This window comes from Carassius auratus, chromosome 2 (genome assembly GCF_003368295.1).
Source record: "Carassius auratus strain Wakin chromosome 2, ASM336829v1, whole genome shotgun sequence".
Lineage (NCBI taxonomy): Eukaryota > Metazoa > Chordata > Actinopteri > Cypriniformes > Cyprinidae > Carassius > Carassius auratus.
The window spans coordinates 26,342,652-26,414,740 of NC_039244.1; the positions used below are offsets into that span (position 1 = coordinate 26,342,652).

Here is a 72,089-nt window from a genome sequence, read left to right on the forward strand (position 1 = left end):
GTTTGGTTTCTTAAACTAGGTCTTTTTGCCTATTTTAATTAATTCAAACATGGCAGAATTGATAAAATTGTGCAAAATTTTGTTTCATCTGAACTACCATTTGAACCAAAGACATCAAACATTGAAGAGTAATGACTTCATATCAAACAGCACAAAACAGTGCCCCTCCCCCTCCCCCTCCCCCCATAAAGGAATTTTCAGCGAAAAAAGCAAGACATCAATGGCAAAAATAAATTGGTTTGCTTTCTAACTACAAAGTTTTGCAGCTTCGTACTCTTTGTAGAACGGCTGTTTGGCACTAAAAATCTGCAGTGTGGTGAGTATTCTCTGTACCTCGGAGCTGGACAGTTTGAGCCTATGTCGAAGTAGGCAGGAGAACAGATCTAATGGCAGTGGTCCAGGAGGCGACAGTCTATTGACCCGATATCGGATCTCCATTAGCTGCAGCAGAGCAGAGTCTTGAGATCCCTGAGTGTACGGATAGTCCAACTGCAGGATCAGATCCTGGATAGCCTCGGGATCGAAGTGCATGCTGTAACCATACAGCTGCATGCTGTTGATCTTCATATATCCAAAGTTCTGAGAGGCATCCGTAGCCTCCAGAGGCTCGAAGTAGACCGTATCGTTCCCCTGTGAGGACTCGGTCTGAATGCGGCTCCTCAGGTAGAAGTGAACAGTCTCAAAAAAGCTCTTCCACCGGTTTCCCAAAGTCAAGGTCCAGTTGAAGCAATCCAAAGGAATGTCCAGCTTGGTTTTTTCCCAGTCCGGGTAGCTATTTTGATTAATAGGCATGGTCCAGCTTTCTGAATGGCTACCGCCAAAAGGATTGACATAGACGGACAGCACAGGCTCCAGGGTGGAGTTCTTGGTCATGCAGATCTGCAGCGAGATGCCCAGGAGCATATGGATGCGATTGGATTTGAACTTGTTGCTCTTTAGAGTAAGCAGCATCCTCTTTCTCCAAGATGGGTCAAACCAAATGTTGAGGCGAACGTCGTTGCTGACGAAGATTGCGTTTGCAGTGATGCGGCTGTCTCGGTGTTGCAGTAGGTAGCGTAGCTCCAGGTCTTGTAGGTCGGTCTCAAAGCCCAGGTAGTGGTCTGTAGGGTTGGGTACAGCGTATTTACAAATTCCATGACTGAGAACGTAACCTGGGTTGCAGCTGGAGCAGCGGGTGAGGTTGTCCACCGAGCAGGAAGAGCAACGGTGGCCGTCACCCACCTCGCACGGGATGACACCCTGGCACGAGGGGCTTCCGTACGGACATGCACAAGTCTGTAATTCCTCTGTGTAAAACCCAAGTTGGTTATTCTCACTGCAGTACAGGATGGACAAAGTGAACTGTAGCCAGTAGATCAATGGCCTGTGAAAACAATAAAAAGAGTGAGGAAACAAGACTAAGCAAGATTTTATAGCATTGTTTATATTTGTAATGTATGCAAATAATTGCTGCTTTTATAAGGCAGTCATTTGTAACAACCAGTGTCTGTCAATAAACAGCTTTGTTTAAGCAACAGAACTAATTGGTTTTTAACCTTGAGCTCTGCTAATATCTGCCTTTGAAAGCACTGTTAGGGCAAAAGTAATCCATTAGTGCAACAGTAGCCTCAGAGGCTGTAGTGGGTGGTTAAACAATAGATTACTCATTAGTCTTTTTCACCCGCTTGGAGATCGGGCTTGACTAAACAATAGCGCTTTTCAGTAGTGTAATAATCATTCAAAGTGATTTCACAATCCCAGAGGAAAACTGTATTGCTCAGAGGTTACCCTTTCAAAGCTCAAAAGACTTTAGAGATTTTAATTTTGTGTAATTTACATGTCATGAATTAATATGAAGGACTATCTTTTCTAAAATGTAAAGACAGATATATTTATAATAAAAAGACAGATGTTGTTTGCAAAATGAAATAACTGGCTATTTTTGTGTCATTTTCATGAAGCTGAAATCGATTATTAAAATATCTGGAAAATACTATCTTTGTTTTATGAAATTGAAGAGATATTTTCAATTAAAATGTATTTACATAATGTGTTTCACAGTACATATCATTCCAAAGCAGTTTAAGGCCTGGGACACACTAGATTTGAAAGCCATTGGAGACCACAGACAAGACAGTTTCAACTTATTTTTAGCATTTTAGTCCTCTGAATGCGCAAACTGGATGATTCCACCAGATAGTGAGACCACACAATTGTTGACTGTAGGAACAATTTTTCAGTGACTAGAGAAGAAAAACACATGAAGGGCAGTCAACCTTGTCAGCTAGCTTTCCTGATGAGCGTTCTGGTGTACAGTGAAAAACAAAATAGAAAAATAAATAATGATAATATAGTTCTTTCTCAGTACTCTACTTCCATGGCATGTTTGTGCCTGCTAAGTTTCAAGAAGCAACTGGTAGGTGACGTTTGCTCACTCTCATTGGCTATCAATGTATCACGTCAGAGGCAGCCCCATTAACAGTCGTAAATATCTAATGTTTGATATTTACGAATTGAGTTTGGGGATGCTCCATCGTGATTGGGAGCAGTTAAATGATCCTATTGACACCACACAATAGAGGGTTTTTGACAAAAAAATAGTTTGCGATAAGCCTCAAATCAGGCCATGTTCACCTAAAGATAAGACAGAAATAAAAATAAGCTAATTTGGTAAACTACATTTTTCAAAATATCAACTGTGTTCCACAGAAGGAATAAAATCATTGGAATGAATTCTGTTATCATTCGTCATTTACTGTCCTTTCAATTCCATCGCTATCTACAAGAGTCAACTAATATGTGTCAACTAATGTGGCTCTCTCTGCTAAGGCACTGGTCCCAAACCCGAGAGGTCGTGGGATTGAATCTAGGGTGGGTAAGGTTGATCCGATGTAAGTTCTGTTTTTGGGGAAGTCGTGGCCTAATGGTTAGAGGGTTGGACTCCCAATCGAAGGGTTGTGGGTTCTAGTCTCGGGCTGGATGGAATTGTGGGTGGGGGAGTGCATGTACAGTTCTTTCTCCACCTTCAGTACCACGACTTAGGTGCCCTTGAGCAAGGCATCAAACCCCCAACTGCTCCCCGGGCGCCGGAGCATAAATGGCTGCCCACTGCTCCTGGTGTGTGCTCACTGTGTGTGTGTGTGTGTGTGTGTGTTCACTGCTCTGTGTGTGTGCATTTCGGATGGGTTAAATGCAGAGCACAAATTCTGAGTATGGGTCACCATACTTGGCTGAATGTCACTTCACTTCACTTCACTTTTTCACTTTTTAAGAGACAACTGAGATATTAACTGAATCTTGTGACATTTCTTTACTGTTAGACTGCATGGAAAATCACACAATTTCAACTCAAATCCTGTAAACCTCAAACTTTTGCTGTTTAATGATGCACAAACATTCAGAATTCCTTATAGACTTAAACTTTGCAGCCTTTCATGTATCTTAATTTGCATAGCTTGCATAATTAAATAAAAATATTCAGATTCACAGGTTTAATGTGTGCCTATAAATATGATTTACCTCTCCCTTAGAGACACTATTTTGGGCTGTGTGCGGCATCTCTTGCTGAGGCTGAAGAGCTTGTTAGCAGTTTGTCGGGTCTTGGAGAGCAGGAGGCTAACGCGACTCTCTAGCTGCCTGTAGCGTTGCTGTAGAGTGCTGTCTGTCCTCCACAACTGCTGGATTCTTGAAGAATTTAGAGCGCTCTGTGTTGGTAATTTACCCAAGAAGTTCTGGAACTCATCTGATGAAAAAGTAGATCTGAATGAACACAATGTTTTTCTGATTTTCAAAAAGTAGGAGCTAACCTCTTAGCATTAACATACATCCACCATATTTGGTTTCAAATTAGTTGAATGCTAACTGTTCATGTTAAATAAATATATAAAAAAAGTAATACTTGTTTGTATGTCCTATATAACAGGGTCTGGACAGGGTGTGAGACTTGCACACAATTGTCAACGTTATTATTGTCAAAATATGACACACATCTTAACCATACCATATTGGTGAAATGACATAAAATATAATATAATATAATATAATATAATAATCTTTTTAGCCATTTTTTTATTGTATAGTGGTAATCTGCAAACCTGAAAAAAAAAAAAAAAAAAAGAATGTGAGTGATGGGGTGCTGCGCCAGATGACCTGGCCTCCACAGTCACCGGACCTGAACCCAATCGAGATGGTTTAGGGGTGAGCTCATGGGCGTAGGTTTAGGGGGGGACGCTAGGTACTAGTCCCTATCAATATTTTGAGATGACAAATTTGTCCCCACCAATATTTGGCAAGCTCCTTTGAACTGCTATTTGGATCTATGCACTCCTATTTGGATCGATTCTAACGGCCAGGACGACGACAGTACAAGAAACGCCGTAATTTGATTGGCGGCAGGGTTTCTGACAGGCTACATGCGCGGGCCGGGACTACATTTGTGCTTGCACTAGGAGCGAGCGGGTGGTTTGTGTGTGCGCGCGCATGTTCACGACGCCGACGGTAAGTTACAAGAGCTTTCTCCCTGCCACATACAAAGGCCAGCCGCCAGAGTAAAAACATTTTAATATTCCGTTTTTTTTTTTTTTGCCCCTTTTTGTACTTTTTAGATGCCACCCAAGAATAAGAAAGGGGACATAAGAGGCTTTTTCATAAAGCAGAGTCAGAGTGTAAGTAGGCAGAATAACTAGCTAGCCACAAAAAAAAAAACTAGCAGTAGTGACTGACCAGGCTTTCAAATGCATATTCTGTGGAAAATAGTATTAACTGGTGATAGTATTACCCAGGATGATAGAATGCTACGTTAGCAAGTAACTGAATGTCAATTAGCCTGTAAGTTACCTTGACTTAGAATCTTGCAGTCAACAAACGTGAGTGTACTGGAGGGTAAATAGTGTTTATAATAGAAAAAGATTATTATATTTATTTATTTAGATTTGTTTCCTTGTGGCAGAATGTTTTTTGTTAGTGTAAATACTAATGTACATATTAATTTATCTTAATAAAACGTTTGGTTTGGTTGTTCAGCATTTCACAGTCTCAGATTTTTATTTTTTTGAGAGTGCATTATTGAGATTATACAGTTATAGATATCTTACAACAAAATAATTCTTGGGGGGGGGGGGTTGTTATGGGGGTGTCCCCACCAAAGCTGAGACCAAACCTACAACCATGGGTGAGCTGGACCGCACACAGAAGGCAAAAGGGCCAACAAGTACCAAGCATCTCTCGGGGAACTCCTTCAAGACTGTTGGAAGACCATTTCAGGTGACTACCTCTTGAAGCTCATCAAGGGAATGCCAAGAGTGTGCAAGCATTAATCAAAGCAAAAGGTGGCTACTTTGAAGCTTGCGTCCAAAACATGGCAGGGAGTTAGAAGACGCAGTGTCTTGTTCCCTCCTTAGGGAAACATGGCTACATTCACAACCTGAGACGTTCCCTTTCAAAGGAACTTTGAACTGCATCCTCTAGGGGGCGCTATGGGAAACAGTGTACCCACACTGCCATGCTGAGGGGAGTGCAGGCCAGAATCATGGCAAACACTAAGTACCAACTCTACCATTTCCATGGGAGTTGCCCCTGGGATGTTTAGATGGCTGTCCATGACATTATCCCTTACAGCCAAAGGCCTAAGCTACATACCCAGTTATTTGTTAGGCCCTCGGCCCAGGGTAGAGCTAAAGGCTTGGAATCAAGAAGGATTCCAGGAAGGGATATGGCTAAGAAACCAGTATTTATATAAGGTCTTGCCTGTCACACAGGGGCTACCGCTTGCTTCCACATAGGCTTGCTGAAGGAGTCGTCTCAACAGATCCCTAGTAGCAACAACCTGTTTAGATAGGTATCTGTGGCGAGTGGGGCGGGGCCGAGAGGCGTGGGAACGAGGAGTGAGGCCAGGTGTAGTGATTGGAGATGAGCCACACCTGCGCCCCACCGCCAGTATCGAGTCCCACGTAGGAGATGGAAGGATATAAAACTGGAGCGACTATAGTGAAGGACGAGAGAGGACCATGCCCGGGACATTATTTTATGTTTTGGCTTTTATTTGTGCGCGTCAGTCGCCGTGAGGGGCTGATGCGCTGTTTTGTTTATTTTTGAATATTAAAATGTTTTGATTGTGCGCCGGTTCCCGCCTCCTTCTGCCCGATGAATAGGAAGTTTTTATCGTTACAGTGGTGCCGAAGCCCGGGAGAAGGAGGGACGCGCTACTGAAGATCCCTTGCTGCTGTGGTGAATCCGCGGTGCCCTCGAGCAGGCGAAGTATGTGCCGCCATGGACGCTCGAGGCGGTGGGCTGGAGCGAGTTGCCGGGGACGGGCGAGCTCGCTGCCGGCCGCCCACGATATGGAGGGGTGGCTGCCGTCCGTGAGGGAGCGGAGGAGTCGGTGCCGTTCGCCAGGGGGCCGGAGCCTGCCGCCTCCGTGATGGAATCCGGAGGGGCAGGGAATGGGGGACTCCTGCCGCTGCCCAAAATCGGAGGAGCCGCCGCCGTCCACCGGGCGGCGGAGGAGTGTCGTGCTGTCCGCCGAGGGCCGTCCAGTGCCACTGCCGGGCACCGCGGAGGAGATCACCCAGCCGGTGGAGGGCCGAGCAGCAGTGCGTCTGGGAACCGGAATTTTGTTTTTTTGTTTTTTCTCTCTCCCCTCTCTCGTCCCTGTCACTCCTCCTTCCATCTCCTTTTCTCTCGCCTCGTCTGTCCTACCCCCAGGTTCCCGCAGGTCCCCGTGAGCGGTCCCCCCCCGGAGGGAAGGGGGGGGGGGGGGGGAGTAGAGCGCAGTCTCGAGGGTATGTGGCGAGTGGGGCGGGGCCGAGAGGCGTGGGAACGAGGAGTGAGGCCAGGTGTAGTGATTTGAGATGAGCTACACCTGCGCCCCACCGCCAGTATCGAGTCCCACGTAGGAGATGGAAGGATATAAAACTGGAGCGACTATAGTGAAGGACGAGAGAGGACCAGGCCTTTTTTTTGTTTATTTTTGAATATTAAAAAGTTTTGATTGTGCGCCAGTTCCCGCCTCCTTCTTCCCGATGAATAGGAAGTTTTTATCGTTACAGTATCCAAATACATAAATGGAGTGGTGCCCAAGATGAACGGGTTTTTTATCAACTCAAGAAAGGCATGAAGCAACCGCGCGAAGCCCTCACTATATAGGATTTTAGAAAGAATGCAGAGCACTGGTGTGCAAACTTACCACAGTGTGGATTTCAGAAAGTGTGCAAAGACTTCACGTGCACACTTACCATAACATGGATTTACAAATAATGTTTTAAGGAGGGGCTCTCATGTCACTCTGATCGAGCAGCTCATAGATGGAACAATATGTTTGAGAGTCATCAACTCAATCTGTGGAAATAATGCTGTAGCACTCTGGGGAAAAAAAATGAGAACTCAGTCTCATATGAGAGGATAACTCCGGATCCAGAGTAGCACACTCATAGGCAACCCTTCCTGGAAAAAGGGAGTGCTGCTAAACTACCACGAGAATCGCCCAGATAGCCCCTCACGATGAGGGAAGCGATGCTTGAAGTGTTTAACAAATACATGCTGGCTGAATGGAGCCCAAGGAACCAAGGTCTAACCATCTCGAAAAGGGAACGAAGCTGAGTGCGTAACCCTTACCGTACAGAATTTCAGAAAAGTGTGCAGAGTCTGCAAGTGTGCACTTACCACTTACGTAGATTTTAGAAAGTGCACAGAGCTAAGCGTGTGTACTTACAGGTTCCTAAGCTTCGCAGAGGCGCTGAACCGCAAGGGAGAGGCAAGCTAAAATTTTGCAAACCTCTGGTGAGGGGAGCATCACCTGAGGCAGTACAAACAGGAAAACTTCCGTAACTACTACCTTCACTTCCCACTGGATTCAACACAACTAAGCAGCCATGAGGCCCCTCAGGGTGACCAGGCTGGACATCCATGAAATTCTCTGCAGTGCTGTGCCAGGTCTGATGATCAGCGAGGCTCCCACGAAATTCTGTGGTCTCGGCCATCAGTAAGGTGGTTGCTATGAACATAGACCAGCCAAAAACTTCATAGGTCCAGCATAGGGGACTGTTATGTGAGAATTTTCCTACCTAACCCAGGTGGAGAGCTGGTGGTTACAGGGGAATTAGGGGGAAGGATAAAAGCAGAAATTAAAAACACCCAAAGGGAATGAGTAGCTACCTAGGTATCAATCTGATTTGGACGAGAATGCTGCCCCATCTGAATCACATCCCTCAGGTCCTTCGTATCTCCTCGTGACACACAATTCCTCTTTCCCCTGCCCGTAGGTGGGGGAGGAGAGCGAGCCATGACCCTAGCCTTCTGCACCTGTCTTTGATCCTCAGATCGAGACAGTCCAGGACACCTATGCTGTTCGTGCTCGGACATGGACCTTCGTGGAATGAAGGATTAGAAGGCAGTTGATCATGCCCTTGTCTCCATGAACTTCTCGACCACCATCTCGACGGAGGTACTGAAACGTTTGGAAGGCAAGACCAGAGCTTCGAGAAGAAAGCCCCTTTCTTTCCTCACGATGTCTTCCAGGTTCACCCACAGATGTCTCTCCTTTACAACCTTGGCCACCATAGACCTATCCATGGCGGAGGTTGTCTGCTTGGTAAGCACGGAGAGAGAGGTCTGTGGTGAGGGCGCAGCTCGGCTACCTGGTCAGCTGAAAGGCCTTCGCCCTTTATCCATGTCCTTCAGCAGATCAGCTTGATAAGCCTGAAGCACTGCCATCGTGTGCAACGAAGCCACAGCCTGACCTGCTGCTGCGTATGCTCTGCCATGTAAGTGGGATGTATCCTGTAGAGGGACGTTTAAGAGAGGATGTTTTCTCCACAGAGAGATAGCTAGCCAGCATCTCTTCTACAGTGGGCATCCTCTCATAGCCATTTTCATGCATCGTCTCGATATTAACATAACTCGTATGCTGAAACCGATGGATGTGAGAAGAATTCTTTTTTGACTTCTGCATTCTTTTTCGACTTCTGCATGTAAATCAGGCAAGAATGGAAGGTTCACCTGGGCTGGAGGACTATGGTCAGACAAATAAAGCTCGTCAAGCTTACCTTGCGGCGTCACTTTGCTGGCACGGTTCCATGGCAAGTCTAACTTTGCCGTGGAGCGATCCATAACCTCTAACAGCTCCGCATACACAGGGCAGGAGGATTGAGAAGGCTCAGCCTCAGCTTCTTCACCACCCTCAGACTTATCCTGCTCTTCCTGGGCAGAACCCAGCAGAGATCTTCATCTTCATCTTCAGTATCAGAAAGTGTTAATGACAACACATCTTCCTCCTGAAGTTCACTCTTGTCTGCCGCTGAAGAGCGCGAAAGGGAAAGTCCCTCTCTTAACTCCTCAGCGAGATCCACCTGCGATTCCCATGAGCTCACTCTCCTCCGTGCCTCAGCAGTGTCGGGTCCTGAACCGCGGGAAACAGATGGCTGTCCCTCTTTCCTCGAAAAGAAAGACAGACGAGAGCTGAGCTTTTTCATCAAAAACGCTCGCAATGCAGGCAGATCGCCCCCTCAAGGACATCACATGCGTGCTCTTCGCCCAAACAAGAGACGCAAAGACTGTGTGTGTCATCAGGTGTTAAATAACGCTGACATGGATGTACACACTATCTTAACGCCTTGCTAGTGGATAACATGATAAACAGAGACAGATCGCTCTTACCGTGGTCGTTTTCAGATGCACGCTTCAATCAAAACAGTCAATGAAAAGAAGAAGAGAATGACGTATTCTCTGGTAGGGATGGGTAATGTGAAGGTTTTAATGGTATTACTACTCTTACCGATACTGCTTAACGATCCGGTACTTTAACGGTATTCTTATCAGTACTTTGTGTTGTGTTACTTTGTGTTGTGTTAGGCAGTCGAAAATTTTGCATTTCTCTGTCTGCACATAATGCACTTTTGAAAGATGCTTTGACAGATTGCTTGTGTTTCCGCCCTTACATGCAAAAAATTGTTGCACTTATGACAACCAGCTTTGTCTGCATCAACTCTAGTGAAGTATAACCACACTTTGGAACATTTGGCTCTCTCCGCCATAGTCACTCTTTGTATTAAGCAAGAGTTTTTGTACTGTAAGGGGCCGCTTTCTGATTTTTTTTTCCCCAAAGCCTACGGGCACATGCACTCCTGAGGAGACTGCCGTTGCTAAGCAACCTTGACCTGCTCTCTCCATGAAGACTCGAAAATTTCAGCAATGGATAAATGGATTTGCAGCAATAAAAATTGCTTGCAGTAGCTCTGCTACTAAATTAATTAAAAAATCCACATACAGCTATCAGCTGTTCCTTCATCTTGGCTAAGCTTTCAACGTTGTTACGGAATTGGTGAGGAAGTTACATGACCCGCGGTGCGCTTGCGGCATTCTGAAAACTTGAGATGTTTTTAACTCAATGCAGTGTGGACGCACCTGGAAAAACGTGTTTAACTGTACCCGTTGCGACCGCGTCGCTTCCATTATGAGCGCGCATACCACGCGCCTACATTTGAAGTAACAAACTTGAGTGCGCAAAAGACGCGATATGTGAACGGCCCCTTATGCGTGTGTGCGCGGCGCGCAAGAGAGCTCTCGCAGATTTCACAGACATCTTAATATGATCGCACATTAGAAATGTTTGGTAGGATAAAATGTGCACGATAACATTAAGCAAATCTCTTCGCCATCGTCACTCTTTATTATTAAGCGGGAGTTTTAATACTGTTATGTCTGTGTGTGCGCTGCGCTCGTTGTTGTGTGTGTGTGTGAAGCAGGCTTTCTGTCAGTCACACACACCACAACGAGCGCAGCTCTCACAGACAAACGTCTTAATATGATCACACATTAGAAAGGTTTGGTGAGATAAAATGTGCACGATAACATTGTTAAGCAAAAATACATAGTACATTAATTTTTTCCCCTCCAGTACCAAAAGCAGAACCGATACCGTCAGATCTTACTGATACTACGGTCTTTCGTAATTTAGCCTCGGGGCCATTTTAATACCGGGTTTCGGTACCCATCCCTATTCTCCGGGCACTTATTTATAGTCATGCTAGTAGTGACATCAGAGGCTGTCGCCGGCCAACCCATTGGTGTTTTTTTCAATGTATGTTTCAGACAAGGGTTACGACGAGGTGTTCCCCATAGCGCCCCCTAGAAGACACAATTTGAAGTTCCCTTGAATGGGAACTTAATAAAAAATACACCACATCCAGCTATGCTGCCCACATCTCATTAACAGCAGTCCTGTACATATTTTTGGTCTATTTCCCATTCTAAATAAATGTATGAAACATGTATGAAAATGGAATTATTATTTATTTATTTATTTTCAAAAATACATATATATTTTGAACTTGTAAATAAAACAGATTACTTGAGTATGTTTTTACAAGAAAAATCGATTTCAGTTTTTTTCTTCAGAATTTTATATTTTATTAACTGTTTTGCTTGCTTTTTATTTGTAATTGTTTGTGAAGTTACTAACAATATCTATTTTTGTAATGTAGGTCGATTGTACATCGATTGTACATTGTAATAAATTATGTATTTCCTAGTGAACTAAAAAGTTTACATAACACATTTATAATTGGCAAATAATTTATATAAATATTTAGATTTATAAATGGTTCAACTTGCATCAAATCAATATTTATTTATTTTCACGAGAAGCCATCAGTGCTATTTTGATTAATATTTTAAATGAGCTTTAGTTTTTATATTTAGTTTTTATTTACATTTCAGTAAAAAAAAGTTTTTGTGCTCTTGTAATTTTTTTTTTTACAAATATTTCTGTTAAGCTTTTAAATTGTTTTTTTGTAATATAAATAATTAAATTAAATTAAATTTTTTTAATTAATTTTTAATGTTTGTAACATTTGCAATCTCCATTATATATACATTACACATATATATACATTTGTAATTAATTTTATTATTGCAATATTAGGATTTTAAAAATGAAAATTGTTAGCTTTACTTAACAATAACAAGAAAAAGATGTACAGTCAGCTAGTTAGTATTGCAAAATAAACCCCTTACATAATAGAATAATTGGCCAGTCAGAATGTGTTTAGTAAAGTTGGTTGCTGGTTAAACTATTTAAGCAAGCTGACAGCCTAATGGGGACGGAAATCTCCAACAAGAAAGATAGAAACACAAGACGTTTTGGCACCTGACTCTTGAAATTCCTGGTTCTCCTGCTTCCAGGCCTCCTTCATGCGCTCCAGGTAGTTTTCCTGGGAATGGATATCAGACTCAGGGCAGTTACACTGGGGAAATTCCTTACTGCATTGGCACCAGCAGTCATTGTCTTTGCACACAAATCGGCCTTCAGCATTGCAGCCTATGTAGCCTAAGGCAGCCTGAACAAAGTTGCTCCTTAAATAACTAGGCAGAATAGCCTGAAGTCCTGTAGAAATACAGAAGTGTGAGATAGTTCTCCAGTATAGCAAGCACAGTCAACTATCAACATTCAAGATTTGTATATAATTAGCAGGCTAATTATAGACAACGGCAGCATCGAGGCTTTGATCCTGTAGCTACCATGGCTCATCACACAAACACATCCTCTAGAAAACACTTTAGAATTACTGTAGTGTCGGAAGTAGTAAGTGTGGGATTGTCTATCTCTCCACCTTGCAACTGAACTTTGTTCTCCTGGCTGTGAACCAGAACAGAGCTGACAGAGTCGAGGTTGTCATAGTTACTGCAGCCCAAAGGACCAGTCCTGGTCTCTGTTACCTGGAGAGAGAGACAACAGCAATTACGTCTTTGTCTAATAAATTAATTAAAGTCACTGGAAAATCTCAAACACACCTGACCACTGGGTAAATCATTGTCAATGTAGCCATAAACCAGGGATGTCAAACTCAATTCCGGGAGGGTCGAAGCCCTCCGATCCTCCGGGAATTGAGTTTAACACTGGGATCCTATACACTCAGATTCAGGGATTTTCACTCAGAAATTGCTGGTAAATTTCACAAACAAACCAACAAATACTAAATAACAAACTGACTTAAAGATTAAATTCTGAATAAGAAAATTGAAAAACTTGTTATATTATGCATTTTGTAATTTAATTTAATGTCATATCACATATGACATAATTGCAACATTTCTTTTTTAAATGCTTTCTATTCATTAAAGAATCCTGGAAGAAGTGTATGGTTTATATATATATATATATATATATATATATATATATATATATATATATATATATATATATATATATATATATATATATATATATATATAATGCTGTTTCTTTTTAACTTTATAACTATAAAAAAATAAAAGTTTATTATTAAAAATAGAAGTCTTTACTATTACTTTTTATCAATTCAACATATCCTTGCTAAATAAAAAGTTAAGTAAAAGTTACAAAAAAAGAAAGAAAAGAAAATACGACCTCAAACTTTTCAATGGTAGTGTACATTGTTAAAAAAGATGCATATTCTGTTTAGCTTTTAATTAATCAAATCCTGAAAACATAAAAAAAAAAAGAAAAAGAAAAGATTTCTGAAGGTTCATGTGACACTGAAGTAATGATTACAGGATATTTATTTATTTATTTATTTATTTACTTACTTACTGCTGCACTCATTCACCTTTTAAAATATTATCTAAATTACTTTATTTGAAAAAGTTTTGCCCGCTCCCAAAAAACAACAACAACAACAACAACGAAAAAAGTCAGCACTTTTTTACCTTTGCAACTGCAACAACAACTATGTAGGCCTACTTCTGTTTGTGTAATGATGCAAGAGTTGGTTGTATCTGGTCCTAATTCATCATGAAACTAATTAGGGTAACACCACTGTATTTAATTAACATTTTATTATCTTTGCATCTTTGTGCAGCCCACCGAGCACCTTTCATATCTGTATTCTGCTGTGGCATAACATTATGGATTTTATCCAGCAAAATAATTCAAAAGCTGAGGTAGTTTATCATTTATGAAAAAAAAAAAGCTATAAAAAGTATTCAGATGGCATGAAGTCAAGGGCAAGAATCAGCAGATTGTGAGAGAGACAAAGAGAGAAAAATCACAACTTCATTACACCCGCAGCAGGCTCTTACGCTTCTGGTAATGCTGCTGGAGGGCAATTCATTAAATCCTAAAACATCTCTCTGAGGTACGAGCCAGCTCATTGTCCCTGCAAAGGCCAAAAACACAATAGGCCTGTTGTTGCACTCTGCATCTAATTGCACATCAAAGAAAACACTGAGAAATACAGTATTGTATTCAGGACCTAGTAAAAGATAGAAACAGAAGATTTGTTGTTAATTGTCAATATCGAGGAGATATTGTTGAATATGCATTATTAATTTATAAACAATTCATTAGTATACATTTTGAAGGGATTTTAACAACATGATATTTTACAAACTGATGTGCCAAAGGTAAAAAGGTCATGAAAATAAAATTATCTGATATTTCTGAGACTTATTGACTTTGACCAGTACAGTCATGATATAATTTTGCCAGGCCCAAAATGTTTTTTATTGGGCTCATGAAGTATTCTATTTTGTTGAGATCATGAATTCGTGGGTTTTTGTTAAATTAAAATTAAAAGAACCAAAGACTTAAACTTTGTTTGTGCACCTTACTTCAGTCTGTGTGCGTTGAATTTATTTAATACACGAGTTTCACAATTTGAATTGCATTACTGAAATAAATTAACTTTTCCACAACATTCTAGTTTATTGAGATGCACCTGTAGAGGTAACCACTGCATTTAAATCATGATGAAAGCAGCGATGCTGCATACATGCAACATAAGCAGTTTTTAATCTAAATCACTTTATTTAGTTTCACAATTTGAAGAAAAACAGAATAGTTTAACTTCAATTTTGTAAAATTATGCATAAAAATATCTGTATGAAACAGAAACAGCAGATGAGCTGAATGAGACGCATATTCACTGTCTGCCAGCAGGTGGCGCTTGAACTTTAATATGCATTATACAGAGGCAAGAGGAAAATAAAAAAATACCTTGAAAGGACAGTAAGTTCCCCTCAGACATACATTCATATAAACTCCTACCCCTAATTGAATTGTGATTTATTTAGCATCTCAAACGATTTTAATCGTCACATTTTAATGCGCACTTTCGCCGCATAAATTGCCGATTTCAGGAAGCAAAATATGCGGAGGTAGCATGATTTCATAATAATAATAATTTTCGTTGCAAAAAAGTCACATATATCTTAGCAGAAAGTTGAAAAATGTTGCATTTACTTCACACAAGTAAATCGCCATTATTTTCCAATGGGAACCTTATGAAGTGACGTAATTGCGCGACGTGAACGTCATCTGTGAAACCCGCGGTGAAACCAGGGTGAAGGACGCAAATCATTCTCATCTGCCAACAAAACTAAGCGCAAAAGATCGCGCGAAGCAGTTACCTGGTGTGTTACATGACAGTGGGGGCAAATTATTTTGACAGAGGGATGAGGATGAGGATGGCGAAAGATAGGCCAGTGTTAGAGGCTACGAAGTAAGTTTTCATTTCCACAGTGTACTGTTGTAGTTTCATTCAGAAGTTAATGCACCTCTACAGTTGTAAGATTGTACTTTTTTGTTACAGAATAGTACCAAAACCTTACAGTTGTAAGTATATTAGTAGTATGTAAAATAATTTATGTTGCAGTAAGAGATTGCACTTTGCAATTCCTGTAAAACAGCATTTGTATATTTGTGTTTATTTGTATTCCTTTTTACAGAAGTTGTTGAATATTCCTTTTGTAAAGCTAGATAACTTGTTTGACTCAATGTTTTTTAAGTTTGAGCCATGTGTTAATTAAGGTCTGAAATAAAACAGCATGAGAACTTAAATATTATGTGATTTAGTATGCTTGCTTATAATAGGAAGTCATAAGAAATGACTCTTTAAAGTAAGGTAGTATCCTAGTGAGAACAGGGTTGTTTTTTTTTGGGGGGGGGGGGGGGGGTCACCTTTTTTTATCTTTTTCATCAAACCATAGTTTTTGCAAGTTCCCGCAAATTTCATCGCATAAGATTGCAAAAATATCCTGCATATTCCATCACATTTTTTAAGGAAACCTGCCACGCAATCAATGATTTTTGCCCACAACAAACACAAAAATAATCCACGTTTTTCTGGAGGGACTGCCTTATAGAAAATGTCACTTAAGTCACTGTATGTATAAATTGCTCATTTTAAATTACATTTGTATTTTTATTATTATTTTATTACTATTATTATTAATGTAGCTATTAAAGCATCACATCACTGACCCTTGGAACAATATGAAGGTGACTAAATAATGACTGAATAAAAAAAAAAATTGTGAACTGTTCCTTTAAAAGCACTGATTGACAACAGATGACAATATTCAGCCAGACACTGGGAAAACAACACCAAAACCATATTTATTTATTTTTTTCCTGGCGAACTCAGAGTCACTTTAGTAGTGAAAACTGATTTCTTGTATCTAAACGATGGCATCCTGTGGTCAAATTTAATTTAGGTGCCAGAAAGAAGCATCGTGAGTTCATGTGAAGGTTAATGTTCTTTGGCCTTCTCTTTTCTGCTTTACTGAAAAGTAAAAAAAAAATAAAAATAAAAAATTAATAATGCGACTGTGATGTTAATGTCTCTCTCCAAACACGCAGAGTGAGTATTTCATCCCTACTTTTATTGTCAATGTAAAAAATTAAAAGCCAATACAAACAGCAAGAAATCTCCACCTGATAATCAATAATCTATAACATCAAAACCTATTATTGCACAAATGCAAATAATTATTTTTCTAAACACATTTAACACCATTAAATAGTGTAGAGACAGATAATTGTTCAAACCACCGCTGAGGTCAGTTACTGATGCCATCTGCGACTCAACTAAACCCAGCTAAACTAATGAGGCATTGAGATTCAGCAGCAGTGCATCACAATCAAACCTCTAATTTATGCTCTCAAATACTCTTTGAATACAGTCCTCCCTCACCTGCTTCTCCATAAGACTAACACTGAAGAGTCACCCCACTAGCTCCATTTAACACCTTGGCTAACCTTATAATACATCTTCCATACATCTGTTTTCTTGCCTCAGAGCCCTCTTCATGCTAGATGCAACTAATGAGTTGAATTACTCAATGCAGAAAGGTATCTAAATGGAAGAGCCAGGCTGATCCATCACCGTGATGCATGTTGTGACTAACGCAGACAGGCGCTTTGTCCTCATTAATAACAACTTAGCCTGGGATCCCCTTAGCAAACGGGCTCAGACCCCAAAACGGTTCGCCTGGCTGAGATTGTGAATGACTGAATGTGGCATGACAGAGTTCGAAAAGGCTTTTTGGGTGTAAAACTGCTGCCTGGGATTAAGTCGCTGCTTTACTGATGACTTTTTGAGAATTCTTCAAAGGAAACCTTGGGTCATTCGTATCTGAAGCACTTGAGTGGTTTAAGTATGGATTTATATTTAAAGGCTGTGCTTGGCGCTGATGCTTTGAACAAAGCCTGAGCAAATGAGATCAGTGTGGAGTCTATCATGAACGCCACAGGCGCGAGGTTATGCTGCTGATAACTGTGCATTGAATAATGAACTCACCTCTGAGGCATTAATATTTTATGCAAGAGGAAGGCGTTTGGTCGTATTGCCTGTGGTTATACGCATGAATCTAATGTAAATTCACATAATTTCCGGTTTTCCTGTCTTAAATTACAACGATGTTGATGTGAGACTTGACTTGAACTCCAATTTAGAGACTTTTGCAGGATATGAGTCTTTCAAGAAAGATATTTTCTCTGAATTGTGACAGTTTCTATTGAATTTAACAATTCCTTATCTCCTTATTATTTTTTCATTAATTACTTTTTATTATTATTATTATTATTATTATTATTCGAATCGATTCACATGCCAAAATGTGGCCTTAAATATGTATTAAATAACAATACTAAACAAACCAAAAATACAAACCTTTATTTTTATTTGTTTAATATTGACAAAATCATAATTTGAATCTTAGCATGTTGTCATATGCACAACAGTCAGTAAGATCCAGTGTTATTTTACTATCATTATAATATTTTGAATTGTAATTGCAATATTTTTTCTGTAATAATAAAATATGTATAATAAATAAAATAATGAAATAACTATAAAATCATTATAAAATGTTTGTATAAAAATAATCTTCACTTTAATTTTAGTTAATGTTTTAGTAAATTGTTTGTGTGTTATCTTCGTTTTTTATGTTTGTAGCATTTATTAACTTCTATTTATTAGTTTCAGTTTACTTATAGTTATATTACTACTTTAACTTGAGAAATAAATTAACTTAAAAATTACATGAAAATTAGAAATGTTGGCAACTAGCTGAAATAAAGCTGAATATTTTTTTACGGTTTCGGTTAATAACTGTCACAAACACAACCTCTGTGGCTCCCTCCGATCACCACCAGAGGGAACCGTCGCCCGAGTATTAACCTCTTTCAAAACTCCTCTTTCAAAACTCCAAAACTTCCAAAACTCCATAACACCCCGTACCTGGGGCTGATTACCTGCACAGGTGTCGCTCATCTCCATCCCCTATTTAATGAACTCGCCCTGTTCTCTCAAACGCAAAGTCTTGTTTTGCCCATGCAGACATTACCGAGCGTTTTCCCATTGTTTGATCTCCCGTGTATGACCTGGACTGCATATTGGACTCTGATTCTTTGCCGCCTGCCTTACCGACCACTGCCTTGTTCTCTCGTCTCTGCCTGCCAGCCGCCAGCCCTGATTCTACGCTCTGTCAAGGTTTATGATTCTGATTTGTCTACGTTGTATCTAACGCCCCTGATTGATCTGTTTCTGTTTACTCTGTTGATTATTGAAATAAAGCTGCTTATGGATCATAACGCCCCTGACTCAGCGTTACAATAACCCTGATTACTATATAAGCCTTTAAGTGGTAGCCCACCCAAAATTGAAAAAAAAAAAGGATATTTTGCAGAATTTTTGGAGAATTTCTTTTTATTTTATTTTTTTTTCAATGAGGGCCATCAACTGTTTGATTACCAACATTCTTCAAAGTGTCTTATGTTTAACAGAAGAAAGAAATTCATACAGGTTTGGAATAACTTGAGGGTGAGTAAATCATGAATAATTTTAACTTTTGGGTTAACTATCCCTTTAAGAACAACATTACACAGTAAGCTGAGCTGTATTTGTTTGATTCACCATATATATATATATATATATATATATATATATATATATAAATAAAAGGACCAGCTCATCTAAATAATTTGTTTGAGAATGAGTGGACTACATTGGATGCGTTGTGTCTTCGATTCACTTAAAGGGACAATAAGTAACTTTTTAGGTATTTTATTATCTAAAATCAATATTTTTATTCATAAATATGCCCTCAATGGTGTACAAATACCTATGCCAATGTTTAAACTAATCCTCGGGTAGGTCGACGGAGGCTTCCATGTAGTTCCGCCATCTTGCAAAACTATAATAGCAGAGAGGGACAAAAAGTACTAAGCCAACGCATTTCCACAACGCGTTTTCGGTCAGAGCCAGAAACGCAGGTGCAGAGCAGTGAGAGGCGCTTGAAACTGCACCGGCAAGTTTAAAAGTCTGGATTGCATTCTTATTATGGACCATACATATGCCGCGCCACAGGAGAAGAAAACATCGTCGGCAAAACAGTCAAAAATAGAACGTAAAAGGAAACGTGACCGTAGATTACAGAAAACAAGAGTTAATGTCGGGGAAGCTTTTTCTAGGTGGAAAGAGCTAATGCTGGATAAAGATTTCAAAAGAGTCGCTGAAGTGGCCAGTTTTCTTCTCGACAGGTAAGTCAGTGTTACAATCTATATTATAATTTTTTTTATATCTAACAATGCATATAATTCAGAAAATATAACGAATAAATTAGACATAACTACTAATTACAATATTTCATGTTTTCCACAGTCAGTAATTCATACTGTAACATTCGTTTGTTTATGGTCATGTTGCAGTTTGTTTGAAATAACACACCTGTTCACCTGAAGGAAAACTTGACGAAGTGCTATTAGAAGACATCCCGTCAAAGCTTTTTGGTACATATCGCCTACCGTAGATGCAACGCGCATTTGAAAAAGCGAGGCGCTGGAGAGCAAAATTAGTTTGAATGCAAAATACAATTTCACCACTAGATGGGAGTAATTGCTACTTACTGTCCCTTTAAAATAACAAATTCATAACAGTCATTTATTCAAGAACCAAACTGTGTTTTTGATTTACCTAAAAGAGTAATTAATTCGGAAAACAGACCATACTGATTGTAATGTTTATTTCTGATTCACTTTACAAAACCTTTTTTATTATTATTTGTTCAGGAAAGAGACCACAGTGGTATTTTAAATTAAATGGAAATGATACGTAATAAGTTGTTCTTGGTTCCCCACCAATCTTCTGTTGGCCTAACAGTGGAACATGTTAGAAATAGAGAATTATTCATAATGTTAAATGTAGCTGTTGATTCAACGATATACTGGTTTAGCATGAGGGAAAATAAATCCCTGTTAACACCTTTATCCATTCATTTACTATGAGGAAAACAAAGAAAGATTATGAGTGGGCATTCAGGGAAAGAAAAGCCATGTCTGAACATTTTTTATTTTTAATAGCTCCCTTGCTGACTTTGATGATGGGTAATGAATAAACTATCCATTTTAAAAGTGCACAGTATTAATACAAAATTATCTGTTGATTCAAATAAAACCTCCTACACTTATGTTAAGATTAGAATGACTTCATGAACAAGGACATACTGTGAAATAATGTTGTATTATACCTACATGTACAACACAGAGAAAATCATTACTACAAGACTTGAGTTCTGGCATGACCTTTTATACAGTGGCCGAGAGAGCTCAATGCGCTGCAATTTAAGAAAACACATGCAAATTGAAAAAACACCAGCAAAAAAAACAACAACATTTTCATCAATTTGACAACACAAATGTTGCAAATCATCACAACACATGCATATAATGAAACGCGCTGCAAAATCTCACAACACATGCATATAATGAAACGCACTGCTAATCCATCACAGCAAATGCATATAACGAAACGCGGTGCAAATCCATCACAACACATGCATATAATGAAATGCGCTGCAAATCATCTGTTTTATTTCAGACCTTTAATTAACACATGGCTCAAACTTACAAAACATTGAGTCAAACAAGTTATCTAGCTTTACAAAAGGAATATTCAACAACTTCTGTAAAAATGAATACAAATAAAATATACACACAAATATACAAATGCTGTTTTACATGAATTGCAAAGTGCAATCTCTTACTGCTACGTAAATTATTTTACATACTACTAATATACTTACAACTGTAAGGTTTTGGTACTATTCTGTAACAAAAAAGTACAATCTTACAACTGTAGAGGTGCATCAACTTCTGAATGAAACTACAATAGTCCACTGTGAAAATGAAAACTAACTTCGTAGCCTCTAACACTGGCCTATCATTCGCCATCCTCATCCTCATCCCTCTGTCAAAATAATTTGCCCCCACTGTCATGTAACACACTGGGTAACTGCTTCGCGCGGTCTTTTGCGCTTATTTTTGTTGGCAGATGAGAATGATTTGCGTCCTTCACCCTGGTTTCACCGCGGGCTTCACAGATGATGTTCACGTCGCGCAATTACGTCACTTCATAAGGTTCCCATTGGAAAATAAAGGGCGATTTTGTTGTATGAAGTTTCAAGGAGACCCCAAAAAATGTTGGACCCAGCTGGGATTTGTTTATCGTGCAGTGGCTACTGGTACTTAAGATGGCTATCGTTAACAGAGATGGGACCAAGTCTCACATGTGCAAGTCTCAAGTAAGTCTCAAGTCTTAACCTTCAAGTCTCAAGTAAGTCCCAAGTATTTTTTTCTTGGGCAAGTCAAGTCAAGTCAAGTCACAAGCTATGGCAAGTCAAGTCCAAGTCAAATCACCTTAATATTGTTATTTTACCTGCAGAATCTGATCTTAATAAAGTTAAAAGACAAGATATAAGTAACTGTCAGTAAATTAAAATAATTTGGATTTGCATTGTAAATACTCATGTTCAGTAAAATACATCATGGAATCAAACAAAATTGTAACTTCCTAAAATTATTTATTTTTCACTTCTGCCAACAGTGTTTGAAATGTTTTACATTTTCAACATTGAGTCCATAAAACAAATAACAGCTAAACATCCAACAGACTCCTCTCTGAACACCTCTCTCTCTCTCTCTCTCTCTCTCTCAAACACAGTTTACATACAACATGTTACATTTCTCCTCTCTCTCTCTCTCTCTCTCTCTCTCTCTCTCTCTCTCTCACACACACTCTCTCTCTCTCTCAGAGTATAGAATATAAATATGACGTATTTTCAGTTGTTTCATACTTTTTTTATGTACAGTACAGACCAAAGGTTTGGACACACCTTCTCATTCAAAGAGCTTTCTTTATTTTCATGACTATGAAAATTGTAGATTCACACTGAAGGCATCAAAACTATGAATTAACACATGTGGAATTATATATTGAATTATATACATAACAAAAAAGTGTGAAACAACCGAAAATATGTAATATTCTTGGTTCTTCAAAGTAGCCACTTTTTGCTTTGATTACTGCTTTGCACACTCTTGGCATTCTCTTGATGAGCTTCAAGAGGTAGTCACCTGAAATGGTCTTCAACAGACTTGAAGGAGTTCCCCGAGAGATGCTTAGCACTTGTTGGCCCTTTTGTCTTCTGTCTGCGGTCCAGCTCACCCCTAAACCATCTGGATTGGGTTCAGGTCCGGTGACTGTGGAGGCCAGGTCATCTGGCGCAGCACCCCATCACTCTCCTTCTTGCTCAAATAGCCCTTGATGCCTTCAGTGTGACTCTACAATTATCATAGTCATGAAAATAAAGAAAACTCTTTGAATGAGAAGGTGTGTCCAAACTTTTGGTCTGTACTGTACATAACAAAAAAGTATGAAACAACTGAAAATACGTCATATTTATATTCTGTACTGTATATATATATATCTATATCTATATATATATATATATATATATATATATATATATATATATATGTATGTAATATGCACTTGTCATGATTGGGTAATCGCGGCAGCTACATTTGTTTTTCTGATTAATTGTTTTGCTCTATGAGAAAGACAAGGTAACAAAATATTCGGGGCTTATGCCCCCTTAGCCCAGCCCTAGCGCCGCCCCTGGAATGCGTTCTTTTTGACGGCCTGCTAGCGGATCATTAGGGGCCGTTCACATCACGTCTTCTGTGTGCGCAAGTTCGTTATTTCCAATGTAGGCGCGCGGTATGCGCGCTCATAATGGAAGCAACGCCCTCAACATCTAAACTTTTCAAAATGCCGCAAGCGCACCGCAGGTCATGTGACAATAACTAACCAATCAGCTTCATCCTTTCTCGTATCAACGTTGAAAGCTCAGCTAAGAAATCTATTTATCCCTTGCTGAAATTTCCGCGTTTTCATTGAGAGAGAGCGTGTAATGGATGCTTAGCAACGACAGACGCCCCAGGAGCACTTCTGCCCGAGCGCTTTGGAAAGAAGGAGAAAGCGGCGCGACTAGCGTTTTCCACGCGTTTTTAGGCGCGAACTATTGAAGACAAAAGCGATGACCCTCGGTACCTCTCAGGCTGACATGTTGATGTGATGTGATATCTGATTTAAGTGGGCGTGGTGTGTGTAAGGAAGAGAGGGCATGACTGATGATAGTGTCCTGATCCAGTCACGACGCTATTCTCAGCCTGCGCTCCAGCTGAGTAATCAACTTTATTTTAAAAAATTATTTATATATTTTCTATTCAAACTGAAAACATGATGTAATTAACACTCAAGTCATTCAAGTCATCGTGTCTCAAGTCAAGTCAAGTCCCGAGTCTTTAACTTCCAAGTCCGAGTCAAGTCTCAAGTCCTAAAAATAGCGACTCGAGTCGACTCGAGTCCAAGTCACCAAGTCACAAGTCCCCATGTCTGATCGTTAATATACTCAGCTTAATATAATTTCAAGGTTAATGAAAATAAATTTGCAATGCTTCATTAATTGTTTCTTAATGTGCATGTGCTGTGAGGATTTGCAGAGTGTTTTGTTATATACATGTGTTGTGATGATTTGCAGCGTGTTTCGTTATATGCATGTGTTGTGATGATTTGCAACACTTGTGTTGTCAAACTGATGAAGATGTTTTCTTCATTTGCTGGTGTTTTTTTTTCAGTTTGCATGTGTTTTCTTAAGTTGCAGCGTGTTGATCTCTCTCGGCCACCATACTTTTGACATGGAACAATACAAGAATTACAAGAATAAAAAAAAAAAAGAAAAAAAAAAACTTCAGGTTCCCATCTTTGGTTGATTGATTTTCTGTTAAATAAATCTAAATATCTAAGTGAGGCAATTACAGAATGGACTGAAACTCCAGGTCCTCGTCTTTATACAGTATGTTAAGAATGAAGTTACAAATTGTTTCAATTTCTGACTATGCTGAACAGATGAGTTTACTGCATTTTGTGAAATTGTAACATTAAGGGCTAGATTTACTAAGCAGGGCAAATTAGCATGAAATTGCAATCCCATAAAAGTGCTGATGAAAGTGTAAAATTCTGCAGTTGATATACTGACAATGGACAAATGAAAAAAATAAATATATATATATCACCCGGATGATTTCCATAATGACCAATTCCATCTACCAATAGCAGAGCAAATTAGCCACTATCGCAGTCATGTCAAGTGAATAATGGGTTAAGAAAGTTTCTAGACGTTAACCCTCTGGAGTCTAAGGGTATTTTTGGGGCCTGGAGAAGTTTTGTCATGCACTGATATTAGTGCTTTTTTCAGTTTCTTATAAATATCTAAATGGGGAAAAGTCTAATCTCACTGTAATGACCTAAATACTGTACCAGTGAACTGACTTGCGCAAACCTTAGTAAATAACGTTGATTCAATGCTCTCCTCTGTCTGATATGTGAAACTCCTACTAATCTAAAAGCAATAAAGTTAAATACCTGTGTTCATGCCTTTTCATCCCTAATTTTTCACTCCTCTGTAGTAAATCCTGATAGTAGTTTTTTTAATGCCAAAAGAGGGTTTACACCGGCACGAGCTGTTAACAAATCTGTCTCATTGTTATCTACAGCTAGTGCATGATTAGTGCATGAGTCCTCTACTGATCTGATGTCAAATAATGCTGGGTGCACACCAAAAGATTTTTTACATCTTATAAGATTTTCAAAATGTGATAAACCACATACATGAGGATAAAAAAATCCTAGATTTAACCGTTTTGCTCCTATAGTGTGTGGCCGTGATGTGAAAAAGACAGCACACCACACGCAAACAGATTTTCAACTGTGAAAAGAGTCTCAACTGTGAACACAGGAAATATTGCAAAATCTCGCGAGACTTCAGAATAAGCATGGCGGATGATAAGCAGAAAGAAATTATAATGATAGTGTTTGAAATTATTTTGTACATGACACGTTGTAAAAACATTCGTGCTGTTGCCACAAATCAACAAGCTGATCCTCCATCTCTGCTGTCCACATCAATTTCACTTTGTGCTGTGCCATGATTGCTTCTGTCTTCCATCATCTCGCTTTCTGATTGGATATTGTTTCGTTTCACGTGATAATCTCCAGAGCGTGTGCGTGTTTGTCCTCAGGGGTCACCCACACATCAGAATTTCTGATCGGAAATATTAAAGGAGCATTGCATAGGTTCTGAAATTTCTAACCGTTACTGACACCATTGGCCGTTAGAGGAACTGCAGCCAGTCTCATGCTCGTTCTCAGTGCGCAGAGGAGCACGCTCTTTTTTCTTTTTTTTTTTACTTCAAGGAGTGTCCGTGGGTGTCTGAATTGTGCTGGAGGCTGGTCGCTTCTTTCCATCGGCAGAGTCCATTTGAAAACACTATTGCCGCTGCTTACTATAATGGCTGGCGTGCCGTACGGTTGTAAGCCCAAGTAGACGAGAACGCGCATGACGTCACATTTTATGAATTTTCGCGCCAATTCGGGCCCGACTCCTCCACAAACAATTGAGCCTACAGGCTGATAGAGGCAACCGTGGTGGACAGTCGAGGTGGCATTCTTTTTTTTACATCATGGTTGGCTCATACATGTACAAATGAAAACTCTATCTTAAAGATTTTTTTAAGTAAAAACCTCCACATAGCTCCTTTAAACATGTTGAATATTTTTGATTCGCGATCTGGGCTGCTCCGACGTTCTTCCGATCAGGTTCGGACACTCTTAACACACCTCACACCAAGGGAACATCTAATAAAATAATCTGTAGAACCATCAAGATAATCGGGAGATAGATAGGATTGTCAGAAGGGGGGAAATCGGCCCAAAATCAGCCCGATTATCTTTTGGTGTGTACCCAGCATTAGTCAATCAGTAAGAGCACTAATTAAAATGAAGCTAAGACAGACTAATGTGTTGATATGTACTAATGTGAGATTTGACCCCGGGACGATTTGATCAGGAGAAAAATGTCCACCTCTGGTTTGACTAACCACATATTTCTCATGATTCACAAGATTATGGAAAAAGTAATTAGTAGATGTGTCTTTTTCCACATTTTATTATTTAATATTATCTGATTAGAACTGTGTATAACTGATATATTACTAGGGCTAAGCGATACAAAAAATATGAAATATAAAAATATACGAAAATCATTTTACTTTTATTTTTTTTTCCCTAAAAGAAGGTGTGGTTGCTACCATGCCTGAGTAAGTTATTTTAAAAACAAAGAAACACATGAAGAAGAAAGAAACGCATTACATATTGTAATCCATTTAGGAACAAGTACTGTGGCCGAGAGAGTTAAAAACACTGCAACTGAAGATAACACATGCAAAAAACACCACATCAGTATGACAACACATGTACTGGAAATTCTCTAAATCCAAAATGCGAAATAAATTAAAATGCACTGCAAATACTTACTGCAACCAAACATACTCATAACGCAAACACACACATTTTTACTTTCTCAAAAAAAAACTCATTTTGTATGGTTTATAAGCGTTTTTAAAAATGGGGACCTGGGTTATGTCGTCATAAGTCACCATCTCCTTGTAATACCTGTGTCATACCCATGTCATTATACAAAGTTGTGTCCTGATATGTCACAAAAACACACATATTTATAATAAAACATAATGCAACCAAAGACAGAAAGGCACTGCAAATACTTTACAACACAAACAAATACAGAAACACTGTGACAGTGGAGCTGTCACAGCTGAACTTAAAAGTGAGTTTTTGGTTTATTTATACATCAGTAAATTCTGATTGGTTAAAGGGGGGGTGAAATGCTATTTCATGCATACAGAGTTTTTTATACTGTTAAAGAGTTGGATTCCCATGCTAAACATGGACAAAGTTTCAAAAATTAAGTTGTATTTTTTGAAGGAGTATTTTTGTTCCTTCCGGTTTGTCACACGTTTCGGAAAGTTTTTTTCGAGTATGGCTCTGTGTGACGTTAGATGGAGCGGAATTTCCTTATATGGGTCCTAAGGGCACTTCTGCCGGAAGAGCGCGCGCTCCCGTAGAGCAGAACACTGAGAGCACAACAGACTTCACTGATCAGAGCGAGAGCGTCGCGAAATGTCACAGAAGAAGTGTATTTTTGGTTGCCAGGGCAAGACAACCCTGCACGGATTCAGTGGATGGAGTTTATTTTTACAGAGCATCAACGGAGTTGTGCAAGTGTTTGTGTTTGTTCCCTGCATTTCGAAGATGCTTGTTTTACAAACAAGGCCCAGTTTGATGCCGGATTTGCATATCGTTTATTTCTTAAGAATAATGCAGTCCCAACGAAAAAGTGTCACGATCGTGTGTTGGAACCGCAGGCGGTGAGTAAAACTGCTTCAAATATCTGTGTTATTAACTTAGCTATCGGCGCGTAAGCTCATCAAGTAAACAACATGCGATGTTGTCATCAAACTGCACTTTCCACACGTACACCTTAGTTATGAAGGAAGCAGTACTACTCTATAGGTACTCAAAATTAACAGGATATTGAGTGAAAACGAGCATTTCACCCCCCTTTAAGTAATGGTTAAAACCAAGTCAAAATTGCACACTGACAGTACAAACAATGTTTTTTTTTTTTTGTGGTCTGTGCTATTTGCAACACGTTTCTGTATTTGGTTGCGTTGTGAGTATCTGTATTTTCAAACTGAAGATTTATATACCTGCATATTGTATAGGCTTTCTTAATTTGTGTGGGTTTTTATTTTTTATTTTTTTTATTTTTTTTCATGTGTCTTCTTCATTTACACAGCTCTATCATCCACCATAAACAAGTGTCAGGTCTATATGTTTGTTTTTAGACTCCAAGACTTTATGCACAGATGTATTTTGACATACAGTCTTACGCTTTCTGTCCCCTTTATTGCTATGGTTATCGCTGCCAGTCGTCAGATTTTTTTTTAATTAAATCCTGCATTTAAATGTGGTTGTCATCCCCGAAAGCATGACAAATAATTATTCAAACTGCGAATAGATTATAACAGAAAGTGTGCAGAGAGAAATTTCGAAAGCAGCCACCTATTAGCTATGGTAGTCAATATAACAATATACAATGTTTAGCCCAGCCCTTTTTGCTACATTGATTTTTGCATGTACTATATTTACCCCTGCCATCACAATTCAAACCTGATTTTGCTACCATGGGGGTCGTACCTTAATGGCGGTGGAGGCAATCTGGAGGTGATGGAGCTTCCGGAGTGTGCTGTCTCTGTCGATGAAATAGGAGGCTGCCAGTTGGTGGAGGGCTTCGAGGGTCAGCGAACCGGCTGTAGCATTGGATGCACTGCCATTCTGCTGACCTCTGCTAAGCTTACTTTTGTCCACGAAAATGGTCAAGGACTCCTCGCCTGATCAAAAGTCAGACAAAAATGATCATCTCAGCTGGAGAAGCTAATCAACCCTAATCATCTACAGCATGAGCTCGCCACATCTCAGGCCGTCGGGGCCCACAGAGCCATGCAGCTCTTTCCCATCTGATGCGTCAGCTCTCATTACACGCACGGTACAGATGAGAGTATCCTTCATCTCCGAGTGAAAGGGATCCTATGAAAATCAATTGACTCAGCTGGTGGGTTTGTCTGGAGAGAATAAACGTGTAAGAATAAAAATGGTAGAGACAAAAGGTGTCCTGTGGAGCATAAGCCAGACCTTCAAATGATCTCTACTTTCAGCCTCAGTCATGGTATACAAGCAGTTTATTTATGGAGCGAGATATTGACGAATGAGAATGTTTCTTTAAAAGAGATGTGTACTGTAAACAATCTCCCAGCAGGCAAGGTATAGAGAACTGAGAGACTACTTTTCTCCAGTATATCTACAAATGAAGATGAGTTCTCAGAGCTGAAAACCAGTTTAACAAACAGAGATGTCCCTGTCTACACTTTTCTTCTTGCCTATAGAAACTGACAAGGCAGTCGCAATCCATTAAGTATTTTTGTGAGTGAAACCGAATATTCAGAGAGAAAAAAATGTATTCCGGGGAAACTGATTGGACAATGAAAGGCGGGTGTATTGTATCAAGATCACCCCTCTCCTGATACGCCACCAGCCCTTTTGAGGGCCTTTTTGATGTTGGTGCTAATGTTACTGAAGAGCATCTCAACATAAGCCTAAGCAAAACAGTTCCATGTACATCTGGCATTAGCATACATTTTCTGTGATCCTATCATGATCAGATAACACTTCACCACCTTATGCCAGATGAAAGATCGGATCACAATAAATGCATTTTTAGGTGGTCTGGAATGGATTTTGACTACATCTAAGGTATAAATATGAATGCATTTTGGTTAAACCTGTATGCAGCGCTGAAAGTAACATCAGACGAGGTCATGCTGAAAGAAATTAAATTCATAATTTTTTTACACCCAGACACTGCACTCTTTTGCTCTCACCCAATTCAATCAACAATTTCCCATTATTTATTGAATTATCTCTCTGGATTACACTTGGAATCTCATTTCTTTCAATTATGTCCATATAATAAGAATTTTAAAAACGAATAAAAAGAACAACAACAATCCCCTCCCCTTATCTTTATTTCAAAAACCTACTAACTTCTTGAGAAGTCGTATATGAGAAGTCACATAACATAATATTAACAAAAACATAACTATAATATATATGCATAACTTATAGGTGTCAAGAACTAAGGTAACTGAAAAGTAAAAATAGATTGTATGTCTATTCAACATTTCAATCAAGTTAGATTGTTTTAGTATATGAATAAGAAGAAGAAGAAGAAAAAGAAGAACAGTGACACTTTATTTTAAGGAGAAATTCTCACTATTAACTTATTCTGCACATATTAATCTTATTCTGCATGACCATATTTTAGATCTCTTAATCCTCCTCCATACCTAAACTTAACAACTACCTAATTAACTATTAATAAGCAGTAATTAGGAGTTTATTGAGGCACCAGTTTTAGTTAGTTAGTGTGAACAGGACTTTAAAATAAAGCATGACCATAATAATAATAATTTGACTTTATCCTGCAGTCCCCTTGGAATTTTGCAGAGGCCCCTCTAGTGGGCCCTGGTCCCCTGATTGAGAACCACTGGTCTAGCCTGACATCCACCAAAAAGGAGTGGTTAAAGGCAAAACTATTTATTTAACAAAACTGCATTTTTAAAGAAATTCAAATTCTTTGGAATAACATGCACTGATGAAATGCACGTTAATTAAACATGGTGAATTTTGAGTTTGAGTTTTAAATTAATCCAGGGACTGAACTTATGTGTCATATCCATTAGTTAACACTAATCCCAATGTTCAATAATGGACAATGTAATGTCAACCTCTACTGAGACTGTATAAAGATGTCCTTGCAAACTCAGGAACAAGAATGAAAATCTTTTTTGCAGGGATAATAACTAGCTCACACATAAAATAGTTCTCTTACCTCCCAGAGTGGCAGAGAGCAGGAAATGAGTCCCGTATTTCTTAATGATGGTGTCAGTAATTTTCTGCAGGCTCGGCCGTCTCCCCAGAAGCCTGATGTTATGGATAAAGTCGGGGTCAAAGGGCACGGCCACCCCGTTGCCTTCTTGTCTCTCCGCGGCAAGACTGTTGACCTTCCATCGGCCGAACTCCCTGTGAGTTCATAATCATTTTTAGGGATTTTGATATGAGCTATTATTGGAGCTCAAGTAATCATCACATCCTCTCGCATTAGTCATTACAGTCACATTCATGTTGTCCTCTCCTCAATCTGGCACTTCACCACATCTGTCCCTCTCTCCATGTTTGTTTGCTCTATTCCTATTCCAAAAAGCTCTTTTTGGCTCAACAGAGCAGCCAGGATGGTAGGTGGTATTTCATTGTTTCGGGGCTTGAAGAGCCTCCATAGGGAGCCAGGTGCACAATCTGAGCACATTTCCACAAAGCACTGAGGATGTAATCCCTTAAGATCCTCCTCTAAACTCTGTGTGGTGCCTGTGCTTCTCCAATTGCTCATATTAGTACGCTGAACAAGGTAAAGCTTGTAAACCTCTGTTTAACTGTTCTAACAAACGCTGAGGTGGCTCGGTGTGTTATAATGTCGGTTCTTTGCAGAACCATTATCTGATTACGCCCACACACAAAATAACAGCAATCCCTTCCTCGACTAAAGGAAGTACTGTAAACTAAAATGCATAATGTACACCCACTAAACTATGAAATAGGCATTGGGATGGAGAACTGAATCTAGTGTCTTTCCATTTAAATACATTTGCATCTATTATTACGCAGTGAGAGACATCGGTTTCAAAGTTTAGTTCTCTGATATTCGGTTCTAATCTGGTCTGACAGAATTTATAGCATTCCCTGAAGCTAACGCTCAGATGGTAGATTTTCAAACAAAGCATCCCACTCACGCGTCACTAAAAGCTGTACCAAATTTTGAAAGAGAATGTCAAACTTTTTTTTTTTTTTATTGAAACTATTTTTGTGTGTTTGGAAACACACTCATTTAAAGCATCATATTTCAGATTCATGATATTAAAAATAAAAAAATAAAAACATAATTTAATACCAGGGATTAAAGAATATATTAGATATCAACATAACTTTTTTGCTTTTGGGGAAAATATAATAATTTTTGCATGCAATTAAATATAATTATTAGGACTGTCCATTTAGTGTGTTAATTTAGTGTGACTAATTATGGAGAAAAAAAATAATGCACATTTATTTTTAAACATTTACATCACCCCGGGCTTGGCTTAGACTGGCTTAGATGTCATCTTACATTGCATGCAGTTGTTTAATGATGAACATGATGCATAGCCCATGAGGATGCAGTTATATGGATAAAATATAAAAATAGCGTTTAGCAATATCACACAAGCAAGAGTGCTCTTACACTGCAAAAAAATAAATAACAAATAATAAAAAAATAAACCCAATTTCCCATTACAAATCTCTAAACATTCTTGAATCAAGATTAATTTATCCAAGAAGCAATTTGACTTATGATATTAAGCTTTGTTTTCTGAAAGTATCAAAGTATCAAAATGTAATTCGTTTTTGCTTTAAATAAGTAAAAAATATATCCCAGTGGGGTAAGAAAAATAATATCTTCTTTCCTTTCTTTTTTTCAGAAAACAAGACATATTTTTACTAAAAACATAATATATATATATTAGTTTAATTTATTTTTTGCAGTGTATTTTTATCTATGCAATATTGAATCAAAACATTTCTTTCTAAGGGTACTTTCTGTTATGTCTGTTCAATGCGTTTCTCATTTAACATAATGAAGCTGATGTATTGGGGGTAATTCCTCAGCCAAAATTAATGTGCAATTAATTATATTAATTGGCACATCATGTAATTGCTTACAGCCATAATAATTATGCATGGGGTCAAGTTCTGTCCCTGTTTGCACAGTTAAAGGGGTCATATGATGCACGTTTTCCTTTCTGTTTAGAGTGTTATAAGCTGTTCTTGCGTAGATAAGATGCCTAAAGTTGCAAGGACTGAAGTCTCAAACCCAAAGAGATATTCTAAGTTAAGACTCACCCACACCCCCCTAAAATGGCTCATTCTAACATGCCCCCCCCCCCACATATCTATATCACTGTGTAGGAAGATTTGCATAACACTGCCCAAATGTCCACGCAAAGAAAGAAGGCATAACTTTGATTCTCGCTGTAGTATTGTTGCTGCCGCAACCATGTTGTGGAGACGCTGTGTTTCATTGTGAAAGTAGAACTACTTTGTTTGGCCTTCCAAACGAGGACACAACTAGAAATCACTGTTCCAGAAAAGTTCAACCCAAACATTTAGATGTGCACAGAGCATTTTACAGAATACTTTTTCCTGAACCTGGGAGAGTAGCCTACAATGCCAGCTGTTCTGACTCACAGCCTGTAAGTATGTTTTTTATATTTAAAAAAAATTGCCACTGACTAAAAGCAAGTTGTTTGTTGTTTCTCCAATCACAAATACAGACATGGCTTTATGTTTACATTTTTTGCCGCAGAATTCTAGATGATTATAAGTGTCATTTTCCTCTTTATGTCAACTTCATATGATCCCATTAAATTCTTCCCGACTGCTAGATAAATGCTATTTAAAAGTAAGGGACACAACAAGTTCAAGAATTTACAAATAGTCTTAATTTGTATTTAATACTTAAATACTCATTTTAAGTACTGAAGGATGAGCAATATCAATACGTTTTGATAGTTTGAGAAATTTTTGACTGGTTGTAGGCAAAAATAGAATGAGAACATATACGTTTATTTATTGATTTATCATTATTATTATTGTATGTTTACATTCTGCATTCCAAAAAGGTACAATATCTTGAGAAACATTCAGTCAGTCAGTTGTTTTTTTGATTTTAACAGTTTGGGGTTATTAAGATTGGATAAGGATGAATCAAATTGATCAAATGTGGCTTTTAATGTTACAAAAGGTTTATGTTTCAAATAAATGCTGTTTCTGAACTTTCTGTTCATTAATAGAATAAAGAGTCCTTTAAAAAATGTATTACTTTCCACAAGAGCAGCACAACTGTGTTCAATGCTGATAATAATATTAAATGTTTCTTGAGCACCAAATTAGCATAAGAATGATTTCTGAAGGATCAAGTGACACAAAAGACTGGAGTAATGATGCTGAAAATTCAGCTTTAAATACAGGAATACATGAAATTTTAAAATATATTCAAATAGAACATTATGAATAATGTTTCACAATATTACTGTTTTTATTGTATTTTTGATCAAATAAATGCAGCCTTGGTGAACATAAGAGTCATATTTCATAAATGTTTACAAATCTTCCCAACCTCATACTTCTGATCTGTCTTTTCATTCATCACATACAGTAAAGGATTATTTAATATCAGCGTGTCAAATATCAGCAAATTCGATTTGTAGCCAGTACCTTTCGCCATGTTGGAAAATATCTCATAATTTATCTAAAAATCAGTTACTGGTATCCAAGCAGTGTACAAATTGCACAGCAAGCAAAAAACATGCCTCTTCTTCTCAGGTTCCGGAAGATCACACCATTAGATCAATATTTATTTTCTTTCATCCTATTTCCCACATTCCCTATCTCCATTACAAGGTTATTACTCTCCACAACAGAGAAAATACAGGATGTTCTCCAACCTCGGTTGCAGAAATCTGTCTCTGGAGATTAGCAATTAAACCACAGCCTTCTATACCAATGACAGAGTTTAAAACTCATGGGAACCAATCCAATCACTCACATGAAGAGCCCTATCCAGAGAACAATCATGAAAGGAATGGAGGATGTCATTATCACCAATCAGCCCAACAAAGGATGGTGTAAGTATCAGATGAGGTGCCTGATGAGCACTAGCGTTGAGCACCTAAGCCACTGATCACCACCGACAAACCAGAGAGGGCAAAACGCTCCTTTACTGGAGAGCTCTCTGAGAGCCTGCGGTGCAGACCTCAGGGCACCATGTAATCAAAAGCCACAAGCTATTTTGTAATCAGAAACAGAAACCAGAGGGCATAAATGAAGATGAGCTCAAGAGGAAAATGACACTAATAATCATCTAGAATTCTGCGGCAAGGCTGTGGAGGTGTGTTTATGCATATTTACTTATAGTTTGGAGAAGGTATGTGTTAGTGATTTCTGAGGCGCTACGTGAGTTTATGACACTTGACGTCTTTTCAGCAGGGATGTTATATAGAATTTTGTTATGATTTATTTGGTTATGGCTAATATGAGCCAATGCGAGCAAATACATCAGTAAACATTAGGAATGGTGCCACACTGGTGTGTTTTCTTATCATAAGAGAGAAAAAGGGCATAATATGGTTCCTTAAAATCATGCAAAATCCATTTGTTGCATATTGAATATGAGATGGCAAGTACTTTCTTGATCAGGCAAGCTCTAATCTGATTTTTTCTGCATGGCTTTACATAATGTTCAGGAATTGTGGTGCACAGAAAGTTATTTTTGGAAGGAATAAGGTTGCTAAAATGAACTAATCACTCAAATTGCCAAAGTTTGTAGGGCTGTGGGATAAAATATTTGCAAGATATATGAGCTTTATTTGAGGATCTTACAATCAAGTAAACTAGACATCTTTGACTTGTATATTCCAATCTGTTTTATGATTTAGTCTATGGCTATTTATTGGCATTCATTGTTCAAAGAAGAAACTTTATCCTCAATGGAAATTTTCCATTTAGTTTCCATTGAAAAAGGTTCTGTATAGCTGAAAGGGTTCTTTAGATTTTTAAAATGTACTTCTGAAAGGTTCTTTGCGGAATACAAAATGGTTATTTTATGACATCTTTATGAAAATCCCCCTTTAGAACTTTGTGATCTTTCAGATAATTTGTATTCATTAACATTTCTGATTATAATATCTACACACATATTTTAAAGTCCTATTCTACAGGTATATACTCTGTACTAACTCTGGATGTACCCCTGCACCTAACCTTAGCCTTATATTACCAGTACTTTTTTAGATAAGTTCCCTGTCAGCACAAGTAAGTGCATGTACTGTAAAAGAAAGTGCAACCCACATTTCAGATAACCCAGCTCGAACAGCTTGTAAACAAGACCTGTGGTTGGTTGATTTCCATGTCAGTCAGACAGTGGCTTCATTTTTGAGTGGGCAGCTCTTGGCTTGAATATCATGCTTGGTTTTGTGTGGGGGGAAGCAAATCCTAGTTACTTAACCATGAATTAATAAAAATATCCAGTAGATTTTGTATTTTTAGAAAGAAAAACACTCCACTGAAAGGCACATGCACATGTTCGGATGTGTCCTTTCAACAACATACTATCATAAGGAAACATCTCTCTAAAAATATGTACCTCTGGGTACGTTTCTGCAAGACCATTTTTACGTACCTCACTGCACGTTTCGCAACAGTTTCAAAGAGAAATGTCCACTGAGTTGCGCTAAAACACAGGTTTAATGTGTGAACCCTGGCATGTTTTGATTACGTTAATCTAGTCACGTATGGCTGTGTTTTTATTATGTTGCTTCTGGTACGTATTGCGGCAGTTCAGAATTCAAAGATCCGGGGACCGTCGCTAAAATGTATGCCCTACACCAAACCCAACACTAAACCTACCCAACAGTGTTAACAAATGCAAAACTGATATAAGAACGCATTTGTTGATGTCGTTTCAACTAACTTATAAGCAGATTTGAACGACTTTGTCGAACTGTGGTTACATGGGATTCGAACTGGAGCTCCTCGCAGCTAAAGTCCATCTCCGAACTCCATGACCTACCGAACAAACCTACCGCCTCTGAAAACCCGTAGATATAAAGCTGGATATGTGCGATATTAATGTTCAAAAGCATCAGTTTTCAAATCTCCCAGCATATGAATATTGTTTTGAAGTCGCAACATGATATTCTTCAAGTAATTCTGCGAAAAATACGCTTTATTAATTGAAACTCTGTAAATTTGTGTGAAAAGGAATAAAAGGTGTCAGTTTTACTGCCTCTAGTGTTCATTTATTTTGGAAACTGCAGTAATATGTACTTATTGGTACGTATTTTGTGTCTCGCTAAAATGTGCACCCAGGTACGTTTATGCCATGAGCCCGGGTAGAAAATCTCAGTCTGGTACTCATTCCAGAGGATCCTATTCCTTTGGCTATTTTAATTAAATTAATGAAAACTAATTATTACTAATTATTATTTACTTTTAGTTTTTCATTTTTGTTTCAAAAGGTGGATTAAAAAAAAAAAACTGAGCTGTGGTTCCAAGAATCTAAAATAATAATAATAATAAAAAAATAAAACAGATGAACATCACCGTGAAATGAATCTAAAAGTAGTCCAATCAATTTGTGAAATTGTTTCTAAAGTCTATAGCCATAGCCAGGGTTTGAAAATTAGTGAGGTCTGGAGTGGGGTCAAGAACTGTACAAATATAACTCATTATATACACTAAACACTTCAGCGACAGACATGTAGATGTTTGTGAAATATGTTTTCTCTGTTTTGGAGGAATGAACATTGTACCACAGTTATACCAGATTTATGCATCAATATGTGTTTATATTTTACTATAGGTTAGAGGTGGATAATTTTATCAGTTGTTTCTTATCCATGCCACAGTACATATTACTGTCATAGTTTTCATTAATAACCATTGCTATATAGATAATTACTTTGTCTAGTGCTCTTATGAATTTTTTTATTGCATGCTTTTGTGAAAATGTATCTACTATACTCAAAGAAATAGCATAGACTTATTCAGCGTTTGCTTATTTCATTTAATTTCACTCTCTAACCCACTGATATGCGTAGCCTATAGTGTTAAATGCTACTGTTTTTATATCATTTGTAACAAATAATATCATGATATATTTTTTCATTTGCCTTACCGAATTTGGTATCCTGGCAGCAATACCTTGTCTGTGAGCTTTATTATTATTATTATTATTATTGTCAGTTTAAGTGCCAGCAATCGGTGTTGCCAGATATTGCTATGAAAACAAATAAAAAATAAACTAACATTATTTAAAATACTTTGCAAATAAGATATGATAAATATGTTGCCAAACCTCAACTACAAATTCCCACTTTTTAACTTTCTTCAAAGTGTCAAATTAAGTGGAAAAGACGAGTCCAAGGATGCTTATAACAACTGGATCTGGCGCCCGCGCCCTCACTCACAACTCTCTCCAGACTCGCTCTCTCTGTCAGCTTCTAGCAGCAATTAATTTCATACCACGGGCACTAAACAGTCTTGCAAACCATTTAAACATGCAGATACTCATATGAGGAGTTTTAAATGGCAATAGTAATCTGTTATTTTGACGTCATTCCCACGCCACGAATCATGACGATGAACGAAACGAACTGTGATTGGTTGTTCGAGGCCATTGGCCAATGAAAGCTGCCATGGACCTTCAGCCATCAGTCTCAAGTCTGAAACAAACTGAAACATTCAAAAGTGTCACGAAGTGTTGTGCCACGTTGAATACCAGTGACGACAAATTCATTGGTGACCAACTGCGACATGCTGAAGTATCTTTTTGAATGGGATTATATATATATATATATATATATATATATATATATATATATATATATATATATATATATATATATATATAATTTTTTTTCATTTTTGAATAAATTATTGTGACCTCATATTTATCTGCCTGTTACATTTTGTGTGCTCTTAGAATTTTATTAGCAAATTCAATTAAAAAAAGCTACTACTGTTTTTATTTCTATTAAATTCCAAAATAATTAACGTTACCTGTGATTTGTTAAAATTGTCTTAAAAATTGGATGGTTCTGTGAAGTAAGACTCTATATAATACCAAGCGAACACTATCTGTTATCATTTTCCAGCTTCAAAGCTTGAAGCTTGGGCTTCGTATGGAACTATTTTCACTGTCAGAGAAGAAATACACTTACCAACTCAACTGCTCATCTTTCATTATTTATCGAATTGTTGTATAAGAATGTGATACGAATATGAGCAACTCTTTCTAGTGAACTGAATCAAAAGATTCGAGTCACCTGTGTGTTTGATCTTAAAACGAATCAGTCGTGTTGATATTCAGTACACCATCATTCTATCCCGGGTTAAAATAGACACCTCAGAACGGGTTAAAGGCAAAACTAAGGGGCTTGGAATCTTCCTATGACCTTTATACACTTCGACGACGGTTCACATAACAAACGAATTAAACGCGTAAATCCATTCTTTCACATTACTGTTTCTAAGACCTTTCGTACCTGTAAATTTTGTATCTAGTTGTAAAGCCGTGTTGGTATCTCTCGGTGAACTCAATGAATTCCTGAGAGCGATGGAAAGGACCTTTATCGGACAGCAGCCACTCGAGCGGTTCCGCGGAGCCCACATACACCGCCAGAGAGACGAGCACACAAGCCCAGCGGAGACAGATCACCATCCCCTCCCATAAGAGCATCAGGTCAGGCGGTCTAGGACCAACACTCCGAGCCCACATCCTTCAGCCATACATGCTTCCTCCTTGCAAATCCCCTTTGTGTCCTGCAACTCAAAATAATAGGTGTTTTCAAACGGCGATCTCAAGTTAACATCACCATCACACAGATTTCGGAAAGAGGGGCACTACCTGACACGAGTTACACTTCGGGTATCCGAAACAGAGGAAATGCTCAAATACAACACTTGGAAATCCTCCGACCAACTGTCCGCAAAGGAAAGCGGACCTTCCTCGGAATAGGTCTAAAGAATCTCGATAAATTGGTTTCTCATATCAGGTGAAAGCAAGTGCGCGCGCGTTCCCAAATCCACGCTCGCGCGCAATGGAAGAAGTTGACGCACATCTGACAGAGGTAGGAGAAAATGTTCTATGGGAAACGCTTTCCACTGGAACAGAAAGTGAGATTTCTTTAGATCCCTCTATTTTCTGGGGGGAGCAGGTTGGATGCTCTCTCGGTCTTGATCGGATGTAAAATATGATTGAGAATGAATGCCGGTTTCCCCACGAGTGCATCTCCTGCCTTCACACTTTCACACTGAGCAATACATATAAAGAATAACTCTTGTGCCCACACCCTTCTCTATTTCTCTCACCCTGTATGCCCCTCCTTTTGCGCATTCACTTCTTTTTTGGAAAATGTTCCTTGTAAAATGTACTATGATATAATACATGACAGCTATTTCAGCTAAGTTACAGAATTTAAAAAGGTAAGTCAATTGTTTTAATTTTATTGTACAATATGGTGTTACATAGATGGTCATGTTCTGTTGAGGGTCTGAGACTGAGACCAGCTGTTTTAATAGCCCAAAGGAATGCTACAAAGTGTATTTTTCTGATAAACATCCTCAGAAATTAAACAAAATAAAAAATATGAATAATGACATGATTTTCTTGTATATATATATATATATATATATATATATATATATATATATATATATATATATATATATATATATATATATATATGTATGTGTGTGTGTGTGTGTACATTATAAAGAGACACACATTTACACACAAATGTACAGTAACTCTCAACAGAACATGAAAGGTCTCTTTTCTGCTGTGCACTGTGGTTGTAAATAGTCTCAAAAGCATAGATTATGATGAGGAAAAATCTCAAAATATTAGGTTTGTGGAGAAAAAAAGGAAGTATTAGAGAAGAACGGTTTCATATTCACAAAGATACTAAATCAATCATGCAAGGGATCGTAAGTGCTGGAATATCATGGTTCTATTTTAGTGCTACTCTGCTGTATATTTGATTGGAAATGTTTTGACTTCCAAATGTATGATGCATTTTAGATACAGTGTTACCATATACTGTCTGGTATTATTTATATTTCGAGTGAGTTCCTGTCAGATGCAGTGGGATTTAAACATCTAAGACTACAGTTATTCTATTTTGAATTTGTCTAATTTGATTTTTTATTTTCTTCAGGATACTTTGATGAGCAGAAAGTAAAAGCATTGATAAAAATTGTGTGGTTTGGATGGATTGATTGCTAATGTACGGTCATCATTTAAATTAAACTGCACACATCTTTGTACTTTTCTGTTAACAGCATTCTAGTGATCATCTCTGATTCCTTTCACAGTGGAAAATTGGACATTTTAAAAATGAACCGCAGATAAAGTTGTGTCATGTTTAATAGTTTAAGAATCTGTGAACTATGCGCTGTTACCTAAAACTCCAAGTGAAGCTCCAACCAATTACAAAAGCAATTACAACATTATTTAAAGAGAAATAAAATAAATAAAATACTCTGGGCACTTAGAAATATTCTCCACGAAAACTTAAAAAGTGATCTGAGCTCTTGGGAATGTTGCTCACATTTAATCTTAACAGGCAATTCATTACCCTCAAGCTTCTGAAGATAATTTCGGATGTAATGAAAGTCTGTCAGCAGAGGCAGAACATCAAATGTTTGCTCTGTGTGTCTCTGACATTATTTCTGTGAAGAACAGAGCTGAAGTGGGGAAATGAGTTTCCCTTGAGGCTAAAGACTGTTATAGTTTCTAGTCTTCTGGGTCTTTGTTGTCTGTTTACACAGTAATTGAAATGTTCCTAAACCTTTGCCCTATCTTACTCTTCCTTTTTCCCTCTATTTCCCATTACTTCTGTCTGTTCATTTCGCTCTCGGCTCCTCACCTTACCCTCTACTCCCGTTCCTTCTCATCCCTTTGTTGCTCCGTTCCTTTTATTGTTTTCCTCCTGCTGCCTGCCGAGCAGAGGGATTCAGTCACTGTAGCTTCAGTCACTTTTTTTTTTTTTTCAACCAACCCAAAAGACTGTGGAGATGCATGTATCCTTCAATCTCTAGGAAATAGGTTTGTTGGTTTGGATGAAATGGAAAGGTTCCATGGATGATAAAAGGTCTTCATAGGACAAAAAACTTTATTATTATTTTTTTATTATTATCATTATTATTTTTAAGAGTGTATGCAATTTTAATAACCAACACTTTTTTAGGGCAAAATATATCTCTGTGCTGAGAAGTATTGTAAAAAAAAAAAAAAAAAAAAAAAAAAGTTAAATGGTCAGAAGGAACTTTACTTTACTATTAAATGATTTTTTCACCTAAAATGTCATCATGTACTCAGTCTCGTACCATTCCCAATGATATTCGGTTTTTTTTTTTTTTTTTTTTTTTTTTCTGGGAAACACGACTACTGAAGAAATCACTAATATGTGGAATCATTATTATGTGTAATAATCCTGAACCCCCCGCAGATAGTCCAGGTGTCAATCTAGACAAGTTTCCCTCCTAAAGATGATCTGCAGAGTTCCAAAGAGATGCTTTTATATATATATATATATATATATATATATAAGTTAAGAGTCAACCACACCTACCTAAAATGCAGAAACTACTTTGTTTTACTTGCAAAAGAGGAAATAACTAGAAATCAGTGGTTAAGTTGTATTTCAAACATTATTCCAGAACAGTTCAACTCAAATATTCAGATGCATTTTATAGAGGACTTTTCCCTGATCCTGGGAGACTACACTACAATGCCGCCTGTTCTGACTTACAGTCTGTAAGTACATTAACATATTTAAATAATTTACCACTGATGATTCAAAACAAGTTTTAAGCAGTGTAAAGTAGGCTAGTTGTTTGTTGTTTCTCTGATCACAAATGCAGACATGGTTTTATGTTTATGCGGCGCGTTATGCAACATAACGCTTAAAAAGGCAATATAACTCATTATAATCAGTAATTATGTCCCCACTGGATGCAATATATGCCTTGTTTGTAATGGGTTTTAATGTTTTTGTCAAGTCATGCTGGGAGACGGCATCACAGTATGGTGAGGGGCGTAACATTTCTGTCACACGCTTGAGGTATCCGGCCAATCACAATGCACTGAATAGCTGGCTAATCACAGCACACGTCGCTTTTCAGAATGATGAGCTTTGTAAAAAAAATGACATGTTTCAAAAAGGCAGGCCATAGAGGAGAAACAAGAATGTGCAGTACGTGGAAAATATGTTTTTGTTTTTTATACCTTAAACCACATAAACACATTTCATTACACCAAATACACAGACATGACTATAAAGTGACTATAAAGCTCCTGAGTAAAGTTTGGATTTTGTATGTCTGTGCAAATCCACACTTTATATGTTACAAAGGTATATGTTTTAATTAGACCAATTGCTACAGGTGTATAAAATCAATCACTTAGCCATGCATTCAACAAATTAGCTCTTGTGAATTCAACAATAAAATTTCCAATAAAACGAACTAACTTGTTGTCTAACCACCACATTATTTTGCAAATTGAAGAAATTAACCAAAAAGCCACAAGTAGTAATATGGTCGCATATCAGTTTGAACCATGTTGGTTCAACAAAATAGGACTGTCACAACTGCCATCACTCATGGATGGTGGAGTAATAACTTAAGCTAATTGATTATTATAGTATATGCATTAAACAACAGAAATCAGTACATTTTTTTAATAACACAGTGTGTAAATGGAATACATTTTACTCATTTTACTGCAATTCTGCTGTAATGAACATGACATCTAAGGACTACTTAACGATTATCATTTTGTTTTAGTTGATGTTTCAAGTTATTGGTAAGTAAGTGGCCATTCAGAACTTCTACTAGCCGTAAAAAAATAAAATAAAAATAAAAATAAAACACACACACACACAAAAAAAAACCTTCCAACAAACCAGGTTACCTACATCACAGCTTCATATATTTATTATAACATCTGAATATCGACAGGATTTTTTAAATCAAATGTAAGACTTTTTAAGACCTGTACAAATAAAATGAATCCCATATATACAGTTCAGTTAAAGGTTTTCACAAGCAAAATGTTTTCAGCACACTTTTGATCCCTTTCCTTAAAAAAGGCTGAAATTAGTCAAAAGTATCAGTTAATTGAAACAATTATTACCAATCAATTAATATTAATATATATTAATAATACATATTATGTATGTTTTGGGGGTGTCTGTGGTCTTGGGTGACGGGATGGGGGGCTTATGATATTAGACTTCGTAGCCTATAATAAAAGATAATGAATTTCAAACCTTAACTAAACACATTTTTATTCAAAGATCAACCGTCTGTCATTACTCTTTAGTCTGCCACAAGAAACAGCAACATTAAAATCATGAACTCAAATGTCATTGTAAAAAAAAAAAAAAAAAAAAAAAAAAAAAAACAATGACTGTTGTAGCAGTGCGTAAATCAGACCTTTCTGTAACACTAACGTTAATAAGCTTAAACGAAAATAACAAAATAACGAAATAATTGTGTAGCGGAGTATTTTTTGTACACAGTGCCGCGAACTGTCAATCACTCCTGTACGCGTGCATCACTGTCCTCCTCAGCTGCAGCAACTTGCGCTCTCTTCATCAAGCTTTAAAACAAAAAGGGGAGGAATTTTTCGGGACGTCTGGTCACCCTACCTGAAAGAGCTGCATTACTTCATTAGGTTGAGTCTGACCTGAAGTGATATCATGCAAATTTGGTGAGGTGTCAGTTAGCGAGTCATCTAATTTCTGGTTTTATTCTTGCAGTATTCAGAGTCTGAAGCCAAGAGAACATATTAAGTGTTGTTAACTGTATATGATTTTTAACCGAACCGAGTGTACACTCATAACGAGTTTCACACACCTTCTCCGGCCACGTTGAGTTGTTGACACTTAACAGTGGGAAAAGCGACACATGTAGTGATGGGATTTATGGCTCTTTGAGGGGATCCGGATCTTCGCGATCCGTTCCTTTCAAAGAGCCGTTCAAAAGAATGGCTCTTTTGGCTCTTTTTAAATATTTAGTCAGTTTTAAGAAGCCAGCTTGGGAGCATCTCAGTTTATCCTGGAAATAATCACTGGGAGGTATTATGAGGTGAGATTTGTAGTCAAATAATTGAAGCTCGATATCACACACCAATATCTGAGTTTGAATTATTCTGAAATATTGATTATTACCTCATTTCTCATGTGTCGACTATATTCCATAGGGTTGCACAAATCCCTCTGCTTAGACAGTGACATCATTATTTTGATTTACCTTTAGTACAAAGTGTGTGTGGGTGTGTGTGTGTGTGTGTGTAAAACTACGTTGACTTATGTTATTCATACAATACCTACTCACAAATAAACATAAAAAACAAAGCCGGCTGCAATGAATCTCTGTGCAAAACAGCTTTTACTACAAACACTTCCACACAAGAACATTATCATCACACAAGAACATTTTGATAGAAAACTAATTTTTTTTTTTAAGTAGATAAAATTAGAATAAATAAAATGGAAATGTCTACATACTACATACTATTACTACTGTAAACTTTGCAAATAGGACATCAGCCCCTTCAAGTCAATGAACAATAACAAAGTGGGCTGCAATGAATGTCTGTGGAAAACAGCTTTTAGTGAAACATTTCTATACAAGTACAGTATCACAAAAGAACATTTTTAATGATTTTAAAATAAGTTTTAAATGAACACAAAATGCAATGTAAATGCATGCACAACTAATAACTAATATCATCACGCTATAAAGGGTTGGCCTGCGCTGGGTGCGCCCCTCCCCCTATAACTGTTCTGTCTCCTGGCGGAGCTCATTTGTATGAACACGCATAGGAAAAAAGAACGATAGAAAGAACGGCTCCTCTCCAGTCGCGACTCGGCTCCCATCGTTCATGTTTATGAGCCGTTCAAAAGAATCGGTTCGTTCGCGAACGTCACAACTCTAGACACATGTGCTGTTCACTTGTATAACTTAAGGGTGAATGGGTAATGTAGTTTCTGCTCTCGGTGGGATGAATTAGGAAGCTTGCATTGTGAAGGGCGCTCTGAAAATCGGCAGTGCAGGTAAAAGATTAAATCCTCTATTAAAACAGATGTCCAAATGAGCGTACTGGTACGCTAAAAGCACGTTCTGGGCGCACGGAGAGGTGGCGGTACGCTCAAGAGCTATATTTGGAAGTGGCGGTACTGAGTACCGGTGCGTACCGGCCCACTTAAAGCACTGGTCTGCACAAAAACAGCAGAAGGGCTGATTGAAAAGGCTAATTCATCCTCTGCCAGCAGGAGGTGCTTTTGGAGCAGTGGAATATAGCAGTTTTCATGGTAACAGCTATGAACATAGCACAAGCACTAGACTTTAAAACGTGCAGTGCTATTATGTATTGAATTAAATCATAGCCTGTTGAAGTTTGAAGTTGGGGGAAGTCGTGGCCTAGTGGTTAGAGAGTTTGACTCCTAACCCTAGGGATTTGGGTTTGAATCTCAGTCCAGCAATACCACAACTTAGGTGCCTTTGAGCAAAGGCATTGAACCCCCAACTGCTCCCTGTTCAGCTGGATAGTAAGAAAATCACAGAGTGTCTGAGTCGTCAGTCATTTTTTGAGTCTTCGCCATTGCTTCAATGCAAAGTAAACTATATATGTATATGTCTGTATTAGCTTGCAAATTGTGGTCAAGAGCATGATCTATGTAAGTCATGCTAAGAAGAAATTATATTGTAAACACAGGTTGTGAGCTACAGTATAGTTCCAGCCACAGAAGTTTCTGCTGGTTGTTGAAACATTTGTTGATTTTAGTCAGTGAACATCTTTCTCCCATCATGAAAAACTCTCCTCCTTTTCCGCTTGAGCTTTGTCCTCATAAACACAGGACAATCATCAAAATCATTTTAAAGCCCTCTCTTTTGACTTGGCTCATTAGCGATACTGAACAGAAACAGCATAATATGTATCAGAGCTCTGACACGGCACTGTTTTTCAGTTTCTGAAAAACTCATTTTTTTAATTTCTGCAGGAAGTCTACATACCCTTTGTTTCTTGAGTCACATTTCCACAGTAAAGAACTGACCTAGAACATTTTACTGTGGGCAGAGGAGCAAAACAAAAGAGCACACACAATAACCTCTTTTCTCTTCTGTTACACCACTAGACACAAATTCTTTGATTTCAATGTGCAGCATTCAAAATGGATATAAATGCACAGAAAAACCCTTTGTAGTGAAGTCTGGTATTGTTGATCTGGTGTGTTACCATGTCTGATGCAATCCTTTCAGGTAGACATATGCGGCTTGCAGTATTCATGAAGTATAGTACTGTAGGGGTTTTTCTGGAATTTTAAGTGTGAATGCATTTGGTTGTTTACCTTGAGTAGCTGTAGATTCTTTGATTACTTACAACTGCACAGCCAACTAAACCCCAGAAAACATGCTACTGTATCGATTTGCTTACTCAGCCTTCATTTCGGGGGCAAAATGAACAGAGAAGCCTGGAGGAAAAATTGAAGTATTAAAAAGTAGTACTTTGAAATAGAATTAATCCTTGTGGAGTACAATTCATTCTGATTAAATTCTGTGTGTTGTCTGCCACACATGAAATCAGTGGCCATCTTATAAAATGAGCTGTGTAATTTTACACACAAAACAATCCCATTTTAATCAACAGCGCTTTTAGCTATATTGTGAAACAGGACCATGCATAAGGTCAGCTATTGGCATGTTAGGATAAATATTATGAGTCTGCGCTACATGGCAATAATGACAAAATATTTGTAGCCCGGTGAGACTAAAAAGAGGCTAAATTATGGTTTGATCCTAATATGTTTATTTACATTTATAATGTGTATTTTATTTGTATACTGTTTCCTTATAGTGTTTTCATGGATATGCATATAGTTATAAATTTATGTATATTTTTACATTATGTTTATTGGTTTATTTTACGTGCTCACGTATCACGTGGCAGGGCGGAGAAGGAGGAAGGAGAACGGGGAGACAAGAGAAATTGCGTATGAATTTATTCGGGAAAAAAAGGGATGTTCTACACGATAATCCTGTATATTTAGAGTGAATCCTTCATCAGTGATTTGTATTTTGCTAATAAGAACTTTATTTAGCAAGTATTTGTGACATTTTACCCCCAATTACACTCGCTGATAGCACGTTCATTCCATGTGCTCGTGGCAGTATTAGCATGAGTCGGATCGTCATTCAACGCCGAGAAACGTGAAACAGATAGCGCTCCGGGTGACCGGAAAAGCCCGGAGTTCCTCTGTCAACAAGGGACATATTGTCACAACAGATAGCGCTCCGGGTGACTGGAAAAACCCGAAGTTCCTCTGTTGTTGCTTGGGAGAGCCGGAGACTGCTGAGGCTGTAAAAATCACAACGTTTCATCATACTGCGGGACCCGTCGTGTTATTGGAGAAACCTCAGGCCTGCAACGTAGGGTGTGTGAGTGAGTGAGTGAGATTCCAAGACTGAAGAAACGATGCATTCGATCAAAGCCCTTGGAAAAGTCAGAGTAAGAGGACGAATGTATAACCAAGTGTCACAGTCTTTGATAGTGCTCTGTGAATATTGTGAGAAAGTGCATGCAGAGAGACTCCCTCTTGATGTATTGCCTGCTGATGGATCTAATCCATGGATCCTGAGTGCTAACAGAATAGAGGTTACTGCTTTGGATGGTGGAGGGGAAAGTTTCGTCTCACCTGATGAATCTGGACAAAGAGAGGAACATCAAGAATCAAGTTCGCCTAACTTGTTGAATGCTTCTACACCCGAGTCTATAATCAGAGCTGTAGGTGATTTGCTTGCAAAAACCACCAAAATTTTGAGTGATAGCAGTTCTTTTAGACGTCTAAGGACCTTTCCAGGAATCACACCCATTCCTGCTGGAGAAGATAATTTAGAGAATTGGATGGAACAAGCAATGCTCATGGTAGAGGAAAGTGATCGTTCCGAAAAAGAAATTAAGGATAGTGGAGAGTTTGCGAGGACCAGCTTTGGAGATTATACAAGCAGTAAGGTTAACAAACTCTGAAGCATCTCCAAAAGAGTATCTCGCAGCTATTGAAAGTGCTTTTGAAAGTTCAGAATCGGGTGAAGATCTATATTTCACATTCAGAGCATTACGGCAACGTCATGGAGAATGCTTGTCGGATTTCCTAAAGAGACTTGAGAAAATTTTGATCCGAGTTATACAAAGAGGAGGCCTACCTGCCCAGCTGGCAGGAAAAGCACATCTGGAGCAACTCATCAGAGGAGCGACCCAGTCTGACATCATGTTGCTTCAGTTTTGCCTAAGGGAACGAAAGGATAACCCACCTGATTTCCTAGATCTGCTACATGAGATTCGGGAAGAGGAGGTAAGAGAAGCTGAAAGACAAAAGTCTAATCCAACAGTTCGTCAAGTGCAAATTGGAAGTGAGAATTCCAAAGCCTTATCCTTTCAAGAGCTGGCAACTGAGATCAAGGACTTATAAACTATGGTGGCAGAGTTAACAGTCAAATCAAAGGAAGATGCGATTTCTGGAAAGAAATAGAAAAATCAAGTGTCAGAGTTAAATGATGAAAGTTGTGAAGTAAAAGCTCTGAAGAAAGAAGTGAAAAAACTCAGACAGCAAGTCAAAGGGCTGGCTGTGCAACCAACAACTAATGTGGTGCAAGAGACAAATCCAACGGGAAACCAAGCGTGTCCAGTGCAGTTCACACGGTCAAAAGTAGCTGAATCTCCTAAAAGCTCAGAAGATTACTTCTGTTACAGGTGTGGGGGTGACAGACACATTGCTTCAAAATGCAGAGCTCCTGTAAATGAAAAGAAGGTGATTCAGAAACTCATTCAATCTCTGCGAAAAGCAAGAGGAAAACCAAGGAATGAGGAGGCTCCTGTAGAGGAACACAACTGTTCTGTGAAAAGGAGTGCAGTTAAAGTCAAACCAACCACACATATCCCTGAAGGACTAGTAGGACCATCTTCTGTAATTCCAGTGAAAGTAAATGGAACACCTTGTCAAGCTTTGCTGGACAGTGGATCGGTAGTAACCATTATTTTTGAGGAATGGTATAATAAATACCTGACTGATACTCCAATTCAACCCATTTCTGGACTAGCTGTATGGGGTTTGAGTGACACAAGTTTCCCTTATCGTGGCTATGTGGAAGTAGAGCTACAGTTTCCAGAGAAGTTGACAGGAGTGCAGCAGTCAATCAGTGTAATGGCCTTAGTGTGCCCAGAGCCTCATGGACCCAAACAGGTTCCATTATTCATCGGTACCAATGCCAGTATGTTCCAGAGATTAGCTCAGCTTTGCAAAGAGTCTGCTGGAGTAGACATTGTTCGCACAATGCCAGTAAATCTTCTGACACAAAGATATCCACAATGAAACTCAATGAACAAACAAACTCAGAAGATGTGGTGGCTCGAATTCAATGGTCCGGTCCAGGTCCACTCCGAATTCCACCAAAACGTGAGTGTCAAGCTACTTGCAAAGTCAAGGTGATGCAATCCATTGACAAGAGTATCTTTGTCGTTGATCAACCATCGACTTTAAGTAGTCCTGCTGAGGTTCTCGTAAAGCCTACTATTATTCCCTCATCAGCCATACAAGTGAACCGATTTCCTTTATTGCTAAGGAATATATCAAAGAAAGAAGTCTGTATTCCCGTGGGTTCAGTAGTAGCGCATGGATACACCACTGAAGTTGCTACTAGTGTGGAGAAAGACCATTCAGAAAGAGGATCACCTATAGATCCATGCTTGTTTAATTTTGGAGATTCACCGATTCCAAAATATTGGAAGAATAGGTTATCACAGAAACTGTCTGAGAGGCCAAATGTCTTTTCACTCCATGAATGGGATGTGGGATCTGCTAAAGGAGTGGAACACCACATTCGCCTGCATGACAAGACACCATTTCGAGAGAGATCCCGTAGGCTGGCCCCTGCCGACATTGATGATATACGCCGCCATCTTCATGAGTTGTTGGCTACTGGAATCATCACAGAGTCAAGGAGTCCATATGCTTCCCCCATTGTTGTGGCTAGGAAGAAGAATGGCAAGGTGCGTATGTGTATCGACTATAGAACCCTAAATTCGAGAACCATTCCTGATCAGTATACAGTTCCACGGATTGATGAGGCACTAGACTGTCTTAAAGGCCGCAGGTGGTTCTCTGTTTTAGATCTACGGAGCCGTTACTATCAGATCAAGATGGCTGATGAAGACAAGGACAAGACCGCGTTTATATGCCCGCTTGGGTTCTTTCAGTTCGAAAGGATGCCGCAAGGAATCTCTGGAGCCCCTGCTACATTCCAGAGATTAATGGAGAAGGCCGTAGGGGACATGAATTTGCTGGAAGTACTTGTGTACTTGGACGATCTCATAGTGTTCGGCAAAACACTAGAAGAACATGAGGAACGTCTGTTAAAAGTCCTCGATAGACTGGAAGAAAGTGGATTAAAACTCTCCCCCGACAAATGGCAATTCTGTCAACCTAGGGTAAAATCTCTGAGAAGGGCATTGCCACTGATCCAGCGAAGGTTGAAGCTGTGACCAGTTGGAAGCAACCCACTGACTTGAAATCCCTTAGATCATTCTTGGGATTCTGTGGGTACTACAGGTGTTTCATAGCTAATTACTCAGCAATCGTCAGACCCCTTACTGAGCTTACCAAGGGATATCTGCCTACTCAACATGGTAAGAAAGCTGCAAAAAGCAAAGGGATGTACTTCAAAGAGTCTGAAGCTTTTGGGGATAAGTAGATGAAAGAATGTACAGAAGCATTCCAGAAGATCATTCAGTGTCTAAATAATGCACCTGTGTTGGCATTTGCTGATCCAACCAAGCCCTACATTCTGCATGTAGACACCAACCAGAATGGGTTAGGAGCAGTTGCTGTTGCTGCGTGGGAGAGCCGGAGACTGGTGAGGCTGTAAAAATCACAACGTTTCATCATACTGCGGGACCCGTCGCGTTATTGGAGAAACCTCAGGCCTGCAACGTAGGGTGTGTGAGTGAGTGAGATGGTGAATGTGGGCCCACTTGAGTGAGTTTTGTTACTGAATATAATGATTATTTTAGTGGGTAAATCATAAAGTGTAAGGTTTGGTTATTGAGTTGAACATTGTACATTTGTACATTTTTTGTATTTTTGTATATATATATTTGTACAAGTTTGTTTACATAGTTAATTTTTTTTTTTTTTTTCCTTTATTGCTTTACCAAATTCATTGGGGTATTTAAATATAAACAAAGCATTGTAAAACCAGTATTGGATTTTAGAGTCTTTATTGCTGCTGAAACAAACGGAAACAGATTATAATTGACAATATAAGTTAAATATAGCATTGAAATAAATACTTACCCAGGCCCAAGCTTTAACATAGCAGGTTGTGTTACTGGGGTTACATATTTATAAAGTATTACTAAAGCAGTGGCCATAGGCTGCTTGTGGGTCAGCGTTCAACCATGGTGTTTAATAATCATACCTCATGGTAATATGAGTCAGTCACCCACACCAATGCTAATGTATAAACTGCTCATCATAATGCAGTTGAATCCAAACTAAAATATTTATACTGTATATATATACATACTTTAACGTCATTATTTAGGAAAAATGATACAGAACAGTATTGGGGCATGTTTTCACATATTGTAAGCTATCACAATGGGAACCTAGCATCAATGAGCCTATTATAAACATTTTGCATACTAAATGAGTTCTACAACTGAATCAGAAAAAAAAAAAAACATATGATAACATTTCAAACATTTTTAAAAGATTAAACATTTTTCTGATATAGTTTTATACCTGTAACCACACATTTCAACATGTTTGCTCAAACCCTTTATTTATGAATCTTTCCTGGTCTTATTCAATTATTTTTATTCTATTTATCTGTATATTTATTATTATGTGTTATGTATTCATTGTATATTCTTATATTTTTATTTTATAAATAATTTAAAATATGTTAATAAAATAAAAATATAAGATTAAACTTAGATTTTTAACTCATATGCAAAATTCAGAACTTTAGAAAGTTGCTCCCTTTTAATTCATAAAGGTGATTTGAACAAAGGAAGAGTATTTTACAAATAATAATAAAAAGGGAACAGAATTTAACACATGGAAAATATTCTTCTAATTTATTAATTATGACACATAAACAAAATACATAACATCTATTGTTCTATTGCTATTTCAGTTTAAGGCCTATGAATTCTGTCTCCATTCTGTCACCGATGGAGTTTCGGTTCCTTGCCGCTGTCACCTCTGGCTTGCTATTTAAACTGAACAGAGATGACATCACTGTATTCAACGATGAACCGCCTTTAATTATAATTTTGCATTATTGACACACTGTTTTCCTAATGAATGTTGTTCAGTTGCTTTGATGCAATGTATTTTGTTTAAAGCGCTATATAAATAAAGGTGACTTGACTTGACTTGATGAATACATTTTAGGACTTTTTAAACCATTTTTTTTCTTCTGAATAATTAAATTTAAATTCCATGCAAATATAAGAACTGAATTCTTTTTAAAAGGCATTCTCAATTTAATTCTGAATGGCAATTTAATTCTGAATGTTGCCTATGAGCAATGATTGAAAATGATATTTAGCTCGTATAAATCCAACATGGTGTTAATCTATTTTCTTACAATAAAACTGTAATTTCACAATGTGTGATTTGAATGAATTCACAGCCCATATGCTACATTGCTTAGTATTCAACACACACATACAGCCATATTCTTCTTCATATCAGTGCTGACCACATTGTAGAATGGCCACTGACTTTCCCAAGGGACGCGTCTATCTGAAGATAACAACTTCATGTAAATGCAGTTATGTCAAAATAGAGGTCAATATGTAACACAAGAATGATTTACAGCTCAATGTCAATAGAGGGAATACTCATCTGTAATTCTCAATGCTATAAATCTTGGATAAGCTCACAGTCTATGCTAGCAGGTATAACAGGATATCTTGATTACAGTATGTTTTGGTTAGCAAAAATCTGAGGACAAACAGTTGGACGACCATTATCATTTTGTTTTTGCCTTCGGGTGTTTCTAAAATAATTTGCTTCTACATGCTGGATAATTATTGGTAGTACTAGTTTTCTCTGCAGGTTCATAATGTTTTGCACTAGAATACTGCCAAGTCCCAGTTCTTTAATTATTACATATGTAGTTCCATGGGATGTTATTAACCTTTGGCAGGGCAAGCGTCACTATCCCAGCATGTGGATGACTGTAAATTAATACTTCACTATTATTTTATCCCACAGTACATAGTATGCTATTGAATAGATATATAAAGGATTTATTGCATTCGTTTATCTTTATTCATTTCACATGTGCTATTCTAATGATACAGCAGCAGCTGGGACATCTGGAATCTGATGTGATTGTATCACACAATCATCGCAGAACATGGCTATTCATTACAGCGGTGAATGGTCTTTGGAGGAGACTAGGAATGAAATAAATAGCCATGCTGAGCCGAAAAATCCAAATACATCTGTTACTTGATTACTTTAGATTCAGAAGAGGCTTTTTATTAACAGCTGTAGAGTGATTGAGAGCCTGGCCCCTTGGAGCAGGCTTTTTAATTTTTATTATTATTATTATTATTATACTTCCAAATAAATGTCAGGCATATCCAAGATGCCTATAAAGTCTTGTGGAATTTGGCAAGGGGTTTTGATATTCTCGTAAACCCCACAGGCATTGAGGGGTACAATACCCCCACCCACCTACCTAACGCATGTAGGCATATTCAAGATAATCTGTTGAAGTTCAGAAGAAAGGGGATTTTAATTAACTTTTAATGGGGCATGGCTGTTGGTGCCAGACAGGCTGGTTTAATTATTTCAGAAACTGCTGATGTACAGTATGGGAATTTTCACACACAACCAACCCTTGTGTTTAAAGAGAATGGTCTTAAAAGGTGATAATATCCAGTGAGTGGCAGTTCTGTGGGCAAAATTGCCTTGTTGATGCCAGAGGTCAGAGGAGAATAGCCAGATTGTAGAAGCTAACCGCTTTAGAAAAGTGATCCACCATGGTAAGGATCACAGTATTGCACTGGAAGGAGGGAGACCAGAAACATATTCAAGGGCAACATGCCACCAGGGTCGGGACGTAATGGGAAGAGTATGAAGCAGACCAACAGGAGACTGATTACCTCAAACTTTGGCTTGCACGCACCCATGAACCGACGGTTCCTGTAAAAAAGCCCATGTTCAGTTTGTGTTCTTTATTATAAGGGCTGTACAGCTGTTATGTTGGTCATTGAATTTAATTGAGAGGGCGTGGCATGTTTGGTGATCGCGAGAGAGCGAATCAGGTTTTAATGCGCGAATAGCGGAGTGAAAGCATAGGTCCGGCAGTCTTCCCTGTAAGCGGCAAATAATGCAAATTAAGATCTCCTTCTGTAGTGATTTCACTTTGTGAACTACAAGGAGAATACTTGTGATCTCGATTAGCATTGGATGATGCTTAATTGTCTCAGACTTCTCGTTGAAGTTTCCTTCATGACGATTTTGGAATGTGCGTCATTGAAGATTGTGAGTTTCGTTTGAGTATTCATTATATTAAAATTATGCCATTTATTTAGCGTTTAACTTGATATACCGCTACTGGATTATAATTTATGTAAAATGAGTGTGTTACCTCGATTATGTGAAGCATATGCTTTTATGATGGCGAGTATGATCGCCCATTATAATAAGTTACTATGACGCAGCAATTTCTGTTGTGCTGTTATCACACATTTAAGCAGTTTTCCGTTACTGATTGTTTATTTGCTTATTATAGAACCACATTTAGAGTCATATACAGCAACGGGATAAATCAATAACAAGCATCTTAGAATTTGCATTCATCATCGTTGAATTGTCACGGTAGTGTTATCGAAAACACGGTGATAGAACCAAATGCAGGCAAGTCGTTTATTGAGGGAAAATCCAAAGGGGTAAACAGTCCAGACAGAGGTCAAAACCAAACATAATCCAAAGCAGACATAAACAGGACATGAACACAGGGCAAGACAAAGCAAGGCAAGACGAGAGTTGACGGACATGAATAATACGTAACATTAAACAAGGACTCCGTCACACAGACTAAGACAGACTGGGTATTTATACACAGAAGGATAATGAGGAAACAGGAGACAGGTGGGGAAACAATCAATTACACAACAAGGAGGAAGGTGACCAAATAAGGGAACAGGAAGTGATCTGGTGACAGACACCGTGAGAAAGGAGGACATCTAGTGGAACCCCAGGGAACACAACCCAGACACTGTGACAGTACCCCCCCCCCTCTACGGAGTGGCTCCCAGACGCTCCAAGACAAGACACAACACAGAGACCAGGAGGGAGGCGGACAGGTGGAGGCTCAGGGGGAGGGCCGGAGGGCCGGAAAAGAAAAACATGGGGAATAAACACCAGAAATGTAACATAAAACAGGGACAACCAGGAGGGAGGAGGAACGGAGGAGGTTCAGGGGGAGGGATGGAGGGCAAGACTAACTGGGGGGAACAGACAGCAACAAAACAGAAACCATGGACACCAGACAGAAGTCCAAGAAGGGCATGTTGAAGCGCCCACCAGGGCGGAGCAGAGGACCACCACAGCCGTGTGGTCAAAGCCAGCGACCTCCAGGGTGGAGCGGAAGACCACCACGGCCATGTGGTCAAAGCCAGAGTTCTCCAGGGCGGAGCGGAAGACTGCCACGGCCTTGTGGTCACCGCCAGAGTCCCCCAGGGTGGAGCGGATGACCACCACGTCCTTGTGGTCGCCGCCAGAGTCCCCCAGGGCGGAGCAGATGACCACCATATCCGTGTGGTCAGAGCCAGAGCCCTCCAGGGCGGAGCGGAAGACCACAACGTCCTCGTGGTCGCCGCCAGAGTCCCCCAGGGCGGAGCGGACGACCACCATGTCCTCGTGGTAGACGTCGGAGTCCCCCAGAGCGGAGCAGATGACCCACACGCCCCCGTGGTTGAGGCCGGAGTCCCCCAGGATGGAGCAGCAGACCACCCAGTGACTTGACTTGGCTCCGGAGGGTCCACTGGAACCTGACTAAACTCTGAACTGTCTGTGGAAACCTGAGGCGCCTCGGCTTCGGGCACTGCCTCTGGAACGGCATCGGGCACCGCCTCGGCCTTCGGAACAGCATCGGGCACCGCCTCGGGAACTGCATCGGGAACGGCCTCGAGCACCGCCTCGGCCTCTGGAACAGCCTCGGCCTCCGGATCAGTCTCGGGCACTGCCTCGGCATTGGGTGCCACCTCGGCCTCCGGAACAGCATCGGGCACTGCCTCGACCTCCGGAACAGCCTCGGTAACTGCATCGGGAACGGCCTCGGGCACCGCCTCGGCCTCTGGAACAACAACTGGCACTGCCTCGACCTCGGGCACCACCTCGGCCTCCGGAACAGCCTCGAGCACCGCCTCGGCCTCCGGAACAGCATCAGGCACCGCCTCGGCATCGGGCGCTGCCTCGGCATCGGGTGCCACCTCGGCCTCCGGAACAGTGTCGGGCACCGCCTCGGCCTCTGGAACAGCAACGGGCACTGCCTTGACCTCGGGCACCACCTCGGCCTCCGGAACAGCATCAGGCACCGCCTCGACCTCGGGCACCACCTCGGCCTCCGGAACAGCCTCGAGCACCACCTCGGCCTCCGGAACAGCCTCGAGCACCGCCTCGGCCTTCGGAACAGCATCAGGCACCGCCTCGGCATCGGGCGCTGCCTCGGCATCGGGTGCCACCTCGGCCTCCGGAACAGCGTCGGGCACCGCCTCGGCCTCTGGAACAGCAACGGGCACTGCCTCGACCTCGGGCACCACCTCGGCCTCCGGAACAGCATCAGGCACCGCCTCGGCATCGGGTGCCACCTCGGCCTCCGGAACAGCGTCGGGCACCGCCTCGGCCTCCGGAACAGCCTCGGGCACCGCCTCGGTAACTGCATTGGGAACAGCCTCGGGCACCGCCTCGGCCTCCGGAACAGGATCGGGCACCGCCTCGGCCTCTGGAACAGCAACGGGCACTGCCTCGTCATCGGGCACCACCTCGGCCTCCGGAGTCGGTGGCCCTGGCGACTCAGACGTTGAGTCGGCCATCTTGTGCTGTGGCTCCAAGCTGGCGACCATCTTGGGCTGTGGCGCTAGGCTGGCGGCCATCTTGGGCTGTGGCGCTGGACCGGTGGCCAATTTGGGCATTGGCCCTGGGTTAGCGGCCATCTTGTGCTGTGACACCGGACTGACGGCCATTTTGTGCTGTGGCACTAGACTGACGGCCATCTTGGGTTGTGGTGCTGGCTCAGCAGCTTTGACGTGCCCCGTCTTGGGAACCTCCAGGATCTGTGACAGCCTGGAGAAATACTCCAAGAATGAGTCGGCGGCCATCTTGGGAGTAGGCTCTGAGCTGGTGGCCATCTGGTACTGTGGAGTGAGGCTGGCCTCCATCTTGCCTCGTGGTGCTGGGTTGGTGGCCATGCACCGCAGCGGCGCTGGGTTGGCGGCCATTTTGTGCTGCGGTGCCACCATGGCGGGTGTGCGCTTCCTCTCACCTCTCTGCTCGCCATAGTGAGACGGTGGCTCTAACTGATTCCACAGGAGCCCTGGGTCGAAGGGCGGCCCTGGTTGAGCGCGGTTCTGAGTCTCCTCTCGACCACTCCCTCCCCGGCGACCTCCTCTGGTTCCCCGGAAAACCACCAGGCGAGTCCCTTCAAATCCATTCCTCTCCCACACTGTGGCTGGGGAGGAGACATAAGTCGACATACCGCTGGCTCTTTTTGGGACGGAGTCCTTCTGTCACGGTAGTGTTATAGAAAACACGGTGATAGAACCAAATGCAGGCAAGTCGTTTATTGAGGGAAAATCCAAAGGGGTAAACAGTCCAGGCAGAGGTCAAAACCAAACATAATCCAAAGCAGACATAAACAGGACATGAACACAGGGCAAGACAAAGCAAGGCAAGGCAAGACGAGAGTTGACGGACATGAATAATACGAAACATTAAACAAGGACTCCGTCACACAGACTAAGACAGACTGGGTATTTATACACAGAAGGATAATGAGGAAACAGGAGACAGGTGGGGAAACAATCAATTACACAACAAGGAGGAAGGTGACCAAATAAGGGAACAGGAAGTGATCTGGTGACAGACACCGTGAGAAAGGAGGACATCTAGTGGAACCCCAGGGAACACAACCCAGACACTGTGACATGAATATTCATCGTGCATCAGGAGACCTGAGACTACAGCTTAACGACCAGCTTCACATCTCTATCCTGATATTTGAACCTCTTAAAGAGCTGTGAAGACCAACACAGACTGTTGCACCCCTTGTTTCCACTACATATTTGTGAAATCAGCCTCCATCTGTATCCTTGAAATCCACATCTGTTGAAGTAATTTAATTTGTTTGTTTGTTATTTTGTGCAGGCCTACACTCTTTATTTGTATCTTTTATTTGCTATTTGTGATCTACCTTTATGGTAAATATGTACATTGTGTATTTGATCATTGATATTCAGCATCATAAAGAGTTAATTATTACAATTTAGTACAACTGCCTCCTCTTCATTTCTCTCGTGGCCATTGGACATCAAATGTGGTAATCGACACTCTGAGACGGTTGACACTGTAGTAGTAATCGGTGCAATACAGTTCCTTCCAAACAGTTCCAGTGACCTCCTCACACCTGGATGACACATGAGTTTGAAGGCGTGGCCCCATCGCAAGATGGTGGTGTGAACTGAATAAGGCACAAATAACCAAACCGCTGGACCACCCAAAGGGGGTTCAACTCATGTCAGCACCTGTTTAACCTGTCTCCCGTCACCCCAGATGACAGCCCCTAGCAAACGATCTGAAGGCACGGTCATATCAGTAGGGGGCATGTTGCCGGAGATGACACAAGTCCACCAGAAGTCCACACCAGAAATGAAATATCAATCCCCTCCAGCCAATGACACCCTTCCCTTCAGGTGTACTGCCAGCAAATCTCTGTTGCTGATGTCATAATTTCACTCTGAAGGAGAAAGGCAATAAGAAAAAAAGCACAAAGATGTAACTTATTATCCTGAGGGGACTTTTGGGAAAGTCCAATTTTGTGAATAATGTTGTGCCCTGCAAGATCTCAAAGGCCAGAGACATCAAAGGAAGGGGCTACCTGTTCTTAATAGTAATGTCATTCAGCCTCCGATAATCAATGTAAGGGTACAAAGAGACATCCTTCTTCACATAAAAGAAACCCGCACCTGCTGGGGAGGAAGAGGGATGAATCAGACCTGCTTGTTGATCTGGAAGGAGGACCCAAATGCACAGTAAGTGACAAGGGTTTATTTACAAAGGGCTAGTGAGGTGTGTAGGTGAATCAACAGCAGGTACAGAGGGAACAAAGATGAAACAGCTAAAGAAGACTGCTGGAAAAGCCTCAGACATCTACTGGCAGTAGAGCTGTAGAGGAAGCGGCAAGACCGGTCAGAGGGGGAAGATCAAACAAGGCACCATAAAGCTGAGCTCAGATACTTAATGAACACAGACTCTGAAGTGGACCAGGAGCCAGGCAGTGGGGAAGCAGTGGACAGGAAATCACAACAAAGAAGTCAGGATAGGAACTCTAACAATAAACAAGACAGGACAAGGCTCCACAGGAACACAAATTAATATTAAATCAGGCATGGGTATAGATAAATCTAAAGAACTGATAAGAAATAAATACAAATAAAAGATAAATAATTACTAATTGATAAATAAAATACAAACAAGAAAATATGGCTAAAAAGCTAGATGAATACTCAAATCAAACAAAGAAGTCAAGAACATAAAAAAACAAAACAAGGAGCAAGACTAAAAACATAGAATTACAAAGGACTTGACAAGACTAAGGCAAGGCTAGGGCACAAGACAAACCAGGCAAGGGAGAGGAAACTCAGCCACATCCACAGACAGAGACAGTGAAAATGACCATGAAACCACCAAAGACAAGAGTTCCAGGATGAACTATAAATTGAGAGGAAACCACATGAGGAACAGGTAAGCACAATTAGACCAACAAGGACTAGACAAGGGCTAATAAGGGGGCTCACATTCAGGTGCGGACTGGGTGAAGAGACATCCCCAAGGCAGAGAACAGTCCGGGAGGAGATCAACAGTGTTGGGCAAGTTACTTTTAAAAAGTAATTAGTTACAGTTACTAGTTACTTCTTCCAAAAAGTAACTAAATTAGTAACTCAGTTACAAATTTTTAAAGTAACTAGTTACTTAAGAAAGTAACTATTGCGTTACTTTCAAGTAAAATTACATTTTAAATGCTCAAACGTGACCCCACCTCTACCCCTCTTTAAAGGAACTTAAAATACATGTGCATGTTCAATTATTTATGATAAATCTGAATATTATAATGAAATGGACACTTAATACAATACATTATTAACAGAAACATGAAACATTGTACACACATCTAAAAAAAAAAGTTGCTGTGGGACAAAGTGAGACTAGCCTCCAATCAAATGGCATGTATGTAGATATTATGTTTATATAGTGGATAAATGCAAATAACACGATAGATTTTTGGGAACTTTTGATATTTCCTTTTATTGTTTCTTTAATTTCTTGAAGGAAAAAGTAATGTATATACTTCTATTTAGAGAAGGCTACTTTTGGATTATTTGGGCTCGTCGCCATACCTGTCTCTGGTTGACTGACTGGCTTGTGTTGTTCGTTGTGTGTCCTGTCCTGTCCGATGATGGGTCGTTCGCGAATGAGCGTTAGTGATGATGGATCGACTCGTTCGCGAATGAGCTTTTGATGAGTCGTTCGCGATTCGCGAATGAGCCGACTCTAAGAGCCGGCTTTTTTAGTTGAACTTCGGGAGCTGGCTCGCATATCTGAAGAGCCAACTCTATTTTTTCAAATTTAGCCTATAGAAATTAAATAATTATGTAATAAAAATTGAAATATTATAGTCAAAGTCATTTAAAGAGCCGTTTGTGAGCCAAAGAGCCGGCTCTTTTCAGTGAGTTGAGTCAAAAGAGCCGAATTCCCATCACTACTATGCGTGCTTTCGAAAACCCGCCCAACTCTACCTCTGATTGGCTTACAATGAAATTTTAGTCTACCTCAGCCAATCGTCAGCATTTATGCGCTTGTCTCGTGCTCTGCCCACTAACCAAGGAAGAACAGTAAAAAAAGTATTTGCCTCTCGCTCAGAGATCTAGTTGGTCTGATGGAAAAAAAAAAACAGCTTCATCATCAGTTATAGTAACGCGCCGCATTTTTTGGCAGTAACGGTAACGGCGTTATTAAGATGAGAAGAGTAATCAATTAGATTACTCGTTACTGGAAAAAGTAATGCCGTTAGTAACGCCGTTATTTATAACGCCGTTATTCCCATCACTGGAGATCAATAGTGCAATTATATGGTTGGTGATGAGGAAAATAAACAGCTCGTGACAGAAACAGTAGACATACTGTAGCAGACACCAGACAAACAGCTTGACAGCGAGAACTCCAAGATAAAATAATATTGTCTGCCCAGTTTATGTGGGGATTATGAAGCGAAAGTCATGGGAGACCCAGCACAACAGGTACAGAAGATAAATTAAACAAATAAAACTCTAACTCCCCTCTGTGATTGCCGGAGGTGATATCACTCACTGGACTGGTAATGTGGGAGACAGTCATTAGCTCATGTCTGTTAAGTGAGGATGGCAATTTTTCACAAGTTCATCAAACAACCGCAGTAAGAATATTTCATCAAGCACGGTGAGTAATGGCTTCTCCTGCAATTGTTATTTGCACCTCTTACCACATGTACAGTTTATCTATCTCTGTCGCTGATGAGGGATTCACATGTGATAAATGCAGGGAAATAGTTAGGCTGACAGAGAAGATTTCAGAATTAGAGACACTCATCCAAACTTTAATTGAGGACAGTAAGAATGTTAGGGCTCTAGATACGCTTTGGATGTGTCTAGCTCAGGGACTCCTGTACATTGTCCGGTTCCTGCAGAGCCCCTGCAGCAGGGCAACTGGGTGGCGGTGAGGCAGCGTAGTTTTGGGTCAAAACACCGCTCTTCTGTTCCGATCAAAACATTAAACAGGTTCTCCCCACTCAGTGATGCACCCACTGAGAAACCTGATGAAAGTGCTCTAGTTATTGGTGATTCTACGGAACGTGAATATAGAGACACCAGCCACCAGAGATGGGACCAAGTCACACATGTGCAAGTCTCAAGTCTCAAGTCTTAACCTTCAAGTCTCAAGTAAGTCCCAAGTATTTTGTTCTTGGGCAAGTCAAGTCAAGTCAAGTCACAAGCTATGTCAAGTCAAGTCCAAGTCAAGTCACCTTAATATTGTTATTTTACCTGCAGAATCTGATCTTAATAAAGTTAAAAGACAAGATATAAGTAACTGTCAGTAAATTAAAATAATTTGGATTTGCATTGTAAATACTCATGTTCAGTAAAATACATCATGGAATCAAACAAAATTGTAACTTCCTAAAATTATTTATTTTTCACTTCTGCCAACAGTGTTTGAAATGTTTTACATTTTCAACATTGAGTCCATAAAACTAAACATCCAACAGACTCCTCTCTGAACACCTCTCTCTCTCTCTCTCACACAAACACAGTTTACATACAACATTAAACTGTTACATTTCTCCTCTCTCTCTCTCTCTCTCTCTCTCTCTCTCTCTCTCACACACACACACACACTCTCTCTCTCTCTCTCTCTCTCTCTCTCTCTCTCAGAGTATAGAATATAAATATGACGTATTTTCAGTTGTTTCATACTTTTTTGTTATGTACAGTACAGACCAAAAGTTTGGACACACCTTCTCATTCAAAGAGTTTTCTTTATTTTCATGACTATGAAAATTGTAGATTCACACTGAAGGCATCAAAACTATGAATTAACACATGTGGAATTATATATGGAATTATATACATAACAAAAAAATGTGAAACAACCGAAAATATGTAATATTCTTGGTTCTTCAAAGTAGCCCCTTTTTGTTTTGATTACTGCTTTGCACACTCTTGGCATTCTCTTGATGAGCTTCAAGAGGTAGTCACCTGAAATGGTCTTCCAACAGTCTTGAAGGAGTTCCCCGAGAGATGCTTAGCACTTGTTGACCCTTTTGCCTTCTGTCTGTGGTCCAGCTCACCCCTAAACCATCTGGATTGGGTTCAGGTCCGGTGACTGTGGAGGCCAGGTCATCTGGCGCAGCACCCCATCACTCTCCTTCTTGGTCAAATAGCCCTTGACAATTTTCATAGTCATGAAAATAAAGAAAACTCTTTGAATGAGAAGGTGTGTCCAAACTTTTGGTCTGTACTGTATATATGTGTATATATATATATATATATATATATATATATATATGTAATATGCACTTCTCATGATTGGGTAATCGCGGCAGCTACATTTGTTTTTCTGATTAATTGTTTTGCTCTATGAGAAAGACAGGGTAACAAAATATTCGGGGCTTATGCCCCCTTAGCCCAGCCCTAGCGCCGCCCCTGGAATGCGTTTTTTTGACGGCCTGCTAGCGGATCATTAGGGGCCGTTCACATCACGTCTTTTGCACATGCAAGTTCGTTATTTCCAATGTAGGCGCGCGGTATGTGCGCTCATAATGGAAGCAACGCGCTCACGATGCGCACCGCATTGAGTTAAAAACATCGAAACTTTTCAGAATGCTGCAAGCGCACTGCAGGTCATGTGACAATAACTAACCAATCAGCTTAATCCTTTCCCGTATCAACGTTGAAAGCTCAGCTAACATGAAGGAACAGCTGTTCATAGCTGTATATGGATTGCCATTTTGAAATGAATTTAGTAGCAGAGCTACTGCGAGCGATTTTTAGTGCTGCAAATCCATTTATCCTTTGCTGAAATTTCTACGTCTTCATTGAGAGAGAGCGTGTCATGGATGCTTAGCAACGACAGACGCCCCAGGAGCACTTCTGCCTGAGCGCTTTGGAAAGAAGGAAAAAGCGTGGTGTGTGTAAGGTAGAGAGGGCATGACTGATGATAGTGTCCTGATCCAGTCACGACGCTATTCTCAGCCTGCGCTCCATCTGAGTAATCAACTTTATTTAAAAAAATAATTTATATATTTTATATTCAAACTGAAAACATGATTTGGTTAACACTCAAGTCATTCAAGTCATCATGTCTCAAGTCAAGTCAAGTCCAGAGTCTTTAACTTCCAAGTCCGAGTCAAGTCTCAAGTCCTAAAAATAGCGACTCGAGTCGACTCGAGTCCAAGTCACCAAGTCACAAGTCCCCATGTCTGCCAGCCACCATAGTCAAATGTTTACCGGGAGCCAGAGCGCCTGACATCTTGGCAAATTTAAAAGTGCTGGCTAATGCTAAACGTAAATACAGTAAGATTGTTATTCATGCCGGCGCTAATGATGTTCGACTTCGCCAGTCGGAGATCACTAAAAATAACTTTAAAGAGGTGTGTGAACTTGCAAGCATGATGTCAGACACTGTAATATGCTCTGGCCCCCTCCCTGCTTACCGTGGTGACGAGATGCATAGCAGATTGTCATCACTCAATGGCTGGATGTCTAAGTGGTGCCCACAGAATAACATAGGTTTCATAGACATTCGGACGAGCTTTTGGGGCAGACCTGACCTGTTTAAAAGAGATGGTCTTCATCCCTCCTGGGGTGGTGCTGCTCTTCTGTCTAGAAATTTGGCACATAGTCTTAGTGTTTATACTTGACTAACAGGGGCCCAGGTCAGGAAGCAGACAGACTGGCTAAACCGACCGTCTGCTAGCTGCCTCCCGTCACAGAGGTCAGTTAATTCTCAGCACATAGAGACTCTTTCACCTAGATATCACACTATAGAGACTGTGTCTGTTCCCCGAACTAGAAAATACAAAAAACGTCCAAACCAAGTTAAGGTTAACAATTTAATTGAGGTTCAACAAATAAAAAACAAATGCAATATGGATAAACAAATGATAAAGCTTGGCTTATTGAATATCAGATCCATTTCTACGAAAACACTTTTTGTAAATAATATGATAACTGATCATAATATAGATGTGCTCTGTTTGACAGAAACTTGGCTAAAACCTGATGATTACATTATTTTAAATGAGTCCACCCCCCAAGATTATTGTTATAAACACGAGCCGCGTCTAAAAGGGGGGGGGGGGGGGGGAGTTGCTTCAATTTATAACAACGTTTTCAGGATCTCTCAGAGGGCAGGCTTCAAGTATAACTCGTTTGAAGTAATGGTGCTTCATATAACATTATCCAGAGAAACCAATGTTAATGATAAATCCCCTGTTATGTTTGTACTGGCTACTGTATACAGGCCACCAGGGCACCATACAGACTTTATTAAAGAGTTTGGTGATTTGACATCCGAGTTAGTTCTGGCTGCAGATAAAGTTTTAATAGTTGGCCATTTTAATATCCATGTCGATAATGAAAAAGATGCATTGGGATCAGAATTTATAGACATTCTGAACTCTATTGGTGTTAGACAACATGTTTCAAGACCTACTCATTGTCAAAATCATACTCTAGATTTAATACTGTCACATGGAATTGATGTTGATAGTGTTGAAATTATTCAGCCAAGTGATGATATCTCAGATCATTATTTAGTTCTGTGTAAACTTCATATAGCCAAAATTGTAAATTCTACTTCTTGTTACAAGTATCGAAGAACCATCACTTCTACCACAAAAGACTGCTTTTTAAGTTATCTTCCTGATGTATCCGAATTCCTTAGCATATCCAAAACCTCAGAACAACTTGATGATGTAACAGAATCTATGGACTTTCTCTTTTCTAGCACTTTAAATACAGTTTCTCCTTTACGCTTAAGGAAGGTTAAGGAAAACAGTTTGACACCATGGTATAATGAGCATACTCGCACCCTAAAGAGAGCAGCCCGAAAAATGGAGCGCAGCTGGAGGAAAACAAAACTAGAGGTATTTCGTATTGCTTGGCGGGAAAGTAGCATATCCTATAGAAAAGCATTAAAAACTGCTAGATCTGATTACTTTTCTTCAATTCAATTCAATTCAAGTTTATTTGTATAGCGCTTTTTACAAAACAAATCGTTACAAAGCAACTTTACAGAAAATTATGTTTCTACAATATTTAGTAGTAGCTAGTAGTTTGTGCACATTTGACAGGATTTTAGAAAAAATAAAAATAATAATACAAGACGTAGTCAGCTAGACGATGAACTATCAATATTATTAGTTAAGTTATTATATGATTCAGTCACACATTTAGCAATAATTGTTAGTTCTGTTTGTTGATTCAGGGTTAGCATCATCTGGGGTCCTCTGAGGGTCAGCATCATCTCTTCTCAGGTGTTCTGGATCCAGACTGGAGCTTGTGTAAATCCTAGTTACCACGGGATGTAAATCCCGTGGCGAAACATAGAAACAAAATACAGACATCATTAGCATAGCTGCTGATCCAACAAAGTAAAATTAGTTTAACCCAAGCTAATGAATAAAAAAGCACCTTTGATCAGATGCAACTACACTCACAATTTAAAAGATACATTATTCGAATGCTTGGCGAAAGAGATGTGTTTTTAATCTAGATTTAAACAGAGAGAGTGTGTCTGAACCCCGAACACTATCAGGAAGGCTATTCCAGAGTTTGGGAGCCAAATGTGAGAAAGCTCTACCTCCTTTAGAGGACCTGCTATCCTAGGAACGACCAAAAGTCCAGCGTTTTGTGACCTTAGGGTGCGTGATGGATTGTAGCATGGTAGAAGGCTAGTTAGGTACGCAGGAGCTAAACCATTTAGGGCCTTATAGGTAAGTAATGATAATTTGTAACTGATACGGAACTTAATAGGTAGCCAGTGCAGAGACTGTAAAATTGGGGTAATATGATCATATTTTCTTGACCTCGTAAGGACTCTAGCTGCTGCATTTTGGACTACCTGTAGCTTGTTTATTAACGAAGCAGGACAACCACCTAGAAGTGCATTACAATAGTCCAGTCTAGAGGTCATGAATGCATGAACTAGCTTTTCTGCTTCAGAAACAGATAACATGTTTCGTAGCTTGGAAATTTTTCTAAGATGGAAGAATGCAGTTTTTGTAACATTAGAAATATGATTTTCAAAAGACAAATTGCTGTCTAATATAACACCATGATTTCTGACTGTAGAGGAAGTAACAGTACATCCGTCTAGTTGCAGATTGTAATCTACAAGATTCTGTGTAGTGTTTTTTGGTCCAATAATTAGTATCTCTGTCTTATCCGAATTTAATTGGAGAAAATTATTTGTCATCCAATCTTTTACATTTTTAACACACTCTGTTAGCTTAGATAATTGGGAAGTTTCATCTGGTCTCGTTGAGATATATAGCTGAGTATCATCAGCATAACAGTGGAAGCTAATTCCGTATTTTCTAATAATATTACCAAGGGGCAACATGTATATTGAAAATAGAAGTGGACCTAGGACGGATCCTTGTGGCACTCCATATTTTACTGATGATAAATGAGATTAAGTAAACAAAATGGTAGCGATCGGACAGGTAGGATCCAAACCATCTTAGAGCCTGCCCTTGAATACCTGTATAGTTTTGTAATCGATCTATGAGTATGTCATGATCTATGGTGTCGAACGCAGCACTAAGATCAAGTAAGACTAGAAATGAGATGCAGCCTTGGTCTGACGCAAGGAGCAGGTCATTTGTAATTTTAACAAGTGCAGTTTCTGTGCTATGGTGGGGCCTAAAACCTGACTGAAATTCTTCATACAGATCATTTTTATGTAGGAAGGTGCTCAATTGAGCAGACACAACTTTTTCTAAAATTTTAGACATAAATGGAAGATTTGAAATAGGCCTATAATTTGCCAGTACACTAGGATCTAGTTTTGGTTTCTTAATAAGAGGCTTGATAACCGCCAGCTTGAATGGTTTTGGGACGTGTCCTAAAGATAACGACGAGTTTATGATATTGAGAAGCGGTTCTTCGGCTACAGGTAACAGCTCTTTCAGTAATTTAGTGGGAACAGGATCTAATAAACATGTTGTTGGTTTAGATACAGTGATAAGTTTATTTAGCTCTTCCTGTCCTATGGTTGTAAAGCACTGCAGTTTATCTTTGGGTGCGATGGATGAAACTGAAGTGTTAGATGCTGTAGAATCTACATTCGCTATTGTATTTCTAATGTTATCTATTTTATCAGTGAAGAAATTCATAAAGTCATTACTATTTAACGTTGGTGGAATATTTGAATCAGGTGGCGTCTGGTAATTTGTTAACTTAGCCACTGTGCTAAATAAAAACCTTGGATTGTTTTTGTTATTTTCAATGAGTTTGTGTATATGCTCTGCCCTAGCAGTTTTTAGAGCGTGTCTATAGCTGGACATACTGTTTTTCCATGCAATCCTAAAAACTTCTAAGTTAGTTTTTCTCCATTTGCGCTCAAGACTACAAGTTACTTTTTCTTGAGAGAGTGAGTATTACTGTTATACCATGGTACAGTACGTTTTTCTCTAACTTTTTTCAATTTGATTGGGGCAACAGCTTCTAATGTATTAGAGAAAATAGTGCCCATGTTGTCAGTAATTTCGTCTAATTCATGTTTATTTTTGGGTACAAATAGCAGTTGAGATAGATCAGGCAGGTTATTTGCGAATCTTTCTTTGGTGGCTGGAACAATAGTTCTGCCCAGACGGTATCGCTGCGACATATAGTTAATATCGGTTATACGCAGCATGCACGATACAAGGAAATGGTCTGTAATATCATCACTTTGAGGTACAATATCTATAGCAGTAAGATCGATTCCATGCGATATAATTAAATCTAGTGTATGATTAAAACGATGAGTGGGCCCGGTGACATTTTGCTTGACTCCAAAGGAGTTTATTAGGTCAGTAAACGCAAGTCCTAATGTATCATTTGCATTATCAATGTGAATATTAAAATCTCCCATGATTAGCGCCTTATCAACTGTAACTAGAAGGTCTGAGAGGAAATCTGCAAATTCTTTTAGGAATTCTGTATATGGCCCTGGTGGTCTATACACAGTAGCCAGAGCAAGAGATACATTAGATTTCTTTTGCATGTCTGACAGAGTAACATTTAGCAGAAGTATTTCAAAAGAGTTAAACCTGTATCCTGTTTTCTGGGTAACATTGAGAACATCACTATATATTGTTGCAACACCCCCGCCACGACCAGTCTGACGGGGCTCATGCTTATAACAGTAGTTTGGTGGAGTAGACTCATTTAGACCAAAATAATCATTTGGTTTTAGCCAGGTTTCAGTCAAGCAGAGTAAATCAAAGCTATTATCTGTGATCATTTCATTTACAATAACTGCTTTTGGTGTGAGTGATCTAATATTTATGAGCCCAAACTTTAAAAATTGTTTTTGTTCATTTACTTTACATTTTTCTGGTTTAATTACGATAAGATTTTTTCTAGATCCTACATTATATTTATATTTATATTTTGACCTCACTATTCGGGGAACAGACACGGTCTTAATAGATTTTACAGCGCAAGTACTTTTAGCATTTAAGCGGGTGGAACAAAACTCATCATAATGGTTATTTGAGAATTGTCTTACTAGTCACATGGAGCGAAGTGTCCTGGAGATGTTGTCAGAGAGAAGCTCCGCTCCAATTCTGCTGGGGTGTAATCCATCAGCGCGAAACAGTCTAGGACGCTCCCAGAAAAGATTCCAGTTATTAACAAATAGCAGTTTCTGTTCTTTACACCATGACAACAACCATTCATTTAAAGCAAAAAGTCTACTGAACCTTTCGTGTCCTCGTCGATACGTGGGCAGTGGTCCTGACACGACGATCGTCGCCGCGGGCGTCGTGCTGCGAACCGTTTCGATCAGGCTCCTGAAGTCCCTCTTCAGCGTCTCCGTCTGCCGCAGCGTGGTGTCGTTAACCCCGGCGTGAAGCACGACCGCTCTGGGGCTCTCGTCGTCCTTCAGGATCGCGGGTATCTGCGCAGAAACATCGAGAACACGAGCACCAGGCAAACAATGAGTGTGCACTTTACCTTCAGCTAACGTAGCACTTACGTGTCGGACGATGGAGTCTCCGATGATCACAGCGTCGCGTCCTGTCTCGCGGAGGGGAGCGAAGCAGTTCTGGATGGAGATCTCGAAGGCAGGAGGGGGAGAAGTCGTCACACGGGACCCAGCTCGCGTCCTCCGCTGTAGATGCACCCAGGGTCCGTGGTGTCCCGGCGTCGCAGTGAAGGACATCTGGGAAGATCGCGTCCTGGGTGCACCGGGCCTGCGCAGAGAAACACACGGAGTAGACGTGGTGGGACTGTTAACAGCACACTGTATACTTACCCCTGTATACTTACCCCCCAACAGGAAGTTGTTTTCTTCTCTTTTAGAAGAAAACAAACATAACCCCAGGTATTTATTCAATACAGTGGCTAAATTAACGAAAAATAAAGCCTCAACAAGTGTTGACATTTCCCAACACCACAACAGTAATGACTTTATGAACTACTTTACTTCTAAAATCGATACTATTAGAGATAAAATTGCAACCATTCAGCCGTCAGCTACAGTATCACATCAGACAGTGCACTATAGACCCCCTGAGGAACAGTTCCACTCACTCTCTACTATAGGAGAGGAAGAATTGTATAAACTTGTTAAATCATCTAAACCAACAACATGTATGTTAGACCCTATACCATCTAAGCTCTTAAAAGAGGTGCTTCCAGAAGTCATAGGTCCTCTTCTGACTATTATTAATTCCTCATTGTCATTAGGATATGTCCCCAAAACCTTCAAACTGGCTGTTATTAAGCCTCTCATTAAAAAAAAAACACAACTTGACCCCAGAGAACTTGTTAATTATAGACCAATCTCGAATCTTCCTTTTCTGTCCAAGATACTAGAAAAGGTGGTATCCTCACAATTATATTACTTCTTAGAGAAAAATGGTATATGTGAGGATTTCCAGTCAGGATTTAGACCGTATCATAGTACTGAAACTGCTCTCCTTAGAGTTACAAATGATCTGCTCTTATCATCTGATCGTGGGTGTATCTCTTTATTAGTTTTATTGGATCTTAGTGCTGCGTTTGACACAATTTACCACAACATTCTTTTGCATAGACTTGAACACTTTGTTGGCATCAGTGGAAGTGCATTAGCATGGTTTAAATCGTACTTATATGACCGCCATCAGTTCGTAGCAGTGAATGAAGATGTATCATATCGATCACAAGTGCAGTATGGAGTACCTCAAGGCTCAGTACTAGGGCCGCTACTCTTCACGCTTTAT

At 39.5% G+C, this 72,089-nt stretch overlaps 1 protein-coding gene across 1 annotated transcript; it reads right to left on the reverse strand.

Annotated features, from left to right (window-relative positions):
* Window positions 1–210: 210 nt before the first annotated feature.
* Window positions 211–40,056, reverse strand: LOC113038555 (BMP/retinoic acid-inducible neural-specific protein 3-like). Its single transcript, XM_026196068.1, has 8 exons — window positions 39,610–40,056; window positions 39,248–39,524; window positions 30,943–31,133; window positions 28,692–28,885; window positions 12,585–12,690; window positions 12,122–12,358; window positions 3,499–3,721; window positions 211–1,363 (listed from the first exon to the last, which is right to left on the reverse strand). The coding sequence occupies exons 2-8, from the start codon at window positions 39,478–39,480 to the stop codon at window positions 247–249; spliced, it is 2,301 nt and encodes a 766-aa protein (XP_026051853.1). The 5' UTR covers window positions 39,481–39,524; window positions 39,610–40,056; the 3' UTR covers window positions 211–246.
* Window positions 40,057–72,089: the final 32,033 nt, after the last annotated feature.

Excerpts from the sequence above, each read along its gene's own strand:
- LOC113038555 (XM_026196068.1), bottom strand. The coding sequence starts at position 39,480 with ATGTGGGCTCGGAGTGTTGGTCCTAGACCGCCTGACCTGATGCTCTTA. Across the intron at positions 12,691-28,691 it reads TTGCCTCCACCGCCATTAAG|GTAACAGAGACCAGGACTGG; the intron begins GTACGACCCCCA and ends CTCTCTCTCCAG. Across the intron at positions 12,359-12,584 it reads GAACAAAGTTCAGTTGCAAG|GACTTCAGGCTATTCTGCCT; the intron begins GTGGAGAGATAG and ends GTATTTCTACAG.